Source organism: Diabrotica virgifera, chromosome 8, assembly GCF_917563875.1.
Source record: "Diabrotica virgifera virgifera chromosome 8, PGI_DIABVI_V3a".
Classification (NCBI taxonomy): Eukaryota; Metazoa; Arthropoda; class Insecta; order Coleoptera; family Chrysomelidae; genus Diabrotica; species Diabrotica virgifera.
Window position 1 is genome coordinate 133987116 of NC_065450.1, and position 69983 is coordinate 134057098.

Genomic DNA, 69983 nt, shown 5'->3' on the forward strand with positions numbered 1-69983 from the left:
ACAGGGGCAGTTTTAATTGTGGAACAGGTTAAAAATTTGGAACGGTCACACCACGAAGACGGCACATTTATTTTGTCCGACAGAACAGACTTAAACTCTCCGAATAGAGATTAAACTCTCATGCAAAAATCAGACTGCTATTTATCACCTGTCATAATTCCTGTCATTTGACATATTCTACATGTTCCACTCATTAAAACGCCCATTTGGTGATAAATAGCAGTCTGATTTTTGCATGAGAGTTTAATCTCTGTTCGAAGAGTTTAAGTCTGTTCTGTCGGACAAAATAAATGTGCCGTTTTGGTGGTGTGACCGTTCCAAATTTTTAACCTGTTCCACAATTAAAACTTCCCCTGTTCCAGTGTTCCCATATATCAAAGTTTATCCGACTAGACATCCTTAAGCTATTAACAAATTTTCAGCTTGCTATTAATCAACTTTTTTTTCATACGCGGGATCCAGACCTATTGTTCACTCCTGAAAAATGACGTTCTATTTAGTGTAACAATTTATCGGAGTAAGGCAGTGTTTCCCAAAGTGTGGGTCGCGACCCCATGGGGGGTCGCAATGAGGTACTAGGGGGTCGCCGGAAATTTCCAAAATAAGACAAAAACACTACTTTGTTAAATCATGTATTTTTATTTTAATAAAGCCGTAAATAAAAATTAACAATTAATTATCAAACGAAACATAAAACTAAATATTAAAAGTCCTTAAAAGTAAAAGAAAAAAATAAAGTCAAATATTACAATGTTAATGAGACCCATGCGCCTGTTTTTTGAAACTAGTCTTTCAAATCTAGGCTGTGTATTTGAGACACACACAATTATATCGTTTTCAAGTACGAGACGATTTCTCACTTTTGTTTTAATGGCAGTCATAGACGAGAAACTTAACTCACATAAATATGATGTTACAAATGGAACCAAACATTTTACAGCTTCATTCGCCAACTGAGGGTATTCCTGCATCTTTTTGGTCCAAAATTCGTCTGGGTTCTGGGAAAAAAATTGGAGCTTAAACATTCCATCACTTGATATTTCAATAAGTTGTTCTTTCATGTTTATTGGTACTTCAGCATGTTGAAAGGAATAGGCTAAAAACGGATTCAGTATCCATCTGCAACTGTCGTAACTGTTTTGAATTTCTTCGGGGAAATAATCACAGAGCTGTTGTTTTAAATTAAGCAAAGTAACTTGCATGCCTGCATAAACTTGTTCAAAATTTGTAGCACTGTAACATACATTTTCTATAATTTCCTGAACGCACTGGAATGAATCGAGCTGCTTTTTGCCAAGTGAAGTTGACCATAAATCGATTTTTCTTATAAACCCCTTAATTTTATCTGTGGCTGTAATTATATTAATGTCGCGACCTTGCAAATTACTGTTCAAAATATTTAATTGTTCGAATATATCAGCAAGGAAACCTAGTTTCAAAAGCCAAATAGGATCGGAAAATTGATTTTCATATGGGGACTTCTCATCTTGCAAATACATTAAAAGCTCTGCTCTTAAGTCAAATACTCTTTTTAAGACGTTGTCCCTTGAAAGCCACCTTACTTCGGTGTGATAAAGAATATTTTCTTCGCAGATTTTTCGAAAAATACGAGTCTGTAAAGCTTTTCCTTTAATGGAATTTACAACTTTAATGATGGATTTCATAACACAGTCCATTTCAGGAGGTAAAGCTTTTGACGCCAGAGCTTCTCGATGTAAAAAACAATGTCTCCATGTGGCATTAGGCATTATTTCTTGTAATCTGACGACAAGACCAGATTGATGTCCTGTCATAGCTTTAGCGCCATCTGTGCATATAGCAATACATTTTCCCCAGTCAATAACATATTTACTTGTGCGTTTCACAAAACTGTCGAATAAACATTTTCCAGTGGTATTGGTCTCCAATGGGGAACAAAATAAAATATCTTCTTGAATGCCATTATTTGTATCATATCTTACAAACATAATAAATTGGGCACAGTTAGATATATCCGTGGATTCGTCCATTTGAAGAGAGAAGTACGTGAATTTATTAAGATTTTCCACAACTTGCGCTTGAATATCTTCTGCCATATCACTAATTCTTCTTTGGATAGTATTATTTGACAGAGGTATTGTTTTTAACTTTGCAGACTCTTTTTCACCAATCATTATATGTACCATTTCAACAGCTGCTGGCAAAATCAGATTTTCAGCAATTGTGTGCGGATTACTAGTTTTAGCAACGCGATAAGCAACTTTATAACTTGCTAATAATGCTTTTTCGTTAGTAGTGGTTGCCAATTGAAAAGTATCTTGCTGTTTGTGAAGGACGTTCAACTTTCTTTCAAAGAATTCTACGGGTTTGTCTTTTTTATCTGGATGTTTGCTATTTAAATGTCGAAGTAACTTTGATGGCTTCATGCTTTCGTTTGACAATACTTCTCCACAAATAACACATTGTGGTTTATTGGAAATAATGGTAAAACCATATTTAAGATATTCATCACTGTAAAGTCTGTTTTTCTTTTTATTACTGCCACTTTCAGACGTAGATGGTTCTGCACTTCTTTTTAAAAACGTATCCATAATTTGTAATTTATCGTAGACGTAAATACGTAAACGGGAATACGTAAGTCGCAAAATATTTATTCATTACTTAATACCGCTGCATTCGCCACAACGTGCTGTTTCGAACTGAGGTCTCATTGCACATCGCCGCTTATATAAAGCCAAAACGAGGCTACGAGAACGTTCCAGAGTGCCATCTAGTAGCGAAGTAAGGAGTAGAGCCTTCGCGAATATCATGGAAAAGTATTGCGATGTAGACACAAAGATGTCGCGGTGTACAATGTGCAGTCGACTTTTTATTATTTATTTTTATTGTAAATGCTAGTCTGGCAGAAGTACTACTAGTGTACTAGTGGGACAGATCGCAATTATTAAAATAATTGTTAAATTTTTTAAATGTATTTAGTTTGAATTTAAACAGTAAAGTAAAATAAAATTTTAGAAACCATCAGTTGTAAATTAGGCACGCTATTTTTGTCGCTATTTTGGTTTGGGTGATGAGTAGGGGGTCGTGAACAATTGTTTTAACAAAAAAGGGTCGCGCTTTAGATAAGTTTGGGAAACACTGGAGTAAGGTGTATTAATATTAACCCGAGTAAAAACAGGTACACTCCACCGCGCTCCAATGCTCCAGGTCATCTCTTTCCCCACTATAGTACGCTGATGCGCGATAGGGTCACAATTATCAGTCAAATGCTCTTCACGTGGGAATCCTGGGTAATAGAATTCCAACGTGGTGCCTTAATCGATTTGCAAATCAGGCCAGCGTGAGGCGTTATATTATGCCTGTTACCTATCTTCTTGTGACTTGTCCGCGTAACTAAAATTGCTTACAATTTATTGCGTAACTAAGATAAGAGGTAGTGCTCTACTTACCCGGGTTTTTTGTTTTTTGTTAGTTTCTTTTTTGGTGGCTTGAGCCTGTTTTTGTTATAGGTCTGGATCCCGCGTATGAAAAAAGTTGATTAATATCAAGCTGAAAATTTGTTAACAGCTTAAGGGTGTCTAGTCGGATAAACTTTGTTATATGGGAACACTGTAACAGGGGCAGTTTTAAGTGTGGAACAGGTTAAGAATTTGGAACGGTCAGACCACGAAAACGGCACATTTATTTTGTCCGACAGAACAGACTTAAACTCTCCGAACAGAGATTAAATTATCATGCAAAAATCAGACTGCTATTTATCACCTGTCATAATTCCTGTCATTTGACATATTCTACATGTTCCACTCATTAAAACGCCCATTTGGTGATAAATAGCAGTCTGATTTTTGCATGGGAGTTTAATCTCTGGTCGGAGAGCTTAAGTCTGTTCTGTCGGACAAAATACATGTGCCGTTTTCGTGGTCTGACCGTTCCAAATTTTTAACCTGTTCCACATTTAAAACTTCCCCTGTTCCAGTGTCCTCATATATCAAAGTTTGTCCGACTAGACACCCTTAAGCTATTAACAAATTTTCAGCTTGCTAATAATCAACTTTTTTTTCATACGCGGGATCCAGACCTATTAGTATTATTTTGCTTTTTGTTTGCTGGCCGAAACCGTTTTTTGTGTTTTTTTTAACTGACTCTTTTTATCGATACGGTCACTTATACAGTGATGACCGCGCTAATAACCGGAAAAATAGCTCAAAAGATAGACAACATAATACATTGCGAAACAAAAAGATGAAACTAGTGGAGGTGGCAATTATCGTTATAAACATCCAAAATAACATTACATTACATAGTTTCCCACCTTTAGACGTATCAGAGGAGTATGAAAACTGTCACTGTGACAGTAGAATTTTATAAAAAATACTCCTGTCACAGACGTCTAAAGGTGGGAAACTATGTAATGTAATGTTAATTAATACGTTTATAACGATAATTTCCTCCTCCACTAGTTTCATCTTTTTTTGTTTCTCAGTGTATTATGTTTTCCATATTTTGAACTATTTTGCCGGTTATTAGCGTGCTGATCACTGTATAGTCGATCTTGACGCGCTTCCTCCGAACGGTTTCTGTTGTTATTGGTCCTGTGTAGGTTGTAGGGACAGGAGGGGTAATTTATTTTGGTATTTAAGCTCAGTACCATTTTTCATATTGTAGGAAGCATTTAAGCATCATCTCTTTGGTTTAGACTGTTGAGATTTCGTTTTATTTCTATCGATTCTCTGATTTCACGTTCTCTTTTAATTTTTATGTTAGCTAGCGCCGTCGTTTGTTTCAGGTTTATTGTATGTTCTGTGTTTGTGACATGTTGTGCAAGGGATGAAGTTTTTTCTCTCCGTTCAAAAGCATTTCGATGTTCTTCTCGTCTAACATGGATTCTTTGGTTGGTCTGTCCGATGTACGACCTTTCACAACCCCCACATGGAATCTGGTATACTCCCTGATTTTCTGACGATATTTTGGTTTTTGCTTTTGGGAAAATGGTAGAGATTTTTCCGCCGGTATTAAATATCGTTCATTTGAGTACCTTGGATAAAACCAGGGATATTAACAATCTTTGGAAGCGTATCACTGGCCCTGTTACATTTCTTGTGTACCGTAGGCTCAATAGAGAGCAGACTAAACTGTCACAATTCCAAAGCGGCGCTAGCGGTATAAAAAGGGAGACCAGCGGTATATTTATATCTTCTGTTTCTAATTGCGAAGTCTCCTTTCAAAAGCTGGCGATTCAAATGGCAATTGTAGCTTTGGAAATTGCTGCACGAAAAATTTCTGCGGATAAGTAGTAGATTATAAAATGTAACCGACCCTAACTAAAGTGTAAAACCATATTGTACGAATGGGACATATATTTGTATAGTTTTCTTATTTTTTTTTATGTAATTATGTTTATTTACAATCTACATCATTAAAAGAGTATTAAGTAAATTTTTTCCATGTTTTTGGTCATGAAGAAGAGACTTCCAATGATGTCTCATCGTATTCTATTTATGTTTAAAGTTTTAAAATAGGTCCTGAGGCCAAGTTCTATCTAGTCTCCTTGTGACAGGGCCATTATGAAATAATTCCCTTACTAATTCGTTGTCATGGTGAAAGGTACGCTCGTTTTGTGATTCCGAGGCTCGATGGATTTCTTCTCTAATGAAAGGTATATTTAAGTCTTCGTGAAGTGTTTGATTAGTTACATACCAGGGTGCATCCACTATTGATCTTAGAACTTTCGACTGAAATCTTTGAATGATATTCAGTGATGTTGACTTTGCACAGCCCCAGAGGTGTAGTCCGTAGTACCAAATAGGTTTGATTATTGCTTTATACAGAAAAATTTTGTTTTGGATGTTGAGTTTTGATCTGCGTCCAAGGAGCCAATACATTTGCCGAAATTTCAAGTCTAGTTGTCTTCTTTTAGTCTGTATATGTTTTTTCCAAGTAAGACGTTGGTCAAGATGGAGGCCAAGGTATTTAGCTTCTGTTACTGTTGGTATTCGTACATTTTCCATTCTTACAGGTGGGCATGTGTTGTGGCGGTTTGTAAACGTTATTTGAGATGATTTTGTTTTATTTACTTTAGTTCGCCATTTTGTGTACCATTCACTGAGTATGTCCAGATGGTGTTGCAGGTCTTGTGAGGCTTGTATGTGATCTTCATTTACTGCTAGTATTGCTACGTCATCAGCAAAGGAAGCGATCGTAGTATTAGGAGACTCTGGTATATCGGCTGTGTAGAGTGAGAAAAGCAGAGGTCCGAGAACACTACCTTGCGGAACTCCGGAGTTAATAGGACAGAGGCTGGATTGTTGGTCTTTGAATTTTACTGAGAAATATCTATTTGATAAGTAGGATTTGATTAGGAGGAAATAGTTACTAGATAGTGCTAATTTTACTTTGTAAAGCAGTCCTCTGTGCCAAACTTTGTCAAACGCTTGTGAGATATCTAGGAATACAGCGTTGCAGTATTTCTTTTCTTCGAGAGTTTTTGATATTTCATTTACTATTCGATGGACTTGTTGTGTAGTAGAGTGATTTTCCCGAAAACCAAACTGATGTTCTGGTAGTAATGTTAGGAATTCATGATCTGCGTATATTCTTTGTAGCAGCAATGTTTCAAAAACTTTGCTAACGATTGGGAGTAGGCTGATGGGTCGATAAGATGTTACTTCATTGGGAGCTTTGCCTGGCTTAAGGATCATTATAATTTCTGCAAATTTCCATATTTTTGGAAAGTATGATAAACTTAGCATGCGATTAAATATTACTGTTAGCATAATAATGGCCTTACGAGGAAGTTGTTTTAGTACTTGTGCCGAGATTAAGTCATAACCTGGAGCTTTTCGTGAGTTGAGTTTGATTATTTCTTTCTTGACTTCTATAGGAGTAAAACTTTTGATTGGAAGGGACATTTGACATGCTGCGCTAATTAGTTCTTCCACTTCTTCATCAAGGTCTGGTGGCTCGGTTTGAAATACACTCGTAAGATGTTCAGCAAAGACGTCCGCTTTTTCTTTGTTGGAACGAGCCCATTCGCCATTTGGTTTATGGAGGGGAGGAATAGTTGTGTATGGTTTTTTGAGTTTCTTAGTCGCCTTCCATAGCGTCTGATCATTTGCTGTAAGGTTTGTAATGTAATGTTCGAAGGTTTCGTTGTTTGCAGCTTTGATGGCTACTCCAAGTTGTCTACGTAGTCTATTGTATATATGTTGATCTATGTTGTTTCTAGATCTTTGCCCGTTTCTTCTCGCGCGACGTTTTTCAGCAATAAGTTGCCGAATGTGTAGGGGAACATTTGTTGTATGTGTCGGTCTGCGTTCAGTTCGTGGTGTAGATTGCCATGCCGCTTCTTGCACAAGGGTGGTGAAATATTGAGCTGCTGTATCTATTTCGTGTGGAGATTTGATTCGCAAATTAAGATTAATGTTTTCTTCTAGGTAGTATTGAAAATCTGCCCAGTTGGTGTTTTTTGACGCTAGTCGAGGAGGGGGTTTGTTGGTTATAACTGTGGTACTCTTGTTCATAATAACTGGTGTATGATCAGATGAGAGGTCATAGCTGGATTCTATTAGACAGTTGTTTCTGAATTCTCCTTTGCTTACGTAAAAGTCTAGCACATCTGGAAGTTTTCTGGGGTCACTTGGCCAGTAAGTAGGGATTCCGTTGGTGTGGCAATCGTAGTTGTTGTCGGTCATTGCTTTTAAAAGGTTACGACCTTTTGTTGTTATGAGTCTTGAGTCCCAATGTGTGTGTTTCGCATTCCAATCTCCCCCGGCTACAAATTTACTGCCAAGTAATTGAAAGAAGGCTTTATATTCATCTGTGGAGATTGCATGACGAGGTGGGCTGTAGATTGCAGATATGTTAAAGTGCCATGGCGTTGCATTCACCTGAACAATTGCTGCTTGAATTTTTTCTGTTGCATATTTTGGCAATTCATGATGTGATATACAGCTTCGTATGATTATGGCCGAGCCATCATGAGCAGTACCATCGGGGTGAGGTGTACTATATGTAGTATAGAGCGGAATATTGAACATAGTTCGATCAGTAAAGTGGGTTTCTGAAACAAGCAGTACATCGATTTTATTCTGGTTTAAGAAAGTGATTACTTCCTGCTTATGGTTTAGTAGGCCATTAGCATTTCATGTGGCAATTCTAAGTATGTTTAACATTAACAATCCCTTCGGTTAATGACTTGTGTGAGTAAGTTTAATATCATACTATTTTGACTCATGAGTTGTGAGAACATGTTTTTGAACTCGTTAAGGAATGTTATTAGTTGTAGTTCTATGTTAGTTTTAGGTTCTTGGTCGCGGTTGATTTGATTTGCTGTCACATTTGCATATGTTCTATGATGATTTTGTAGAGTAGTGTTTAACTGATTTGTTTCATTACTTACATGTGGGTTGTTAAATGTTGTTCTTTGGGGCTGTTGGTTTCCTCTTTTTGGCATATTTCTGTTTTCTACTAGTTCCATGTAGACAACACAGCCCTTATAGTTAGCAGGGTGATCTTGTTTGCATAGTGCACACTTAGCCGGAGTGTTTCTAGGTTTTTTACAAGATTTTGTATCATGTTGTTCTCCACATTTGACGCAGTAGTGTGGTTTAGTGCAATATGTTTTACTGTGACCGTAAGCTTGACAACGCATGCATTGGATGATTGAGTTTCTCTTCTTTGGTGCTTCCACTGCTATTTTGGTGTGACATAAGAATTCTAGATTAAATATGTCTTTGTTGTTACTCTTGGGTTCAAGGTCTATAAAAAATAAGGATAAGGGTTCCTTTGTTTGTTTGTATCGGACGTTGGTTATATTGCGAACTTTATGGCCGGCATTTTCTAACTCCTTTGTTATATCTGTTGTGGGTATAGAGTCATGGATATGTCTTATTACCACTCTGTAGGCACGTTCTTCCTTTATTTGGTAAGTGTGGTGAACGATTTTTTCGTCTCGTAAATGTCTTACCAGTTAGGTATATAATGACGATAGGTATCTGTTGTATGTGTTATAACTTTGACAGTGTCGTTTGGCAGGGTTGTGGTATAGTAGGTTTCTTTTTGTATAATTTGTGCAAAGCTATCGAGCATATCTTTAAAGTTTTTGACACCATATATGAATATTGGAGGTGGTCTTGGTACCGGTACCTTCTGTTGTTTTTCTATTTCAGTGTGTTCAGTGTTCTCGTCGTTTGATAATGCACTGTATCGATTTTGTATTTTTGTTGGTGGTGAATTGGAAGAATTAGAATCGTTATTTTTAAATTTACGTTTTTTGACTACTTGCCATGAGTTCTTATTTTGGGCTTCTTTTTCTTCGTCTTCGCTAAACTCAATATCCGAATTTTCTGAATGTATATTTTCAAGATTTATCTGTCTTTTTGAGGTCTGCTCTGCAGTGGATGGGTTGTTTTGGACGTAGTACATTGGTTGTGATTGTAGTGGAAATTGTTGTAGTTGTGCTGGAAAAATGAATTGATTTTGTGGAATGTTTGCTATAGGAGTATTTGCCTCTTGACAGTAGTAAACGGAATTTGGTGCATTTTCGGAAGTGTTTTCTGGGGGCGGATATTGTTTGGGAGTTGGGTACATGTTCCCGGATGTATGTTAATAGTGGACCTGCTGTTTACCTACAATTTCTGCTAATACCAAAATAGACACTGGTTGTATGTATTCCGTATGTGTGAATTGTTCATTGTAGAAAAACAGAATTTGGTACGTCACTGTCACTTCACTATTTATTTTATAATAATATTTTTTTTCTGCAGATTCAACTGCTGAAGTTAGATAAACTTAATTATCATACAAAACGTCAAGACGAACTCGAACAGTATGAATAACGAATTCAAACTGTTTTAAGAATGTCTTTAAATCACAAAATTTGCAGAGAACTTTGAAATGTGTGTTCAAATATTGGCAGTTATTTTGACACTAGTTTTCTTATGAGTTATTTATTTTTCTAGTATTTTTTAACATCTACGGGCTCTACGGGAACATATTATAGCCATTAGGCGCCAAATGAGGATATATCGCTCATCCGTAAGAAAAGTGTCCCAACTCAAAAAACCACTTTTTTCGGATGAGACAGAAATAAATTTTTAAGATTTTAATTTAAGTGTAAGTTTTAAACGGTAACTGCTAAAATTTATAAATTAAACACGAAGAATATGGATAAGTGAATGTTTCAAATTGTATAAGAGACAAAACCAAAAAATTTATATCTGATTTAACAAAGAAAAAAGATCAACATTTTGAGTTATGTCACTTGTCTTTTAAAATATTTGCCACTTTTCTTAAAATAAACGAAAACAGGGCATTTCTCGAAATACAACGGTTTTTGTGATAAATAGCGATAAGTTCACGTCGAATGTCAGAGCATAACTGAAAAGTGTCATTGTTCCGGAATAGAAGTATTCAGTTTACTTCCAAAAGAATAATGACATTACCGTTATCTTTCGAAGTTGGAAGTAAACATCTATGTGACATTTTTCCTGATAAAAGTAAGTCTAGGATATTTGGAGTCAATTTAACAAGATAACTCGATTAATGAATTTTTTGAGTTATGTCACTTTTCTTCCGGATGAGCGATATTATTATATAGCTCATTAGGTATCTTAAAAGACAAGTTAGGACACAACGGAGAACGGAAAGGAAAAGGAGAAAATCTTTATAAGAAGCAAAAAAGCAAAATCAGATTTGAGGGAGTTTAATAATATGGAAAAGATTTTCCCAGAACTTAATCGTTTGGATACCCAAGGTACCCATTAGGATTTTTAATTTTAAATAACATTAAAAAATTTGTAAAAAGATATAAACTTAATAATATTCCTCTAATTTGTGCATATACTCCCTGTATATATCTAACTGATTTTAATTTATAGTTGCTTAAATTTGATACTAATTTGCATTAATAATATATGTTTATTGGTTTTTTTCGGTAGAAAATTATTTGGATTTTTTATTAAATTTTTTTGTGGATTAACAGAACTTTATTACGGAACAGAATATTATTTAAATTCTTGAAACCGGTTATTCCAAAGGATAGCGTCAACAACCGTAATCTCATGTTTGAATTCAATTTTATAAACACTATCTTTGATAACAGAAGAACAGAAGAAGGGAATGTATCTTAAAAAAATATAAATATCATTCAAAAGTTCTAAACAACTACTCGTGTACTTGTCATTAAAATATTGGAAATCATAATAAAATGTATTTCAAACTAATACTAGTTCTTCTCGTGTGTAACGTTGTAAAATTAAGTGTACAGGGTGGCAGGGAGTTTGTTTCACCAGTGTTACAGTCACCTTCCCGAGGAAGAGATTCAAACTGGTTGTCGTATGGGGGAAAAATCTACTACAAGCAAATTGTTTTCAAGGTGAGAAGAAATAGTATATTGTACAAGTGAGAAAAAAGACATATCTCTCACGAGCGCCGAAATATATCAGCGCCGAGGGAGAAATATGTCATTTTCTCACGTATTGTACACTGTACTTTTTCTATGGATGCGTTGTTGTCAAGAGTTCAAACTTCAAAATTAAATAATTTAGGTGCTTTTAAGTATATTATATGCCTAAATTGAAATAAAATACATACATAAATATATGTAGATATTTAATATTATTAATATTTATAAATATACTTTATTTATTTAAAATTATAGCTAACAGTAATATTTGAACAATTTTGAAACGTCATTGCTGGTAAATTTTGCTTTAATACATTTTCGGTAATTGAAAAATTAGCTGAAGTCGAAGTTGAAGGAGAAAATTGCCGAGATTCTACATGATGGTTATCTTCAGGTTGTAATGGGGGTAAAGGCTGAATTGAATCTACAATACTCTTCGATATTTGCATTTTGTTAGACATAGAATTATCAATGTAGGATTCAGCAACATTGCTGATTTCCAGCCCCCATGACGTTTAAGAGTTAAAAGATCTGCTCCTGCATTTACCAAAATTGTAGCCGACGATCTTCGAAAACAGTGGCCCGTATATAATTCTGGATTCGGTATTTGCAAGAATTTCGCTTTTGCCATGGTGCCAAATTTATTTATCCCCACGGGCTGTTTCGTGCATTTACCCTTTTGGTAGTTTAAAAAAAAACGTGTTTCCTCAGTGCATGGTCGAAGCTTCGCATATTTTTTATAAATATGGTACAATTCTCCTGTAACTGTGAAATTTCTAGGAACTTTTGTTTTAGTATCTGGCAATTTTACTAAAAGGGCCGAATTAAGATCTTCCATGTCATTAGTTTTTAATTTGCTAAGTTCATCGCAGCGGCATGCCTCTGTAAGGCCAATTGCTAACGCAGCCTATAAAATCAAAACAAAAATTTAATCTTGATAAAAATTTATACATTTAAACATACCTTTATCAGCAAATACTTTTCATCTGGTGCGTTTTTAAAGAATTGCTGGATTTCTTCGGGGGTTAAATTTTTGGATTGTTTTGGAACATATTTTTCAGATTTCCGTTTTAAAAAGGCTCGTAGTTTTGCATATTTTGATATGTCAACAGAGTTTTTAATAGTTATTGTACTCCGCAGCATGGAGTACTGGGACCATAATGTCGAAGGTTTTAATTTTCTTGACAACACTTCGAAGTACACAAGCAAGGTATTTTCAGAAAATGAATTAACTTTCTCTTTTATTCTCCAATCCATGAAATTTCTGTAAGCGATTTCGTACTTTTCTCTTGAAATGCTTGGTAACAAATTATTGCAAACATCGGATGCTTTCTCCACAATATTTGGGGGTGTACTTTCTAATTCAAAATCTTCGTCGTATTCCATTATAATTAACACAGATAATGAGAACTGCTTTAGTAAGTATGAAATATTTTTAAAAAATATGACATTGACAAGTTGACAATTATTGAAGATCAATATTTGTGTTTGTATTGTGTATGTTACCATGGAAACGGTGATCATATATGGAAAACCAGCTTTGAACCCGTGAGAAAAAATATTGATCACTGCAATGGCCGACTTTTCTCACTGTATGAGAAATTGTTCGTTTTGAATGTATGTAAGTAGTGAGAGAAGTTGCATATTGTATAGCATCCATAGAAAAAGTACTTTTACTTTATTTTGGATCTTCTGAATTTTTAATAATTACTATGCTCATTTTTCTTCTTCAAGAGCTTTCTTTAAGGACATCGACGATTATCATGGCCCATTTTACTCTATTTGCAGCTGTTCTGAAGAGTTCTATTGTTGTTTTCACTCAGATTTTGGAAAAACAGTACATTTACAAATAATACGATTTGGACACCAGACTGTTGAAACCATCGAGCTTTTGTAGTGGCTAGACATACACAGATGCTAACTGCTATTGACACTGATTTTAAATACCTAACTACTTCTGTGGAAAAATATTTTAGTGATTTAGGCGTTAATAAACAATTAAACGTTGTTAGGATCTAAAAAAATATATATTAAGACAAAAGAACAACATAAAAAATTTTTAGGTTAATGAGCAGATCTATTCCCTTTGGCGTTAGGTTGGTTCTGTGTGATGTTTCTCATCAGGTTTCCAGTTTTCTTCTACTTTTGCTGCCTTGGTTTAGGACGGACGTCGAGATTGAATCCTACGAAATCTTAAATACAATCCTTCACGATGTTTTCTTCTGCTGATAGCAGGCAGTTGAACCGTAATTTTTCTGCCTTTTATTCATTATTATCCATTTCTTCTTTACACCTTTCATTATCTGAACGATCTTTTGACAAATTTGTTACAGAAAAATCCATGCTTCTATCGAAGACACTTGTGTTGGATGTGATTGGCTGCTCAGATTTATGTATATTCTTATCTGTGTTACATAACTCTAAAAACTAATGTTTTATACTCATTTTTGTAAACTGTCCTCCCAATATCTTTTGGTAGGGATGGGAAAAACCTACCGGTTATAACCTAGAACCAGTTTTTTTACTTCGCAATAACCGGTTTAATCGGTTGTTTTTTTGTTTCGGTTATAACCGGTTTTTCTTTTTAAAGTAATAACCGGTGAAAAAGCGGATAAGTTATTATACTTCTAAAAAAATTATGAATTCATAGAAAAATATTGTTTGTTTTAAATTTATCAATATTCTTGATATGTTTAGTGTTTATATTCGTTTGCGATTCTCACACTCACTAAAATAATTATGTTTTAGAAATGTGATAGGCTAAATTGTCAATTTTAATGATATGGAGAATAAGCCGGTCTTGTTTGGAGAACTGGGGAATTCTATTAAAAATAAATATAATAACATAGTATCAATCAGCTGTGCAGTCATAGTTAGTTGTAATTGTGTAGATGCTATACACAAACGAGAATCCTCTTGCTTCTCCCGTTTTTTTCTATGTTGGACATTTTGCATCCATTTTTACCCGGCGTGTTTCTTCAAATCATCTGACCATCGCATTTGTGCCCTTTCCCTTTTTCGTTTGTGGTTTCACGATCTACAATGTATCTTACATCTACAATGATGGACAATAGTCTATCTTTCATCCTTCTGCCTTAGGGTATGTCCTGCGACCTTCCATTTAAGCTTGGCTACTTGGATTGAGACATATTTCACTTTTATTTTGTTACAGATTTTGTTTTTGTTAGCCAAACCTTAGATAAACTAAAGGATTCGCCAGCTAGTATTCGAATACTTCGATTTAAACTCTCGGGATATCTCGAGAACTTTCAGGAATCGAATACTGGTCGATTCTTGGTATTCAAGAACCCCCTCACTAGAAAAAATGGGGAAATTTTTCGATCTAGCGCGCGCAAAGTAGAAATTTTAAGCTGACCGAAACCGTTTTTCTATTATTGATTTCAATTCGCTAGTTCGAACTTCCCGTTCCACCTTCCGTATCCCAATAAGCAATACTACTTATCGATATGGATGTTGGAGTATCGCAAACTAAAATGCAATGTAAATGTAACGTTGTACCCTATTGAGTATTGGATATTGATTCAAAAAACCAGAAATCGGTTTTTGGAATAACCGGTTTTCTTGACCAGTTATAACCGCCAGGTTAAACCGTAAGTAAAAAAACGGTTTAACCGAAAACCGGTGTTTTGTCAACAACCGCCATCCCTATCCTTTGGCAAACCAACAACGCGACGGCTACCATGCCGGCCGCATTTATTAAGATCAGTGTCAAGAGCCGCTAGCATCTGTGCATGTATAGCCACTACAAAAACTCTCTGGTTTCAACTCTCTGGTGCTCAAATCTGTTTGTATTTGCCAATATACTGTTTTTCCAAAACCCCACAGATTTCAACACCCTAGTGCCAACACACGCAAGCATCTGTAAATAAGCTCCCAAGTTCATTTTTTCCCGTTACGTTTTGTCTTAATGTGACCCTTATTTAGATTATTTTAAAATATACCTTTTACAACAAATCTAGTATTTTTGTGATTTATGGTATACGGCTAGCTACAGGAAATTTATTTTCCTCGGGGATTTTATTTCTCTTCCTTTTTTCATCTTTCTTAATGTTTCCGTGTTTGTTGTTACGTGTTGTGTACATGATATTTTCCACATTCTTCGATATCACTACACCTCAAAGCTGACAAGTCTTTTTCAGTTGCGTTCGTAATTGTCCAGGTTTTAACTCTATATAAAAGTCAGAGAAAAAGTAACATCTCAATACTCTAGTTCTAATTTCTATTCCCAGTTTTTCATTACATAATACTGATTTCATCTTATTGAAAGCGCTTTTGGCCATCTCAATGCGTTGTTTTATTTGAAGGCTGTGGTCCTATTGTTCATTTAGCTCGCATCCCAAATAATTGTATCTGGGTACTTGCTGTAAAGCTTTTCCTTTAACGTAGATTGTGCCCTATTGTTTCGTCTTCAATCATGTTCTTACTGACGATCTTCTCTGCTGTCCGCAAAGCGTATTATATCGTCTGCATATCTGAGATTATTCACTAGTGTTCCGGTAATTGATATGACTTCATTGATGTCTTCTAGCTAGAGCATGTACAGTGTACATTGTACACATTTTTGTCGTACTCCTCTTCTTATTGAAATTTCTTTAGATTTTTGTTGGTCTACTCGAATTATGGATTTCTGATATCGGTATAAATTGGTAACGATTCTCACATTCTGATCATCTATTTCTGTTTTCCTTAATATGTTTGCAAATCTTCTGATAGTACATAAATAGTAAATAATGTCTCTCTAGTGTCAAAGCCTTTTATAAATCCTAGTTGGCTTCCTGTTATGCTATCGTCTAGTTTCGTCGAGTTTTCATTGGTAAATGTCGAACCATTTGCAAGTATAAAATATACAACAATAAGATTAACATTAAAATATATAACATTTCTTATATTTCAGGCAAACTATTTCAAAGCTACACAATTTTGTCGACAACAAGGCATGCAATTGTTAAGTATTAGCAACCATATAGAAAATGAACGACTAGGAAAATTTATACTTGATACAGGTAAGACACTTTTTTAATAGTTCTAGTTTGTTAATAGCTTTATGAGAAATATTAAAACAGATTTTTTAATTTTTTTAATTTTAATTCTATGGGGATTCTTCAGAAATTGCACTAAATCATCATTTTCCCAACAGAAGTCAGTTCTCTATCTTCCAGTTCTTTTTCTTCTTCTTCTTGTATAGATATGACTCTGTCTGTTTTTTCAATGTGCCTCTAGTAAGTTGTCATTCCATCGTTTTCGTGGTCTTCCCACTGATCGTCTTCCTATTGGGGAACCGTCTCTCGCTGTCCTGACTACCCTATTTGTTGTCATTCGGCTTATGTGGTCATTCCATTCTATTCTTGTTTCTTACCCAGTTGTTAATGTTATACACTTTGCATCTCCGTCGTATATCTGTACTTCTAGCTCTGTCCCATAGAGTCTTACCATTGATTTTTCGAAGGGTTTTCATCTCCGCCGTTTCGACCAATCTTTTTGTCCTCTCTGTGTCGTGTCGTGTTTCTGCCGCATATGTCATTATTGGTCTGATGACTGTTTTGTAAATTCTGCCTTTTACTTCTTTTCCGATATTTTTATTTCTCCATATTGTGTCATTCAGGCAACCTGCGGCTCTGTTTGCTCTATTCACTTGATCTTCCACTTCTGTTTCGAGCCTTCCTTAGCTAGATAGTGTGATGCCTAGGTATTTAAACTCCATCACTTGTTCTATTATCTGACCTTCCAGCTCCAATTTACATCTTATTGGATCTGCTGTTATAACCATGCATTTTGTCTTTTGTGAGGAATTTAACATGTTAAATTTTCTGGCGATTATGTTGAATTGGTGCAGCATACGTTGTAAATCGTTTTCACTTTGAGAGATTAGTATTGCATCGTCCGCATAGCAGATTATTTTAAATTGTTTTTCTCCCATTTGGTATCCTCTTTTAGTTCTTCCTTTTTTTATTATTTCGTCCATGTTTAGGTTGAACAATAAAGGACTCAAGGAATCTCCCTGTCTTATCCCATCGCGGGCTTCAATTGGGTCAGTTAATTCATCGCCCACTTTTACTTTCTGGTAGATGTTTTCCGTCGTTTTAATTATTCCTAGAGGTACCTCTCTCGAGTATAACAAATGGATAACGTCCTTTAATGTGACCCTGACAAATGCTCTCTTAAGGTCCACGAAACATAAATATGCCGGTTTGTTGTATTCTAACTATTTCTCTTGAACTTGCCTCATTATAAATATAGCGTCAATGCATGACCTTCTCGACCTAAAACCTTGTTGTTCTTCTGCTAATGTTATAATTTCGTTCAATTTGTTTGTTATCACTTTGGTTGTTAATTTTAATGTTGTGTTTAATAAGTTAATTCCTCTGTAATTCTCCGGGTCCGATTTGTCTCCTTTTTTGAAGAGAGGTGTTAGGATGCTTGATCTCCATTCTTGTGGTATTCTGTTTTGTTCTATTATTTTTTGTATTAGTTTTAATAGTTGTTTAGTTAGATCTTGTCCTCCGTACTTTAGGAGTTCGTTCGATATTCTGTCCTCTCCTGGAGATTTTCTATTTTTTAATTTTCTTAATGCTTCCTTTACCTCTCCCTTCTCGATGTTTATTTCTTCGTTTCTTGTAACTTCAGGTGTTGGTGGTTCATTATCGTTGCCTTTAGCAAATAGAGATCGGAAGTAGTCTGCCCATGTTTCATTTTGAATGTGTTTCGCTTTTATTAATTCGTTCATCTCCTTTCTTTGCCCTCTGATCATTCTCCATACTTCTTTTTGTGTTCCGTAGAAGTCGTATTCCACCTTTTTTGAGAAACTCTGCCAGTGCTCCCATTTTCTCTTCCAGTTCACGGAGTAAATCAGGTATTTCCTAATTGCTAATTGCAGCCATTTTTCACAAAATGTATTTAAATTTTCCCCTTCGAACACTAATGCAATCTAAGTCTTTATTTTCAATTTGTTCGATCACAGTCTTAATTTATATACAGTCTTCTAACACTGGTTTTAATTTATCTACACTAACACTAAAAACACAAGTAATTAATTTATAATTTATTTATTACTTGGCGATACCATATATGTTAGTATACAAATATCTGGGGCACCTTTAGCAGCATCCAAAATTTAAAATTGAATTTTCTCGAAAGTTAGTTTTTTGAGATATGACATTGTTGCATTTAGTGAGCCATATGTCAGCATAAAAATATCTGAGGCACGAAATGCGTTTTAAGTAGAGACAACCAGACCAATGAATTAATACGTGGAATAGGATTGGCTTGGATGGCTTATGGAAAGGTAAGAAACGTTTTTAGATCGGCTCTTCCCATCTGCTTAAAGAGAAGGTATTTGATCAATGTGTGCTGCCGGTTCTAACCGGCAGCACACATTGCGGCAGAACACATTTTCTGCGGAAACGCTAACGCTCACTAAGACGTCCGCAAACAAAATTCGAGCAACGCAGAGGGCACTGGAACGTTCCATGTTGGGATTAACCCTAAGAGACCGAATAACCAACACAGAATTGCGCTGTAGATCCGGAGTAACCGACGCAATCAAAAGAATATCAACCTTGAAATGGAACTGGGCAGGGCATGTCGCACGAATAAAAGATGGACGAAACGTATTCTCGAATGGAGACCCAGACAGGATGCCTTTCGAAGCGAAGCAGAGGACGGCCACCAATACAATGGACAGATGACCCGAAGCGGATATGCCAAAATTGGATGCAAGAGGCTCAGGACAGGAATTTGTGGGGTGAACTACGGGAAGCCTACGTTTAGCAGTTGACAAGTATAGGCTGAATGATGATGATGATGATGATCATCACCATATAGCGAGCACATTCGAGAAAGTGCAAATTATGATGGAGGAACTCGCAGGCAGCTCCCAATAAGTGGGCCTAAAAATAAATATGAGAAAACCAAAAACAATGGCAAACACAGATGACTCCAGACGTATAATAATTTTAATATAAACAGTGAGATAGAACAAGTCCATAATATATTCTGAAACACTTAGGGCCGGTTTCACCATCGACAAATAGCGGTCTATTCAATGAATAAAGTTATTCGACCAATAAAACTGACATATTTCCGTTTCACCAACGTCAAATAAGACTTATTCTATGAATAAACTCCAAATAAGTTATTAGTCCAATATCGGGCAGATAAATATTTATTCTTAGAATAAGTTGACAGCTAACCTCACTTTAAATATCAATAATAAAGAAAATTCATTAGTTTAATTTGAATTTATCTACAATGTTTTATAACAGGTAAACGTAATTATATCAAATGATTTTGAGTGCTGCTGACAACATGCCTGTCACTTGTATAGGAACTAATAGTGCAAATCCAACTGATCAGAATAACGTTAATTTTAATTTGTTTTTTGTCGTGATTTTGAGCTTAACATAGTATTTAAAGACATTCATAGATTAATTATTTTATAAACTTTACGTTTTTGGTGATTTTGAGTGCTGACACATGCCTGTGACTTGTATAGTAGTGAACTGTGAAAGTCCAACTGATTAGAATAATGTTAATTTTAATTTGTTTTTTGTCGTGATTTTGAGCTTAATATAGTATTTAAAGACATTCATTAGATTAATTATTTTATAAACTTTTCGTTTTTGGTGATTTTAAGTGCTGAAAACATGCCTGTAACTTGTATAGTAGTGAACTGTGGAGGTCGAGCTGATCGGATAATGTTAATTTTTTCCGTGTTCCCTCTATAGGGCTTTTCATTCACAGTCATTTGTTTTGAGCTTCTGTCATATGTCGTATAATCCTTGTATAGTAATATCACAGAATAACTAACCATGGTTAGTTATTCTGTGGTAATATTATACACGGATTATACAACATCTAACAGGAGCTCGAAACAAATGACAATCGATGAAAAGCCCTATTAGAAACTCATTTATGTTTCCTCGCCTAACTAAATTATCAAAAAACAGGACGCACTCATGCTAGGAATTATGATTTTTATTAATATTATAACAATAATTATTTATATGTGACACTAACGTAACTAGTGACATTAATTTTAGGCCAATGTGACAAACTTTATTAATACTAAATTTTAACATGTATCCCCTATTTTGTTAAAATAATATTATTTTGTTTTTCATTCTATTTAAAATAAATGCAGTTTTGACAGGGAATTTGTTTTGTTATTTATTTATTCCATATAGACCTGGATCCCTCCTACCAAAAAAAGTTGATTAATAGCAAGCTGAAAATTTATTAATAGCTTAACGGTGTCTAGTCCCACAAACTTTGATGCATGGGAACACTGGAAGTTTTAACTGTGGAACAGGTTAAAAATTTGAAAGGTCAAACTACGAAAATGTTTATGTAATTTGTCAGATAAAACTTCCAATTGATTTGCTACCAATTCATTAAATTCTCATGCAAAAACTAGACTGGTGAAAAAATCACCAACTGGGCATTTTAATGAGTAGAACACGAAGACCATGTCAAACTACAGGAATCATGTTGGTGAGTAACAGCAGTCTAATTTTTGCACGAGAATTTAATGACAGGGTAACAGATCAATTGGATGTTCTGTCTGACAAAATATATGGGATGTTTTCGTAATCTGATGTTCCAAATCTGAGTTTCCAAACTGTTTCACAATTAAAACTACCCCTGTTCCAGTGTCACAATACATCAAAGTTTGTCCAACTGGACACCGTTAAGCTATTAACAAATTTTCAGCTTGCTATTAATCAATTTTTTTGGTACACGGGATCTAGACCTAAAGCCGGGCTCAAACGACTCGTGTACTTGGCGAATAATCGTTACTTGCGATACTTACTATGTCTTTTGGGAGGGTTACTAGAACAATTCTTTGACAATTAAAAGTAGTATTAACATTATTATTATTACTGTTTGACAAATAGTACAATAATTGTACTAGTAACCCACTCACACAGCATTGCCAGTATACGCAAGTGACGATTATTCGCCAAGTACACGAGTCGTTTGAGTCCGGCTTAATAGGTTTGTTCGTAGTACGACACAAACGATTAGCAACTGCTGCCAACCATCAGATGCATGAGAAGTTAACAGTTAGCGTTGTGCAGTTAATAGTTAGCATTCATAGACTACGAATGCACATGTGTCTGATGGTTGGCAAGAGTTGCTGATCGTTCTACGAACAAACCTATCAGTAAGCACAATTTGTGATATCCATGGGTAGTTACTAACAGAAAGAGGCAGGATTCGATTTTTAAAACATTTATTTTAGAGTCTAAACATAGTCATACCTTAAACGATAAATGTATATTATCATTACAAGTTGATACTAATTACAAAAATAAATACACATTTAAAAGACCAATACATAATTACTCATGATGAAGAAGTACATTATAATTAAAAATGAATAACCATTTTCATATCGCTGCAACACAATGCCAAAGCCGTCTCATATTTCAGTTCGTTCAGTGAGCGCAACAAGCACTCTGACCGAACAGTTTCAAAACTCATTAGTTTTTCATCAGAGAATGCATATGTTGCTATCTCCAAACCATGTAGCTGTAACATATGTACATGCATTGGGTTCTTCTTCGTCTGTCTTGCCCTGGGCATACTTTACTATTACCGGCCATATGCATACAATGTGCATTTGCTATGTCATCAGAACTGGCTATCACCCCACCCAAGCATTTAGTCGTTGAGCATTAGCTTTTTGGAAATGCTTCACCTAAAAAAAATATTTTATTTTTTTGGAAATTTTTCAACTACAAAAATTTATTTTTATTAGAGTATTTGCATTCTTTACAATGATTGAGAATATTTTATTTAAAATCAGACATTCATACAATATAATTTTAGAACAATCATGACAGTAATTCAAATAGATGGCAGTAATAAATCATTTTCAGAGAATTATGGAGTTCGCAGTTTACAGATTAGGACGACAATATGTCTGGTTTCATACAGATATATAAACGTAATAAATCTAATATTTAGAACCAATTTATCCAAAAGACACTAATACTGTTATCCATATATTTCTTAATGGTGAATAAATAAAATAAAGGCATACCTTTCCTACAATAATATGGAAATCATTAACAATTTTTACTCCATTCAAAACAAATCCAGCTGTAAAATATTTATGTGCCTGAAGGCTTTTGTATGCTTTCATCTGCTGCTTAGAGTAGCAACTGTGAGACTCCACCAAATATGTATAAATATCTATAATAGTAACTTGATGGACTGCACTTAACTGTAAAATCCAATTCTGACTGAATTGCGTATGGATCTAAATCCCCAATTATTTTCAGCTTCAATAAATATCTAAAACAATAAAAGAAATAATGTTATTGCTTGCAAAATTCATCATTATTGATAAATAACGGGGCAAAATGAAAAGGAAATAAAAATTATTTCGCCTACCTTTCTCGCAACATCTGAAGTTTCCAATAATAATTTCCTTAAATAATCATTTTGCATTGTGGTTAAGTTTATAAAGTTCACAAAAACAGGAAACGAAATCCAAATGAATCCAAAATAGACAAAATACGATGATTATAAACAATGAAAAATCATTGAAAAATAGATAAAAGATACCTACAAACATAACCTCTTTGTTAGTTTATGTGCCAACCAGAACCAGAGGTCACGTGGGATTACAGTGGAAAATAATGCAATGTGCTTGGCAAAACACCGAAGAGGTGGAGGCCAACAAGCTAATATGAGGAAGAAGAACTGTCATTCGCTTATGTCAACGAGTACAGTCTGTGGAAAATCATTATACTTTGAACTTATTTGACGAATAACTAACTGTGGATTACAAATAGTTATTGAAACGAAATAAAATTTAATCGACTAATAAATCTTATTCGACGAATAACTATTCACTGATTTATTTTTTGTTGGTGAAACCGACCCTTAGGCATATATTCTGCAACACGTGCCATTCTTGGCAAAGGGAACCAAGATGCGGAAATTGCTCGAAGGTTTAGTCTAACATCTGCAGGATTTATAAAACTTAGTTGGATACTTAGAACTAGGGATGGGAAAAACCTACCGGTTTTAAACTAAAACCGGTTTTTTTACTTCGAAATAACCGGTTTACCCGGTTGTATTTTTGTCCCGTTTTTTTCTTTTTAAAGTAAAAACCGGTTATTAGGTTTTTACGGTGATTAGGATTAGGTTAGGTATTTTTTGGATCCCAATCATAATTATTACTCTCAAGTAATAATTCCAAACAAAACCATAATTCAAATTTTATTTTATAAATACAGAAGCAAACTGAAAGTGCAAACTCACATCAGCCAGAAACAATTAAGTTTTATTATAATATGTCGTTGAAAAGGTATTTGCAATCATAATATTTACATAAGAAGTGATCTGGTTGAAGTAGACGCAAACATCATCTAGTTTTCACACTTGACTCTTGACATTGAAAGTGGGTAAATGACTTTTTCTGATTACCAAAAATAATGTTCTAACTATGAATATCGAATTACCGATTACGAATACGAATCTTTAACGATTTCCCTACGTTTTCAAAACGATACACCCATGCAGGAAGTATTAAATGAGTTAAAATGTACCTATTATACAAATATTCAAACGTGTTAAAAGAAATACATGATAAATTTTTTTTGGTGGTAGTAAAAATAAAAGATAAATTGCATTATCCAATTTATTTTTAAGTAAAATATTTATGTTGATATTATTTTTTTAAATCCCATTTGAAAGATTCTGGGAAATTTTTTATAAGTTGAAATGGTTGGGTTAAATTGTATATTATTGTAATATGTATACAGTGATTAGCACGCTAATAATCGGCAAAATAGCTCAAAAGATGGAAAACATAATACATTACGAGACAAAAAGAGATGAAACTAGTGGAGGTGGAAATTATCGTTATAAACGTATTAATTAACATTACATTACATAGTTTAACACCTTTAGACGTCTGTGACAGGAGTATTTTATAAAATTCTACTGTCACAGTGACAGTTGTCATACTCCTCTGATACGTCTAATGGTGGGAAACTAGTATGTAATTTAATGATATTTTAGACGTTTATAACGATAATTTCCACCTCCACTAGTTTCATCTCTTTTTGTTTCGCAATATATTATGTTTTCCATCTTTTGAGCTATTTTGCCGGTTATTAGCGCGCTCATCACTGTATATTAATCTTACGCTATATTATGTTTAATAATAATCAATAAATATATAATAGTAATAAAATAATAAATAAATATAATAATTAATAACATAAAATGGTTTTATTAAAAATTGTGTTTTATTTATATTGATATTGATGTTCTTTCGATAGTACTAATTCTGATCTTATTGATATCGAGTATCGAGTCGAGTGGAGTATCGCAAACTAAAGCGCATTGTAAATGTAACATTGTAACCTATTGGATTAAAAAAACCAAAAACCGGTTTTTGGAAAAACCGGTTTTTTTGGCCGGTTATAACGGCCAGGTTAAACAGTAAGCAAAAAAAACGGTATAAATAACCGAGCAGGTAGCTCCCAATACGTCGGTCTAAAAATAAATATGAGAAAAACAAAAACAATTGCAAACACTGATGACTCCAGACGTTTAATAATTATAAATATGACAGTGAGATAGAACAAGTCCATAATATATTCTGAAACACTTAAGCATATATTCCGCAACACGTGCCATTCTGGCCAAATTCTGAAACTTGACAAAAGGAACCAAAATGCGGAAATTGCTCGAAAGTTAAGACTAACATCTGCAGGATTTATAAAACTTAGTTGGATACTTAGAACTAGGGATGGGAAAAACCTACCGGTTTTAATTTAAAACCGGTTTTTTACTTCGAAATAACCGGTTTACCCGGTTGTTTTTTGCCCCGGTTATAACCGGTTTTTTCTTTTTAAAGTAAAAACCGGTTATTAGGTTTTTACGGTGATTAGGATTAGGTTAGGTATTTTTTTGGATCCCAATCATAATTATTATTCTCAAGTAATTATTCCAAACAAAACCATAATTCAAATTTTATTTTATAAATACAGAAGCAAACTGAAAGTGCAAACTCACATCAGCCAGAAACAATTAAGTTTTATTATAATATGTCGTTGAAAAGGTATTTGCAATCATAATATTTACATAAGAAGTGATCTGGTTGAAGTAGACGCAAACATCATCTATTTTTCACACTTGACTCTTGACATTGAAAGTGGGTGAATGACTTTTTCTGATTACCAAAAATAATGGTCTGACTATAAATATCGAATTACCGATTACGAATACGAATTTTCAACGGTTTCCCTACGTTTTCAAAACGATACACCCATGCAGGAAGTATTAAATGAGTTAAAATGTACCTATTATACAAATATACAAACGTGTTAAAAGAAATACATGATAATTTTTTTTTGATGGTAGTAAAAATAAAAGATAAATTGCATTATCCAATTTATTTTTAAGTAAAATATTTATGTTGATATTATTTTTTTAATCCCATTTGAAAGAGTCTGGGAAATTTTTTATAAGTTGAAATGGTTGGGTTAAATTGTACATTATTGCAATATGTATACAGTGATTAGCACTCTAATAACCGGCAAAATAGCTCAAAAGATGGAAAACATAATACATTGCGAGACAAAAAGAGATGAAACTAGTGGAGGTGGAAATTATCGTTATAAACGTATTAATTAACATTACATTACATAGTTTCCCACCTTTAGACGTCTGTGACAGGAGTATTTTATAAAATTCTACTGTCACAGTGACAGTTGTCATACTCCTCTGATACGTCTAATGGTGGGAAACTACATATGTAATACAGTCGAACCCGCTTATTAGAATACCTGTTATAGAAATATCTCGGTTTAAAGAATAGAGATTTGAGGTCTCAAAACGTTTCTGCCAGCCATTAGTGATCGGTTACTAGAATATCCCGGTTATAAGAATATTTTTGTTTGACACGAAGGCTATTCCAATAAGCGGGTTCGACTGTATAATGATATTTTAGACGTTTATAACGATAATTTCCACCTCAACTAGTTTCATCTCTTTTTGTTTCGCAATATATTATATTTTCCATCTTTTGAGCTATTTTGCCGGTTATTAGCGCACTCATCACTGTATATTAATCTTACGCTATATTATATTTAATAATAATCAATAAATATATAATAGTAATAAAATAATAAATAAATATAATAATTAATAACGTAAAATGGTTTTATTAAAAATTGTGTTTTATTTATATTAATATTGATGTTCTTCCGATAGTACTAATTTTGATCTTATTGATATCGAGTATCGAGTCGAGTGGAGTATCGCAAACTAAAGCGCATTGTAAATGTAACATTGTAACCTATTGGATTAAAAAAACCGAAAACCGGTTTTTGGAAAAACCGCTCTTTTTGGCCGGTTATAACGGCCAGGTTAAACCGTAAGCAAAAAAAACGGTATAACCGGAAACCGGTGTTTTGTCAAAAACCGCCATCCCTACTTAGAACCTCCTCAAAATACCCCAATACTTGAGGAGCAAAGTGTTCAACCATTGCATCCTTCCTCTCATGACATATGGATGTCAAACCAGGACAATAACCGAGGCAAATATGAATAAACTAGCCACAACGGAAAGAGCACTGTTCGGTGTACGACTGTCAGATAAAAAAGGAACGACTGGGTAAGATCAAGACTAAAAGTCGAGGTCATAACAAAAAAATTGGCAAACTTAAATGGAGCTTCACAGTCCTTACTGCTAGACAAAAGAGCAGTACAGAGGAGTTGAAAAATAAAACACAACATTAAAATTAACAGCCAAATTGATAACAAATTTACTGAATGAAATTGTAACACTAGTAAAAGAACAATAAGGTTTTAACTTGGGAAGATCATTATTTATAATGAAGCAATTGCAAGAGAAATCAGTAGAAGACAACAAATGGCATATTTATGTTTTGTGGACCTTAAGAAGTCAACTACTGAATTTTTAATATATTTAGGGTACTCTGAAGACAGCAAATTGTAAAAAAAGTAAGTAAATATTTCTTAGAAAATAAATTAATGAAAGTTAAATCAATTTTTAATAATTTGATAGGAAAACAAGATAACGAATATTGACTTATTTTGAATACATCAGATCATTAGTTATTGACTTATAGTCGAGGAAATGAAGCATTTTGGCTCGCAATTTTTTCGTCCAGCATGGATTTACTTGAAATTTTCACAGAAGGTAGGGAATAGTCCAAGAATCATTTTCTATATCATGCCGCTGTACGCTACAACCTTGGGGGTGGTTGCCACCCCATCTCGGGGGCGGGGATTTTTTATTACATTTTAACTATGTAAATCGATGTAAAAAGTGATTATAAGAAAAAAATGTTTTTTACATTTTCGTCGTAAAACTAATATTTTTCGAGTTACTCGCGCTTGAAAGTGACAATTTTTCGATGAAAAAATCGACTTTTTTAGAGGGTTTTTTGGGAATACCTCGAAAAATATGCATTTAATCAAAAAAACTGTAGATATCAAAATTGTATCTTTTATTAACACAAATCACATTATTTTTCTGTAATATCCCTAAGACCAATACAAACCGAGATACGGCATGTTAAAAGTTAGCTTTTTTCGTCAAATGCATAATTTAAAATATTCAAAGTAAAATAACGGAAAAACTTTGCATTTTTCGAGGAAAACTTAAATAATGTTTTTTCAAGTATACAGTGACACCTTTCAAAAAAAATGATAAAAAGTATAGTCTGAGAAGTAAGCGACTTATGATCAAAAAAAGGTCGGTACCTGCTTTTCTCTATGAAAAAATCAGTGAAAACAACCACCTAACTACCCTCCTGATTAAAAATTGGTCTTTACCTTTCTGTAATTCCTTTTATATTTGTATTATCAATACACCCAAGAAGTTTGACCTATTTAAGAGGCTTAATTTTAGAAAAATTGGAGTTTAAAGAAAAATTAATTTTTTGGAATTTCCCATTTTTCACCTTTTACTTCAAAATATCTCCGAAAATACTAGAGATACAAAAAAATGATAGATTACCAAATTGTAGCCTCTTTAATAACTAAAATTCCCTTGTGCATAGATTTTCATTACAGTGAACAGTTAGCAAGATATAACTGTTTAAATCCTCTATTTACGAGCAAACACCCCCTTATTCGAGCTATTTAAACCCACCCCAATTAAAAACTGAGGGATCTTACGGAATTTAGTTTACACAGTCTTATAACTCTTCAAAAATCCTACAAAGTCATTTTTGAAAAATCTTTTTACCGCCAAGAATGAAGGAGCTATGTTTATAAAACGAATTTTTTTTTTTCGAAAAATTCGGATAGTCCGCTTATGGATAATTTTCAATGTATGTATAATACCACAGAACCGGTTCGTATATTGGAAGATGACTAAAAAACTATTTGTATTTTTATTTGTACATATTTGTAAATTCGTATTTTTGTGTAAATAAATGTTTTTGTAATTCTTTAATTCTACTTTTTTTTCTGTATAGACGTATTAAAATATCTACTTATAAAAACTGTAATGTTATTTAGGGTGGTTTTTAAGGGTTGAAATATTATGATATTATATCCTAAAGTATAAAACAATCATTATTTAACCAATCAAAACCAAATTTTACCAATATTAAAGTATACAATGTTTTAATATAATTTTTGACAATAAGGGGTTGTTTACACCCCTAAAAATAATCAACGCCCTTAAGCATGATATAGAATATGAAGTACAGGGTGAGATGATCCTAATCCCAAATTTTTATGTAAATCGATGTAAGCCGAAATTATTCTTTTAGGATAAGTAAATTTTTTATATATAGCTCCAACAAGGGTGGTTTTAAGGGTTTAAATATTATGATAGTATATCTTAAAGCATAAAACATTCATTATGTAACTAATAAGAACCAAATGTTGACAATATTAAAGTTTAAAATGTTATTTTATAATTTTTTACAACTAGGGGTAGTTTTCACCCTTACAAAACCAAAAGCGTACAACGGCTCAATATAGAAAATGAACTAGAGGGTGTAATGAGCCTAATCCCAAATTTTTGTACAAATCGATGCTGGACGAAAAAATTGCGAGGTTTTGCCATTTTTTCAGGTTCATTTCCTCGACTATTAGAAGATTTCATAAATCAACTTTCAAAATCAAATAAAAAAATAAAATACACAATGTAACTTAGTAAGTAACACACAATAAAATAAAAAAAATATATAGGGAGCATGGAACGAAACAAATAGCCCGATTAGGGAACACAAAATTTTACGAAAACCACCAAAAAAATATAGAAAGGATGAAAATTTGGAAATATGTAGTTGAAATTGTCTATTATTATATGTATAAGAAAAAGTTTACAATTCTACATCTCTCCATTTTACAAAAATTGGAAAACACGGGGTGAAAAATATTTTCTCGGAGGTGAAAAAATATACCTTCAAAATAAGTCGGGAATTGGATAAAATGACTAATTCTAAACAACTTTTGTTCTATAGAGTTTTTTTACTAAGTCAATATTTTTCGAGTTATTGGCGAGTGAATATGTTTATTTTTAACAAAAAAAAACATGTTTTGGACGGTTTTTCGGAGATAACTCAAAAAGTATTTTAGCCAAAAAAATATTCTTAGTAAACATATAGCTTATAAGAAATTGAAAAAAATGGTGTATGCGTGAGTTCTGCAGACCCAGTAGAAGAAGAGTTGCAGCTAATGAAAAGTGGGTTCTTCTTCGTCAAATTCCAAATTGAATATTTCAATGTGAAATAACCAAAAAACGGAGAACTTTTCGCGGAAAATTCATTACAACTTTTTTAAAGTGTTTAAAAAAAGGTTTATTTTTGTTTTTTAAAAAAACTTCTAACATTAAAAGTATGTGAGTTACGCTCAGAATATTTTTGGCCCCTTTTATTTTTTGGTAAAAGAATGGCGAAAATCACCCCCTAATTAGTTTCTCAAATAAAATTAATCGTTACCGCTTCACAAGTTACTCTACTTATGTATTGTTTATATTATCTATAAGTTTAATTGGTTCAAAGTGCTCAGTTTTGAAAAAAATTGGCTTTAAAATAAAGCATTTTTTTAATTTTGACAAAAATCGGAATTGTTTATGGAATTAACTTAAAAATTATTAGTAATACTAAAAATCTCAAAGAATAATAAAATGTACGTTTTGCTTTTGTGAATATTTCTGAATTTTTGTTTTCTGGTTAGACAAAAATTGGTTACGCTATGGCTGTTAAAAATTTCCCCAAACTCGTGATTAGTTACTCGTTCAAGTCATTTTAACTACAGCTTTTTCAAAAAGAAGCACTTTGAACCGATTAAACTTACAGATCGTATAAATAATACATAGACAAAGTAACTTGTGAAGTGGTAATGATAAAATTTATTTGTGATGCTAATTAGGGGGTGATTTTTAAACACTTTAAAAAAGTTAAAATGAATTTTCTCCGAAAAGTGCTCCGTTTTTGGGTTATTTCACATTGAAATATTCGACTTAAAATTTGACGAACAAGAACCTAATTTTTATTAGCTGCAACTCTGCTTCTACTGGGTCTACAGACCTTATGTATACACCATTTTTTCAATTTTTTGCTTCAATTAGCTATATTTTTGTTAAGAATATTTTTTTTGCTAAAATACTTACTTTTTGAGTTATCTCCGAAAAACCGCCCAAAAACATATTTTATCTTGTTAAACATGAACATATTCACTCGCAAATAACTCGAAAAGTATGGACTTTATGAAAAAATTCTATAGAACAAAAGTTGTTTAGAATTAGTCATTTTATCCAATTCCGGCCTTATTTTGAATGTATTTTTTTCACCTTCGAGAGGAGGGTATTCCCCTCAATTTTTGTAAAATGGAGGGGATGTAGAATTGTAAACTTTTTCCTATATAATAATAGACAATTTCAACTACATACCTATTCCCAAATTTTCGTCCCTCCTTTAATTTTTTTTGGGGTCAAATTGTTCTTTGATCGGGCTAAAAGGGGGTGTCAAGTTAGCCCATTAGAACTCATGGAAAGAGTTTATTAAGTAAATTGAAAATGATTTACAGGGAAGACAAACTTTTTGCTTGCAAAGTAATAAAACAAATTAAGATAACAAAAAATGCATTGCCCCCTTAAAAGTTGCAAACAACAGTTGAAGCAATACTATATGGTATATTCTTACATATATCTTGATTGCCTATATACACTGTGTTCCAACGAAAATTTGACCCCCAGAAACTCAGAAATTAAGAGCTTCTTCAAAATAAAAAAAAAACACATAATTTTATATTGGGAGGGGGACGATTTTTCGTGCAAAATGCATGCCCCAAATGTAACCCCCTAGCCCCGCAACAGCCACCAGTTTTTTTTAAATAGCAAGTGTGGTAGAATGGCACATCATTTAAAAGGTTTTTTTTTTCTCTACACGACACTCTATTTTTTTATTTACGTAATAACCAGAGTCAGCCAAATATGCAATAGTGTATATGCATATGCATTTGCATATTTTTGTAGTTTCTTTTGAATTTTGCATATACTGGTATATTTAAAAATAAAGTGCATATAATAGGTTTTATAAACCTATTTAAACCTATTTTATAAACAAAGCGAATTTATTTATTTATTCATTGTTCAAATACCTTCGTACCTGATATTTATGTGTGGATCAAGCATCCAGAATTGGTCATTGATATGGAAATATTTTTATGCTCAGCATGCAGTAAGTAAATACAAAGTAAACCTAAATGCATAAATATAATCATAAAACCAAAAAATATACATTTTTAATTTAAAATGCTTTAAATAACCCCCGATATAAAAATTATTTAGTTTACTGTAGGAATTTTTTTGCAGATTCCATGCGAAAAAAAAATTCAAATAGTCCAGCATTGCAAAACTGCTTTACACACCGGTAAAAAAAATAAATTAGAATCGGGAGAGAAGAGGCAAGATTCGATATCTAGGTGCTTAAAATCAACTATTCCCGAGGTAGACAAGTCCAAATACACAAAAATTGTAATAATAGTTATTTATGTTATAAACGTTAAAAGCACAATTTTAAGGCACGTATGTGAAAGATTCGCTTCGCTCATTCTGCAATTCACATGAGTGCCTTAAAAATGTACTTTTTAACACCTAAGTATATCATACAATATTTTTTCTACAAACGTCTTATATATCAACAATTATAATTTATTCATTCTCAATTACAGGACAATACCTACAAAAACTTTTACTTGAACTTGACTGACATTCCATTTTTATATTTTTCTTGACATTACATCAAAACTGCCTATACTGTCAATACGTAAATCATAACAACTATAGAATAACATCTACTTTTATTTTTGTATATTCTAACAAATTTTAATAGTTTTTTTCTACAAACGTGTTAAAAATGCAATAATACAGTTAAAATTAAATTTAAAAAAAAACCTTTTAAACCACCTTTTTCAAATTGCGTAAATTGTATTATTAATATTAATGTTAATAAATGAAATATAAATATTTTGAAGTTTCACAATTTGACAATTCACTTTTAACTGCAGTGCCTTAAAATTTTTAATAGTCCAGTCGGGTTAGACGAATAACAGGCCTAACCTTGCATTAGGAGCTGCCCCAAATTTTATTTTTTTAACCTTTAGGGGGGGTTAATGGTAGTGTAAATTTAAAATCTCGACTGAATTCCGCCATTGCGTTAGCCGCCATCTTGATTTTAAAGAAGAACCGTTTTTGCTCAATATCTTCGCCATTTTTAACTTTTCGACAAAAAGTATAACAACCAAAATTCTTGAAAATTTAATTTTCTATCATTTCTCTTTTTACAATTTTTTCGTGCCATCGATATTTTCCGAGTTATAGCGGAAAATAGTGACAGTTATATACAAATATAGCATAATTATTGAATTATCTCGTTTATTGTTAGTTTTACGACAAAAATGTCCCTATACAAAAATTGAGAGAATTTAATTCTACACAATTTTAGTTTCTTTCATTTTTTGCTAAAGTTAATATTTAAGGTAGTATATATGCGATAATGGCGCGAGCGTAAGACCTGATTGATTTTGTAGCAATTGTTTTTGTTCAATATCTACGCCATTTTCAACTTAAATTGTTCCAAATATGATTTCCTACAATTTCTTTTTAACAATTTTTTTCATGCGGTTGATATTTTCCGAGTTAAGTGGGAAAATAATAAAAAGTGGTGGGGGGAGCATAATTACTGAATTGAATATTTTTTCCGAGCTGCCCCAAATTTTATAATTCTATCGTTTAGGGGAGATCAATAGTAGTGTAAATTTAAAATCTCGACTGAATTCCGCGGTTGCATTAGCCGCCATATTGATTTTAAAGGAGAACCGTTGTTGCTTAATATCTCCGCCATTTTCAACTTTTCACAGCACAGACCAACCTATGCTAATTGAAATGGCAAGTACCTAGTTTTTTCGAGCAGGGAAGCATGTTGCTCTTTAGGCACATACATAATTTAATCTTGTAACATCGACTTGTAGTCACAATATTTTATCAAAATTTATAATGTAAGCCATATATTATGAAGTTACCACCTTCATTGGTGTGCTAGTTACAACTACTTTGCGGAATGCACTGAAGATGTTCTGTTCAGAACGAAAACGTTTTGCAATCCATGTGGATGACTTTTAGATAGTTTTTAAATAAACGATTTTATACCAAAATACAATTTGAAGTTTTTACTTCTGTATAGGTTTTTTTAATTTTCTTTATTTTTCTATAGGTTAAAATTTGTTGTAAAAGTAGGTAATAATATATATATATATATATATATATATATATATATATATATATATATATATATATATATATATATATATATGGGTTGTCTACAGCTAATGCCGTTTCCCTTCCGTCAGCCAGGACTTCCATTTTTTTCGATCTTCCCAGTCTCCGTCTTCCAATCCTTTCTTAGACATGGCTTCGTCGACTTCATTTTTCCAAGATCTTCTAGGTCGTCCTCTTCTTCTCGTTCCTCTTGGGCTCCATTCTGCAACCTTGTTTATCCAAGTGTTTTCTGCTCTGCGTACGTGGCCGTACCATTTTAGTCTTCTCTCGTCTATATATTGCAGGGCATCTTTTTCCACTTGCATTCTTCTCCTTATCTCCTCATTTGTTATTCTGTCTCTTCTGGTGAGACCACAGCATCTTCTCCAGTATTCCATTTCGGTTGCCAGAATGCTTTTTTGGGTTTTTTTGTTTATGACCCAAATTTCTGCGGCATATGTCATGATGCTTCTTACTATTGTTTGGTATATCATTCTTTTTGTTTTTCCCTTGATGTTTTTATTCCAGATTACATTATGGAGTTGTCTGATGCAAGATCTTGTTTGTCCCAATCTACTTTTTATTTCTGCTTCTGTTGTTCCGCTTTTCGACATTATAAAGCCCAAATATTTAAAATAATAAGGTAATAATAAACGAGATAATTCAATAAATCCATAATTATGCTTTAACTGTCACTGTTTCTTCCCCATAACTCGGCAAATATGGACCGCACGAAAAAATTGTAATAAATGAAATTATAGAAAATCGCATTTTCAACAATTTCAGTTTGTATATTTTTTGTCGAAAAGTTGAAAATGGCGGATATATTGAGCAAAAACGGTTCTCGTTTAAAATCAAGATGGCGGCTAACGCAACGGTCAAATTCAGTCGAGATTTTAAATTTGTACTACTATTGACCCCCCTAAAGATGAGAAGAATAAAATTTGGGGCAGCTCGTAATGCAAGGTCAAATGGTATCCCGACTGGGCTAAAAGCACTGGTGCTTTAAAGTAAAGCATTTTTAACGCTCCTGTGGATTGCTATAAATTGCGTTTTTAACACGTTTGTAGAAAAATATATTTAAAAACACTAAAATATCCTTTCCACACGTTTTCTGGACTGATACATACATAAATTAAAACATTTAGTAACGAACTCCATACTGTCTGCATGCGCGCAGATTAATAAAATTTCACCCTCAATCGCGCCTAAAGAAGTATAACTTCAAAAAGACTGGGGGGTTGATGCGGGGCAGTAGGGGGTTACATTTTTGAGGGCATGAATTTTGCATTAAAATTCATCCCCCTTCCAATACAAATTGACGATTTTTTTAAATTGAGAAGAAACTCGGTTTCTGAGTTTCTGGGGTGGGGGATCAAATTTTCGTTAGAACCAGGACCGCGCCATCTACGTGTGCAATGTGTGCGGCGCACACAGGCGCCAGCTATTAAGGGGCGCCACTAGAGTTGTTACAAAAATTTTACGCAGGTCAAAACAACACTTACCTATTTAACGCCCTTGCTACCCTGCATATCTCAACTTCAAAAGTAACATTACGGTATTGAATGAAGAAAAAGACAGACGTACTCTCAATCATTTAATTGTGTACTTCCGACGACCGGTTTCGCTCTCTATAGGTTGCAGAGCATCATCAGGTCAACGGTTACAAGTCACTAAATGTTACAAATAAAACCAGAGTTAGAACAATGTCTGGTTATAAAAGATGCTAAAGATCCATAAGATCAAGCCAATGTTGAACAACATACATAAATAGTAAAAACAGCAGACAAATACATATGCATGTAAAAAGGGGGGGGCAGTAACAAACGTCCCCAAGCTTACAAACACATGCAGATGTATACTGTCAACAATCATGCAATTATAACGTGTCGTACTTACTTGTTTACCTTCGTAACATTCTCCGTCTTTTCCACCACATCCCGTGGGCATAACTTAAGCAGAAACATCATGTTATGGAATAATAAGGTTATAGCTCCTTGTAACCGAATGTTAAGTACGACACGTTATAATTGCATGATTGTTGACAGTATACATCTGCATGTGTTTGTAAGCTTGGGGACGTTTGTTACTGCCCCCCCCTTTTTACATGCATGTGTATTTGTCTGCTGTTTTTACTATTTATGTATGTTGTTCAACATTGGCTTGATCTTATGGATCTTTAGCATCTTTTATAACCAGACATTGTTCTAACTCTGGTTTTATTTGTAGCATTTAGTGACTTGTAACCGTTGACCTGATGATGCTCTGCAACCTATAGAGAGCGAAACCGGTCGTCGGAAGTACACAATTAAATGATTGAGAGTACGTCTGTCTTTTTCTTCATTTAAAATGAACTCTCACATGCAACCCATTCAACATTACGGTATTGATTTATACAATCTGCATAAACAGGAAAATGTAAAGACATGCAGCCACCCGTCCAGCAAAATTTATGCTTTAAAGCCATTGTACAAAAATTTGATAGAAATTTATGATGCTTTATGTGATATAACACATTCGGATAAATTTGATCTTGATTCAAAATATCAAGCTAGATGTTTAGGAGATAAAATATCAACATTTACATTCATATTATGCTCAGTCCACATATAGGTATAGTATGAAGTTATGATGAAAGTTAACTTTGATAGCAAAATTATACAATCAAAAACAATGAATATGCAGCCTGCCTTAAGTGCTTTACAAGAGTTAAGGGCGTAGGTGCAAAATATCACGCGAATGTGTTTTAAATTAATTCATTTTTTTCAAATTCTAAGACAACTAATAGGTATTTTTGAAAATTTCCAGAATGAAAGATTGCTTACCAAGGGCCAAAAGGCGAAAGTCCCTGAAAACTTCTATAGGTAATGTTTATTTTAATAAGTTACATGGGTGAAAAAAAAAGAGAATTTAGTGTGATTTTTAATTTTGAATATCTCATTCAAATGAAACTTTTTGGTTATTCTAAGGGACTTTTCATTCTGCGTTTAAATTTTTCAAAAATACTTATTAGTTTTCTCAGGAAATGAATGCATTTAAAAAGCATTGGCCCAATGATACATCAATGTATTGTTCATCTCGTTATTTAATTAAATAAGCAAAGTTGTGAAGATTTACGTTTTCAATAAATTTTCGTTTGTCCGAACATTTAGTCGTTAGGCTTTTAAATAATAATATATAGGGTGTTCCAAAAGTAGTGGAACGGTCGAATATTTCGCGAATTAAACATCGGATCTAAAAACTGAAAAATACGTGCTCAATCATTTTAAAAAATCTATCCAATGACACCAAACACCAACCCCCACTACACCCCCTGGAGGTGGGGTGGAGGGTAACTTTAAAATCTCAAATGGAAACCCCTAGTTTTTCTTGCAGATTTGGATTCGTTACGTAAAAGTAGGCAACTTTTATCCAAGACATTTTTTCGAACTGTGGATAGATGGCGCTACAATTGGAGAAAACGATTTATCCCGATACCATAGGTAAATTATAGAAACGGTCTAATATCTCGAGAAATACACTTCCAAATGAGAAACCAAAAAACAGGTTTTTAATATTTTTCGAAAACCTATCGACAAACACCAAACATGACCCTCTAACCCACCCCGTGGAGATGGGGTGGGGGGTAAATTTAAAATCTTAAATAGCAACCCCCACTTTTTATTTCATATTCGAATTCGTCATGAAAAATTAAACAACATTTATTTGAAACATTTTTTAAAATTGCTGATAGATGGCGCTAATAAATCGTATTTTTCCAATTAAAGCTCCATCTATCAACAATTCTAAAAAATGTTTCGAATAAATGTTGCTTAATTTTTCATGACGAATCCGAATCTGCAATAAAAAGTGGGGTTGCTATTTAAGATTTTATAGTTACCCCCCACCCCACCTCCAGGGGGTGGGTTGGAGGGTCATGTTTAGTGTTATTCGATAGGTTTTCGAAAAGTATTAAAAACTTTTTTTTTGGTTTCTCATTTGGAAGTGTATTTCTCGAGATATTAGACCGTTTCTATAATTTACCTATGGTATCAGGATAAATCGTTTTTCCCAATTATAGCGCCATCTATCCACAGTTCGAAAAAATGTCTTGAATAAAAGTTACTTACTTTTAGGTAACGAATCCAAATCTGCAAGAAAAACTAGGGGTTTCCATTTGAGATTTTAAAGTTACCCCCCACCCCATCTCCAAGGGGTGTAGTGGGGGTTGGTGTTTGGTGTCATTGGATAGATTTTTGAAAATGATTGAACATGTATTTTTCAGTTTTTCGATCCGATGTTTAGTTCGCGAAATATTCGACCGTTCCACTACTTTTGGGACACTCTGTATAATAGCTGTTCATTTAATTTGTCCTTCTAATTATAATGAGTCCCATAAAAATATTCCCTTCCGATAAAAAATGAATTCATTTAAAACAAGCTGAAGCTCAATTTTGCGCCTACATCCTTAAAACAATTCTTGCTCTAGGTTCGGAGAGATAGCAAATTTAATGATATTACTACAGCAAATGAAACTGAAGAGAGACCAGTCAACCAGTCACACAGTTACGGCTGATAAAAGCAGACAGTTCGGTTACGAATATAAAGACGAACCGATTTTGTCTTTAAAAATACCATACAAAATAACCAAGTTCATTGCTTTTTATTGTGTTCTCGACCAATTTTAGTAAATTAAAGATTTTTCATATTGGAAAATCATGTTGATTCTTTCAAATTTTTATATAATTCGAACGATAGTACAGAAAACTCACAATTAAAACTTTTGTGTAGAAATTTGTAAAAATGAGATTTAATGATCATCTAGATATAGGGAAAGACGATTTGTTTGAAGAAATTATACAGCTTCAGCCTTTGTTAAAAGAATTAAATAATGATATTTGTAAAATTTTAAGATTTTATATTTTTAAACCAATTTACTGCTATGCAGTTTATAACCAAATTTAACAATAGCTCTTCGCATTCTGCTCAATCTGCCCATATCTGATGCCACTGCTGAACGATCTTTTTATAAACTGGAACTTAAAAAATTATGTAAGATCGACCATCAGTCAAGGGCAGTTACAAAATCTATTATCTCTATAGAGTCGTCAGTACTAAATCAAATTGATACATATTCACCATAACGCGAAAAGTTAATTTTTTATAAAATAGCTAAGTATTTCATGTTTTCGACCTATATCTTTAAGTTTTTATGCTGTTAAGCCAAGCCAAAGATTTATTTTTATTTAATTTTTATAACTTACTTTATTTTCCTGTTCCATGTGTAAGAATATTCAGTTATTTTTTTGGTTTCAATAAATAATTGGTCATTTTGGACGCCATTAAATGTTTTGCACACAGGCTCTACCACGTGCTGACGCGGCACTGGTTAGAACACACTGTATATTAAACCGGTTTTATAGCGTACTACGCCTTTCCGTTCCTAATCGCCACTCCTTTCTATTATGGCAGTCTTCCTCTCTTAGAATTCTTTCCGAGATCGTCTTGGAGATGCCCTTTATCCATGTAGTTGCTGGTCTTCCTCGTTTTCGTTTTTCTGTGGTGGTTCATTCTAACACTTTTTTTGGGGATTCTCCTTTCATTCATTCGTCTTACGTGTCCGTACCATACTAGCTGTTGTTTTTCAATGTCATCTACAATTGTTCTTTCTATTTCCATTTGTTGTCTAATATCGTCATTTTTTATATTATGTTTTAGTCTAGATCTTCTTGCTAACCTTCTCCAAAAACACCGGTTTTAATATTGTATTGTAAATTCGTTTTTATTTTCTGTTCTTACATATATTTTCTTCCCACAGTACCGAATTCAGGGCCCTATCACCTGATTTCCCTTTACTATCATTTCTTTAATATTTTGATTACCTGCGAATAATAAGTACAGTTAATTGAAGTGACAAGACGATGCGCTATTTAACAGACACATCAGGGATAACGAATGGTCCGGCGCACAGTGTTCAAAATTGAAGGAAACGTGATCGAAAGTAAAAAAAAATAAATCTGAGAATGCCGAAATTAAGGGGTTTGTTTGTACTACTCATGATGCAACTTTTCAGCAAAAATTGATTTTTTAAGTTTGTTAATGCCAGATGTATTAATGATCAAAAGTACAAAATTCAATATAATTTTATACATCAAATTTAAATCCTCAGAATATGACTTTTACTTTGATTATTACTTCCTTTGTGTGGATAGCTAATGTAAAAGTAATTATTGGAGATAAAAATACATACTTTAAAGATTAAAATGATATAGTTAGCTTCACGGAAAGGTGATTATAATTTTGATATAATCGGCTGTCTAAAAACCTATACAATTTTTGATAAAATTAATCTTTGAAAGCGTATTACGTTTATTGTGCCATCTTGTGCCACGTTAAATCCTTCACTAGATGAAAGAATACAATGTAAGGAATAAAAAAATATATAACACAAACTGCGGAAAACTGCGCAAATGAGTACATGGCGCATTGCATCGAGCGCTGCGCGCGTTTAGTCTGAATTAATTGCATTCGTACGTATTGTATGTATGTCAAACACATGATATTTGTTGGGGTTGCGAAAAGAGATTTTAGTTTTGATGAAGTAGTGTTTTTGCTTAATAGAGAATATATTGTACATTAGTTTTATAAATAGCTATATTAACAATTTATTGAAGTTATATTTCTTTAGGCGCGATTGGGAAAAATGTTGGGATTTGGAGTGAATGTAAATGTAAATGTGCGCGAATTCATCAAAAATTGTTAGCTCTACGCGCAGATACGTTATAGGGTTTTTCAACGCTTCTCATTTGTTTCGAGCTTCCGTCATAATCTGCCGCATAATCCGTGTATATTAATACACTAAGCAGCAAAATTAACGCACCACCTATAAAATGGGACATTTTTGATGTCTCGAATTTTCTAAACCTCTTGTCCGGTTTAAGTTATTTAATATGTTATAGCCTTATTCTTTAACAATATCTCCGTAATAATATTGTTGCTAGACGGGTAAGATGTCATTGTATACCGGGTGTACCAATAATACTGTGTTTTTTTCTAAAAGTATTGAGTATTTCTTACCACTCATAACACTGTTAAAAATATATATGCAGGGTGTTTCATTAAGAATGTCCAATGTCTGAGTTGTAGATTCTAGACCTCGAAATATTAAGATTTAACCAAAATCACTTAAATAAAATATGGCTCCTTACAGAGTTACAGAGTGTGTTATTTAAAAATTTAAAAACTATGCTCAGTATTTTAAAACTATTCTACGTATCCTTTTCATACTTGACAGGCAGTGTAGGTACTATACACCCTATGAAATTATGTTAAATAACCGTTTCTAGTTAGTCCCAGAGGCGTACGAGATAGGGGACAGTGAGGGGTTGACCCTTTCCCATTCGTACTCCATTGGCGGAATTTCCATTTTAGCGCAATTTTTCTATTCTTCAATACTCGCTATGTAAATAACATACTCCTCACACCTAACGATAAAATTATTCGTTTTCGAGATATTTGAACTTAAACAAGTAACGACACAGACATTTTGAATAATGTATTGTGTCGCTTAATTTTAAAATATCTCGAAAACTTATGATTTTATCATTAATAATGAATAATATACTTTTCATTCTTAACGACAAAATCATTGGTAATAGAGATACTTGAAGTTTAAAATTAAGCGGCACAATACATTAATTAAATATCTGTGCCGTTACATGTTTAACTTCAAATATCTCGAAAACTGATGACTTTATCGTTGCGAATGAAGTGTATGTTATTTACATAGATAGTATTGTAGAATCGAAAAATTGTGCTAAAATGGCATTTCCGCCAGTAGCGTAGAATTTGGGAAGGCTCAACCATTCACTGTCCCCTGTCGTACGCCTCTGGTAATAGGCAGAAACGATTGTTTAACATAATTTTATAGGATGTACAGTACCCACACTTTTTGCCAAGTATGAAAAGGATACGTCAAATAGTTTTAAACCAATGAGCAAAAATATTTTTTAAATTTTTAAATAAAACACCCTGTAACTCTGTAACGAGCCACATTTTATTTAAGTGATTTGGGTTAAATCCTAATATTTTGAGGTCTAGAATCTACAAATCAAATTGGACATTCTTAATGAAACACCCTGTATAACGATATTTTTTAAGTAATTCACCCCCTAATGAAGGGATGAAAACTAAAAAAAACGACCCCTGTTATAATATACTCGTTATACGGTATAATATCTCAAATATTCCAAGTTTTCAGCCGGATCACTTTTACAGTTTAAACAAATTTAGTTTCGATCACGTTTTGACCAATTTTGAACACTGTGCGGCGCTGGTATAGAATTAGAAATGGGACGGATCAGTCAATACTCGATCCGCTAAGGAACGGCATAGCGATTAATCAATACTTAATCGCCGCTACAGGATGGTTTGGACTTCAATCAATACTTTAAGAGCCCGTTTTGGAAGGCTACTAAGTCAATCCTTTAGCAGGGATGATTTGCCTCTAGTCAATACCCTTTGACCGAAGAAGTACCAGATTGATTCTCCGGCAGAACTCGCCTTTTGTTGTGGCGAAGCTCCTTTTATATCCTTGCCGGTGATCCATCACATCTTTTGACGAGCATCGGTTGTAGTAGAAAGTAAAGAGAAAGTGTATGTTTACTAAGTGACGGCACGTCGGCGGCGCAAGCTAGAAGCGATAACGTAACACCTCCTTCTCTTTGGAAAAAAATATATAGCATAGTTTTTTTGTGGCGTGTAGCCTACAACGGTGGTCTTTGTCGGTCAATTCGTAAACAGATCTTGGATAGCTCTCAAGAAGATTCTCGCCTATGTAGATCTTGGGCATGGTCCAATAAAACCAATTGAGACAGTGTGCCAAGGCTTTTCTACAGTGGATTTTCACATTTTTTCAACTGGTTTCATCTGCGACGGTTTACACTGAAGGCATTTTTTCTTTGAACATAGCCAGGTCCAGAGCTGTTGTAAGTACCGACAAAAAGTACTGAAGTCTTTAATACCAGAACTTATTTAAAGTGAAACTAAGTATAAGTACCAGTACCAAGAATAAATAAGTACTTAAGTATTTCAGTTAAGTAGTACTTAAAAACACTAAATTTAAATACTAAGTATTAAGTAAACGATTTCCCAGCAAACAGACCGACGTGTTAATTACGTGAATTTTGGGTACATTTGTCACCAATATACGTAAAATGTTTACGTGAATTTCACGTGAAAATTTGGTTGGAATGTCACATTGAAAATACGTCTTTAAATTACGTGAATAACTCGTCTTCAATATACGTGTTATTTACCTTAAATAGCAATAAAATCTTTCGGGAAATTCACGTTGCAAATACGTGTTGATTAACGTATCTTTTAGGAAATGTATATATTAGTATTCACGTGAAAGATACGCCATCGGTTCACGTAAATAATTCGACCTTAATTAACTTATGAATCACGTAATTATTATCCATATGATATAAATAAAACAAGCATATAAAGTATTAACAATGTATTTATTTAGTAGAATTTAGAGACTTTAAAACATTTGTCCTGTATAATTATTATATAAGATAATGAACCAAAAAATACCGACCTAAAGACACATTAAAAAATTTGCCAACACAAAACACAACACAGGTCACTTTTTATTTCGAGGAGGACACTTCGACACTTTCTTGTTTTTTCTAATTGCATCATGGCACTTCAACCCTCGAGCAGTGGGGTAAACGTTAATACGAAAGACATTATACTATAAATAAACGCGCCTAAAATAAAACGAGGGAAATAAAGCTCTTCACGTTTCACTTTTTGTTGTGAGAAATGTGAGAAGCCAGAGAAGCTGATGTTAGAGGTAATGATCATCGATTATAAAAATCGATTATTTTTAAATTATAGTTAAACTTTTCTACTTACCTTAAATTAGTATTACGAATTTTCTTTTTGTTTTTAAATTTCTTCTACTATTAACTAATTGGTCTTACTAAAAATCTATTTCAATACCAGAATAATATAAAAAAATAATCCTATCGAAACGTATCTATTATTCGATAAATCGATTAATTTAGTTTTCGAACCAACTATGTTAGTCACGTGATGGTATTTAAAGGAGGAGAAAGGTTTGGTAGTACTTCATCACCGCGCGGTTTGAAAATAAGACTCAACATCATTTTAGCTCCTGGGATATTTTTAAAGAAAAAAATAGCTTCAAATCAAGGTTGAAACAGTTATGCTAAATGATCTTAAAAGCGAAATCATAAACTTTTTGTTTAAATTTTGGTATTATTTACATTACTTTTACGTGAAATACATCTAATTTTTCGACGTCCATAAAATACAATGAGTAAAATTCAAGCGATACGTATTTAACCAACAGCGTTGTAAAATTTTTGTTTCCAAAATATTTCTCAAAATTTAACCAAAGGAAGTTATTTCTGTTTCGTGATTATTACGTGAAATAAACGTACCTTTGCGATGTAACCAAAATTCACAAATATTATAAAAAACATGTACTATATTCGTCATTATGATTTTATATTATTCTAATGTCAAACATGTATAAAGAAAGCACAAATATATAGGTGAATGATTTGGCACTGAAATACGTTTTTTTCCCGTCATAAATCACCGAGTTACGTATTCGTTGAAATTTGCCGTAAATTTAACGTAATTATCACGTAATTGGGCTCAAGTCTGTTTGCTGGGTTGTGTACTTAAGTCTTCTTCTTCATGTGCCATGTCCTTTCAGAACGTTGGTTACCATCATAGCTATCTTAATTTTATTTACTGTCACCCTAAATAGCATGATTGTATCAACACTATACCAATCTCGCAAGTTCTTCAACCATGAGGTTATTCTTCGTCCTGGACTGCGTTTGCCGGCTATTTTTCATTGCATAATATTTTGCAGCAACCTATATTTGGGACCTCTCATTATCGCAGTAGTCTGGCTGAGACTAGTATTATGGAGTTTCGAATCTTCTCCACCCAGGAAACTTTTAAAATTCTTCTATAGCACCACATTTCGAAAGCCTCAAAGTACTGTCGGTAATCAGTACCGCGCTCTGGGCCCAGGTCACTAGTAATTTTGCGCTATTTCTCGCAATGGTTATCGAAATCCCTAAATGACCTGCTGCTATACGGTTCCTATTCGGGTTAGGTTCCTATTCGAGCGAGAAGCATTCCAGCCGCTTGCTAACATATGGATACCCAATGGCTGAAAACAAGAATGGCACACAAAAAAGATGTTTAAAATAAATAATTAGTTTTATGAAATTTTCATATCGAAAAACTATTAACTGTTGCCGCATTGTCTGTGCTACTTTATCTAAATACGATTTTGTTATGTATAAATAAATTTAATTTAATATTTTTTTTCTCGGAGAACAACTCGGATCATTGACCCATTAAAAGTAAATGATATTATAGTATATACAATTAATATTAAAAAAACAAGTTTATCTGTGATTATATATTGTTTTCGTAAAAATAATAATAATAGATAATTATATTAAATTTTGTCACACAATTAACAGATTTTTAGAAGTTTACGTGCTTGATAAACGAATTCACAAAACCGCCGAAACTTCCATGGAGTTGGTGACGTTTTCTGGATAATTCGTATGGTAGTCTACGGTACATTCCATGTCAAATCACTCAGGCAAAAACTTTTGGATATCCGATTTTTCTGAAACTTGCTGTATAGCTTCTGCGGGACGTAAAAATAAGATATTTAAGGTCAAAAAGTCTTCTTCTTCTTCTTTTTTTCTCAAAATGTTATTTTATGCGATTTTACAGTGATTTGGTGTTTAATTAAACAAATTTGCATTTTCTATTGTGAAGTATCAATGAAAAAAATTTGCGGTGCAAAAAAATCGATCCACTAAAAATTTGGTCATTTTTGATGTTTTGAATTTCCTAAACCTGTTGTTCGATTTAAGTGATTTTTTACCACGTTGTAGCCTTATCCATTGACAATATCGATGTAATAATATTGTTGCTAGACAGTTAAGGTACATTCCATGTCAAATCACTCAGGCAAAAAATTTTGGATCTCCGATTTGTCTGAAAATTGGTATATAGCTTCTGCCGGACGTAAAAATAAGATATTTAAAGTCAAAAATCTTCTTCTTTTTTCTCAAAATGTTATTTTATGCGATTTTACAGTGATTTGGTGTTTATTTAAACAAATTTGCATTTTCTGTCGTAAAGTATCAATGAAAAACATAATATTTTAATAGAAGGGACTCAAAAATGTCATTATATGACATTATAACAAGTTATTTTGATTCAAAACAAGTATTTGATAAAATTTTATAGTTTAGGTGATCTTCGGCCTTTTACCTTTCCTTGGATGATAAGGCATTCCGTGTTTTATATGTATGCTCTCATAACTCTCATTCTTCTCTAGCAGAATATTTCAATGGCATCTATATTTCTTCTTTTTTCCTTGTGTTAGCGTCCAAGATTCACATGCGTATGTCCGCATTAGAAATGCAGTTGATCAACCTCATTTTCTAAAGTTTGTAAAATTTGAAGTCCTTCCATATTTTGGCCATCTTTCCTATGACGGCTTTTGCTAGATCACATCTAAGTTTTATTTCTTCCTGTAATGACTCTGTGTTTGTGAGCAATGATACAGGTTAAAGTATGAGCTCATAGTCTTAAACAGGTCAATCGTGGTTATCGTGGATGATTGATATGTAACATATCATGATCGTTGTCTTTGATATGTTTAACTGTAGGCCAAATATTTGACTTTCGTCTTCAACCAGTCGTGTGAGATCAATTAATTCTTCTTGACTATTTGCATGGAGGGCTGTGTCATCTGCCAAACGTGGGTTATTTTTCGGCGCATTTATTCAGATGCCCTTTTCCGATCCTTCAAGCACTCCTCTTATAATATAATCCCCATATATATTGTAGAACAGTTTACATCCTTATCTGGTAGCTTGTTCTGGATGGAATTCGTTTGAGAACCCTTTAACTCTTTCAGTAGTATATTTGTATAGTTCAGTTACAAGCGAAATTAATTATGTATTGTGGTGCGCCTACTTCTTTTAATATCTACCATATGTGTTGTCACTTGACTCTGTCGAACGCTTTGCGAGAATTTAATTAAAGCCCTTGCTATAGGTAAATTAGTCTTTAAATTTTTAAATTCTGTCCAATGCTTTATTATATTTATTTAACAAGACCTTTAAACTTTAAATATTATTTTCCTGCTTAATTAGTTAATTTAGTATGCCAATGCTTTACATTTAAATTTATTTCTCGACACAGCTTTTGTTTTTTTTTTGTCACATCTGCCACCCTCATTACCATGGATATCATTTCGTTTAGGAAAGTGAAAATGTAGGTAATAAAAAACGAGAAACTGAAGTGACTGTAGATAATGAACCTAATGAGATTGCGGTATTAGGACATGTTGATCTAGATTTCATGTTAAGTGCTATAAATCAAGTCATTTAGCACTAAAAACACCCGAATAAATCGATTTTTAAATACAGCGCCTAGAGACTTGCCACTTTTTGCATTGTGTTCAGAATAATCTCAGGAAAAAAGTCTTCTTCTTCTTCTTCTTATGCAATCCACTAATGGATGTTCGCGATCACGTTTGACCATTTTTCTCTATCCCTTGCAGTATGTATTAGGTCTCCTATGTTTTTTAGTCCTGTCCATTGTTTGACATTACGGAGCCATGACATTTTCTTCCTGCCCACTCCCCTTCTTCCTTCGATCTTTCCTTCAATTAAGGTTTGAGAAACTGATATCTTTCATTTCTAATTATGTGTTCCAGGTATGCCGTTTTTCTCTGTTTAATTGTGCACATCAGTTGTCGTTCTGTACCAATTATTCTCAGGATTTCTTCATTTCTTGCGGTCCAGGGAACTTTAAGGATTCGTCGATAGATCCACATCTCAAATGCCTCTAGCTTATTCATTGTGTTTATTTTTAAAGTCCATCCTTCCATGCCATATAGGAGCACCGACCATATGTAGCATTTTGTGAATCTTAATCTTAGGTTTAGGTCAAAGTCAGAGTTCGTAAAGACGTTTCTGAATTTCATGAATGCACTTCTGGCTCTTTCTATTCGACATTTAATTTCCATATCCGACATCCAGTCTTCACATAGCCAGGTTCCCAGGTACTTAAACTTTCTTACGCGCTCTACATCTTGGTTGTTATATGCTAGTCTTGCATTTTGATGTTGACATAATTGACGGCTGATTATAAGGAACTTCGTCTTTTTTATGTTGATGCTAAGTCCCATTTTCTCGCTATGCTCTCCAATTTTATTAAGAAGGTTTTGGAGGTCTTCTATATTGTCTGCTATTAAGACCGAATCATCCGCATATCGTATATTATTGACCCAGGTACCATTCACTTTGATGCCGCTTTCGCATTCCTCAAGAGCTTCCTGAAAGATACTTTCTGAATATAGATTGAACAGTAGTGGGGAGAGAATGCATCCCTGTCTTACACCTCTGAGAATTTTTTGAGCTTGCGTTGTTTTATTATCCACCTTGACGACAGCTGTTTGATTCCAGTAAAGAGCCTCTATGCAACGAATGTCTTTTTGATCTATGTCGAGTTGTTTTAGTATATGTACGAGTTTATGATGTTGTACTCGATTGAAGGCTTTTTCATAATCTATAAAGCACATCATTACATCTTTCCTTTGATCGTAGCAGTTCTGAGCTAGCACTTGGGTTGCAACTAGTGCTTCCCTGGTACCAAGGCCTTTTCGAAATCCAAATTGTGAGCAACCAATAACCTTATCGCATTTTGTGGAGATTCTGTAGTGAAGAACTTTGAGGAATATTTTTAAAGAATGGCTCATCAGACTTATCAGTCGGTGCTCTTGACACTTTGTTGCGTTGTTCTTTTTTGGCAAAGGGATAAAGGTAGATACAAGCAATTGGACAGGGAATTTTCCTTTTATATAGATTTGGTTGAAAAATCTTTGGAGTATCGTAATTCCCTCTTCATCTAACAATCTGAGTGACTCAACAGGAATTTTATCAGGTCCAACTGCTTTCCCGTCTTTCGAGGTATTTATTGCTCTAGTAATTTCTTCAATTGTGATCTCGGGACCAGATAGGTTGATAATATCTATCACTTGTTCCTGAACGACTTCTATCTCAGACCTCTCGTCTGCAAATAGATTTTTGATGTATTTTTCCCATATGAGTTTCCTCTCTCTATCATCTTGTGCCATTTTTCCTTGTTCATTTTCTAAGTTAGAAAATTTCTTTTTTCTGTATATTCCAGCTACCTCCTTTAGTTTCTTATGTAGGTTGTGGTCATCATGTTGTTTTTGTAACTGTTCCATTTTCTCACACTCTTTCTTTAGCCACTTTTTTTGCCGTTCTTATCTCTCTTCTTATGCGTTGTTGTTGTTCTCGATATTTGTCTCGGTTCCCTTGGTTTTTATGTTTTCTTCTTTCTTCGAACATTGCCAGGATTTCGTCAGTCATCCAACATTTCTTTTGTATTTTTTGTTTATAACCTAATTCTTTTTTAACTGTATCCGTCATTGTTTCCTCTATGGCTCTCCATGTGTTATCCAAATTAACTTCTCTTTCTAGTTCTACTTTTGTATTCTTTGTTAGTGCTTTGTTTAATTTCATACTTAATTCTCTTCTGGTATTCTCATCTTTAAGTTTAGCATAGTCTATTGTTGGTTCTGGTTTAGGTCTCCTCATATTAGTGATTTTTATTTTTATTTCTGCTAAGAGAAGGACATGGTCTGATGGAACATCGGCGCCAGGGTATGTACAAGTTCTAGTTATTGATGATCCAAATCTTTTGTTAACCATTATGTAATCGATCTGGTTTCGAACTATACTCTCGGGGCGGTCCGCTGGGGCTTTCCATGTATATAAGCGTCTAGGTGGTAGCTTGAACCAGGTATTAGATATTTTCATATCTTCCTCTTGGCAAAATTGATATAGTCGTTCGCCTCGGTCATTTCTCTCTCCCAGGCCGTACGGGCCTATTAAATCGTCGTCTCTACCTCTCCCTATCTTGGCATTAAAGTCGCCCATTATGAGGTTTACTTCATGTCTCTTCACGTTACTAAGCAGTTGTTTAAGTTCTGCGTAGAACATTTCTATATCTTCTTCTGTTGAGTCCGATGTTGGGGCATAAACCTGAATTATGTTGATATTGACTGGACTGGCTTTCAGTTTGAGTAAGGCCATACGGTCTGAGAGTGGGAAGAACTGTATTACCGATGCAGATAATTTGCTCGTGATTATTATACCTACTCCCTTTCTGTGATTTTTATCTGTGAAAAAAATCTACTGTAGAAAAATTGGTGGAAATGCATAATTGCATTTTAAGGTGCATAAAATACATCCAAATTGTTGCTCGGAGGGTTTTTGGGGTCGCTGAACACGACCACGCCATCAGAACTGACCTCCGAAGCACCTGGTACCTAGTAATATGCGTCATCTGGAGGATCGAGGGTTACTGGCACTAAATTGATGCACACAGGTTACTGTGTAGGTTTTTGGAGTCGCTGAACACGAATACGCCGATCAAAACCGACCTTTGGAGCACGTGGTCACCAGTGTCACTGCTGTCAGGGCACGTCAATTTCTGTAGTTTCGAGGGTTTTCGCCCTTGAATGCATGCAAATAGATTACTCGGCGGTTTTTGGGGTCGCTGAATACGAATATGCCATCAAAACCGACCCCCGGACTACCTGATGCCCAAGATCACTGCTAAGGAATGTTATCTTCTGAAGTTTTGAGGGTTTTGGAAACCAAGTGCACCGGTGGTCGGTTCTGATGGCGCATTCTTGTTCAGCGACCCCAAAAACCCCCCGAGCAATCTGTGTGCATCCATTTAGTGCCAAAAACCCTCGAAAACTTCAGATGATGTGCCTTAGCAGTGAACCTAGGTACCAGGTGCTCCGGTGATCGGTTCTGATGGCGTATTCGTCTGCAGCGACCCTAAAAACCCCCGAGTAACAAAATCTGGCCCTTAATACAAATATTTTGACATGTTTGTGCATTTTTGGATGCATTATATGCACTTTAAAATGTAACTATGCATTTCCACCCATTTTTCGATAGTAGACTTTTTTCCTGACATCATGCTGAACACAAGCAAAAAGTTACAAGTCTCTAGGTGCTGTATTTAAAAATCCATTTATTTTGTACTGAGCGCCCTGGTTTACTAGGCAAGTAGTAGCTGTATCTTGAATCCAGTGTTACCAATCGGCGTATAATTATCCGATTTGCGTATCTTTTTGAGAGTTGTCGTATCTTCTCCGTATCTTTAAATAAATCGGATATTTGCGTATATTTTTCAGTGTATCTACCAATCTTTTACAAAAGACTAATAACAAAAATAAACTTAAAAAAATTCGCTTCTTATTCATATATTTCTAACAACACATTAATTTTCTTTGGTTCCACCCAACAGATAAGAAGGGACAAAAGGGACCTGTGCGAATTGTTTTGTTTAGAATTTGAATTCACAAATGTTTCCACTTAAGGCATACTGATCCAATTCAAATTTCAAAAACAGGGATTCTGCCGTCCGATTTTATTTATGGGATTTTAAGGGCAAGCTACATATTAGATATTTATATTATAATAATTTATAGAAACTACAGCATAGCCACTTGTTTAACCAACTAAATTTAAATACATGTAATCAATGTTTATAAAAAAAAACAAAGTAGAAAAAGAACCAACGCCAACGTTTGTTTTATTTTTATAGTGAATCGTCATAATTAATAAGCATTTGAAGAATTAGAAGAAACCTTTTTTTTAAGCTTTTGCTGGACTAACGACGCCAAGTGGCGTTGTGGCACATTGTCCAGAAATAACTTACACAGTTTCCTATCTATTGAGTACTATATAATATATTCTTTATCTATGCTTTAGTTGCTAAAAGATTACGTATGCGCAAAATTTTGGATAAATAATTTTTAAACGTATTCATTTTTTTTTTCAAATCCTGAAAAAACTAATAAATATTTTTAAAAAATTTAAACGCAGAATGAAAGATTACATTATTACCGAGGGTAGAATGTCACTTAGAATAAACAAAAAGATTTTTTTGAATGAGATATTTGAAATTAAATAGCACACTCAATTTTCTCTTTTTTTTTTCACCCCTGTAACTTATTACAATAAACATTATAGAAGTCTTCAGGAACTTTCGGCCCTCGGTAATACTGTAATCTTTCATTCTGCGTTTAAATTTTTCAAAAATACTTATTAGATTTGTCAGGACTCGAAAAACCATTGATCAGAAATTTTGCGCCAGCGTTCTTAATGTAGATAGTTATATTGATTTATTTGTTATTTATGTTTCTAGTACCTAGTGTTAGGTAGTTTTAAAAAAATTATATTTAAAAGTGTTTTTTTTTACTTAAAAATAAATAAAAAGATCCAAATAATGAAATATTTAGATAATTTAACACTTACAAGAATACAAAATTCGTACAATATAATAATAGTACATAATATGAATTAATCACCTAGGATACCAGATTTCAATTTATAAACGAACATTTTTAAAATAAACGGTAAAACAGAAAATACAGTAGATTAAAAAGTATTCTGTAATAAGTAGTCAGATAAAAGAATAACATTAAACGTATTCAACGTTGTAACCAGGATGGTCCTAAGGGGGTGGGTTACAACTACTGGATGGTCTCTGGGAGGTATGGAATAGTAATGGTGTTAGGCGTAGAGAGCTAAAAGTACCTACATCCAAATAGCGGGGGGTTATAACCCCCCAACCCCCTGGTTACGCCTATGAGCATATCTTTTCGTGACAAATCGGATCTTTTTCGAACGATCATCGGATAATCTAGAGAAATGCGGTTGGCAACACTGCTTGAATCAATCGAACTAGCGCCGACGCCATTTTAAAGAAAAACAAATTTCATCCATATAAAATAAACTTAGTACAGGAACTTAATGGGGATGATTATGAGAGCCGTTTATAGTTTTGTAAAATAAGCAGTGAGCGAGTAGTGATCGATCCACAAATTAGCTTTAATATTTTTTTCTCCGATGACTGCATTTTTTTAATAAAAGAGGCTCTAAGTCGTCTCAGTTGCCCTTATTGGTCTGATTCAAACTAGGATTTTCCACGAGGTGCAAACACACCAACCGCAAAAATTAAATGTATGGGCTGGTATTTTTGGTGATCGACTGGAGGGACCATTCGACGTACTTATTTCTTCCCTTATCGACTACTTATTGACTGATACTATTGAAAATGATCAACAATATGATGAAGATCAATTTATTTTTCAACACGACGGTACTAAACAGTATGCTTTACTTGTTCGATAATACTTAAAGCAAAATTCGACGGCATTGGATTCGAAAGAAAGGCAGCATCGAATGGCCTCCTCGGTCACCAGATTTGTCTCTCCTGGATTTTTTGTGGCAACTCCTTAAAAGTAAAATCTACAAAATACGATCCGTATCTTTAGAAGAATTACGTCAACAAATTGTCAACGAATGCCAACGAATCACTCCGTAAGCTTCGGCATGTGGAAGAAAATTTCGAATAAACGTTTATCATTGTATAGACGACGAAGGTCATCAGTTACATCATTTGGTTAAATAATAAATAATAGCCTAAGATCCGAATATACATAGGTCGACCTGCACTCATCTGCTTTCCGGATGAAACGTTTTTTTATTAAATTTCATACATAGAAAAATACCACTTGCATGGGTTGCCTACCAAAATCGTGTCATAGCTATCCTTAAGGCGGGACCGTAGAGGTTTAAATCAATATTTCAAGCACTTTTTTAAAGTATGGTAGAATTATTTTATTTTTAAATTAAACAAGCATATTCAGTACAATTCATAGATTATTCAAGATAAAATTCAAGGAAAAATATTGAAAAATAGGCCAACGGTGGCAAATTTTTAAAGACACCTCAAAAAACCATGAATGTTGCGGTGGACATCAGAACTCCTCATTGGATAATGGTAAACAAAAAATTAAAACATATTTTATTAACTTATGAGTTTCTCGAGGTAGGTAATGCAGTTGAGTTTTTTTAATTTTATCGGCTTTTGATTTTTTGATATCACTCAGAAGTCAAAACAGCGAAACTTCATCTTCTAGGTCATAATCATTCTTTTAATGAACAGTTTCAAATTCTTAGTATTCAAAATAAGGCCTTAAGGTATCTTTATTAGAATCTATGGAAATTAATAAATTGAAAAACACAGATATAATTCTGAATGTCCAACTTGAGACAAACAGCTGCCCACTCCTAAACCTCTTCAGTTAAAGACTTTAAAATGCAAACACATAGTAAGGTAAAATAAATCACTTGAGAAAGGCACTCTGCCGAGACAGCTCGCTCACTGAGTTCTATAGTGGCACATTTTCAGAAAATGGTGTTTGGTGATAACCATTTCTTAAAAATCACGAAATTTCACTTTATAATTGAACGAAACTGGCATAAAGGTAGCCTGCATAGAATCCCCTAGATCAGCGTTTCCCAACCGGTGGGTCGCGAACCACTAGTGAATCGCGAACGAATTTCTGGTGGGTCGCGGCGTGGCGCTTACAGTAGCCGAGTATCTTGTAATGATCGTGCACAACCTGGAAATTGCGCTAGTCCTTGGGTGAGAGATCAGAAGGTGGGTCGCCAGACATAAAAGGTTGGGAACCACTGCCCTAGATAGTTGTACCACGTGCATATTTCCCTCCATTTCGCTCGAGCGGCAGCACTATACCGTCCCATATTTAATAAGCCGTTGACTTTACAAAATGTTTGTGTTGCTTCTACGTGGAATACCGGCACATTTTAATAAAACTAATGTTATGCCATTTTATAATTTTTATAACCTTCAATCAAAATATCTTATAATTCAAATATTTTCTTTGTGCCATGAAAGAACAAAATTGTGTCAGTATAGGTTTACTTTATCTTATATTTCACTTAGAATGGAACTAAAAGAAGAATGTAAGAAGTGGATACAAAACCGAATTAAACACCTCCGAAACTCTGGACAATCTTATCAAATGTACAACAGGAAGGTAGACGTTCCAGCCAGATCAAATAAAGATCCGTGTGACATTACAAAATGCAGGCAAGCATGTACCGGAAATCCACAGAAGAAGAGAGACGAGCGTTTTTAAGTTATACTGGGATTTAGGAGACATTTCCAAGGAGCTAAACTACATTATAATGGCATTGATGGAACAGGTTAACGTAGCAGAGTGGTGGAAGAACCAATAACAATGCTTTTTATTTTGTTAAACGGTACAAAAGTGAGGGTGTGCAAAGTTTTTTCACTTCAACTTTATGTATTACTTTAGGTCTTTAGGAAGAAATCTTTGTTAAGTGATGTTTCAATACTGAAAGTCGAAAAGGATAATCATAGCATTTTCCTGTATAAAACATCCTTTAACGAATTTTATTTTAAAATGGTCAACTTATTCAAAGAAATACGAACCATAAATCCTAACAAAATATTCTCTTTTAAAGACATTGAAATTAATAGTATCTATCAAAATAAAATTCCAATCACCAGAAAAAAGTATGAAGATCGAATGTATCTTATTCGATTCAATGCAATTAATAAATAGACCAGGGCATTTAGCACTAAAAATACCCGAATAAATAAATTTTTAAATACAGCATCTAGAGACTTGCAGTTTTTTGCATTATGTTTAGGATGACGTCAGGGAAAAGTCTACTATTCAAAAATGGGTGGAAATGCATAATTGCACTGTAAAGTGCATAAAATGCATCCAAAATTGCATAAATATAAAACATAAAGTCAAAATCAATATATTAAGGAACAAAATTTATTATTTGGGGGGTTTTTGGGGTCACTGAATACGATTACGCTATCAGAATTGATCCCCGGATAACCTGGTACCCAAGGTCACGGCAAGAGACGTCATCTTCTGCAGTTTCGATGGTTTTCGGCATTAAATCGATGCAAACGGATTACTAAAGCGTTTTAGGGGTTGATAAATACGAATATAATATCAGAATTGACCTCCGGAGTACCTGGTGCCCAGGGTCGCTACTAAGGCACGTCGTCTTCTGGAGTTTTGAGGGATTTCGGCACTAAATTGGTGTAACTGGACTACTCTGTGTTTTTGTGGTGGTTAAACAAGAAGATGTCACACGGATAGACCTTAAAATCACCTGGTGCCCAAGGTCACTGTAAGGTACGTCATCTTCTGGAGTTTCGATGGTTTTCGGCATTAAATCGATGCAAATGGATTACTTACGGGTTTTTGAGGTCGCTAAACACGAATATGCCATCAACACCGACTCCCTTTGTACCTGGAGCCCAAGCTCACTGCAAGGGACGTCATCTTCTGGAGTTTCGGGGGCTTTCGGTATTAAATTGATGCAAATGAATTATTTACGTGTTTTGGGGGTTGCTAAACACGAATATGATATCAGAATTGAACTACGGAGTATCTGGTGACCAGGATCGCTACTAGGGCACGTCATCTTTTGGAGTTTCGAGGGTTTTCGGCATAAAATGGATGCAAATGGATTACTCGGGGAGTTTTTGAGGTCGCTAAACCCGAATATGCGATTAGAACAGACCCACCGAGTACCTAGTGTCCAGTGTCACTGCAAGGGACGTCATCTTGTGGAGTTTTATGATGGCATATTCGTGTTTAGCGACCCCAAAACCCGTAAGTAATCCATTTTCATCAATTTAATACCGAAATCCTTCGAAACCTCAGAAGATGACGTCCCTTGCAGTGATCTTGGGCACCAGGTGATCCGGTGGTCTGTTCTGATGGCATATTCGTGTCTATCACCACAAAAACCCCCGAGTAATCCATTATTATCAATTTAATGCCAAAATCGCTCAAAACTCCAGAAGAGGACGTCCTTTGCAGTGACCTTGGGCCCCAGGTACACAGGGGGTCGGTTCTGATGGCATATTCGTGTTTAGAGACTCCAAAAAACCCGTGAGTAATCCGTTTACATCAATTTAATGCCGAAAACACCCAAACTCCAGAAGATTACGTGCCTTAGTAGCGATTCTTGGCACCAGGTACTCCTAAATTCAATTCTGATGGCATGTTCGTGTTTAGCGAACCCAGAAACCCGAAAGTAATCCGTTTGCATCAATTTAATACCAAAAGCACTCGAAACTCCAGAAGATGACGTCCCTTGCTGTGACCTTGGGCACCAGGTAATCCGGTGGTCTATTCTGATGGCATATTCGTGTTTGACGACCTCAAAAACCCCCGAGTAATCCGTTTGCATCAATTTAATACCGAAAGTCCAGAAGATGACGTCCTTTGCAGTGACCTTGGGCACCAGGTGATCCAGAGGTCTGTTCTGATGGCATATTCGTGTTTAACCACTTTAAAAACCCCCCGAAATAGTCCAGTTGCATCAATTTAGTGCCGAAATCCCTCGAAACTCCAAAAGATGACGTACCTTAGCAGCGACCCTGGGCACCATGTACTCCGGAGGTCAGTTCTGATGACATATTAGTACTTAGTGAACCCTAAAACCCGTGAGTAATCCGTTTGCATCGATTTAATGCCGAAAACCATCGAAACTCCAGAAGATGACATCTCTTGCACTGACCTTGGGCACCAGGTGATCCGGGTGTCAGTTCTGATTGCGTAATCGTATTCAATGACCCCAAAAACTCCCAAATAATAAATTGTGTTCCTTAGTACACTGATTTTGACTTCATTTTTATATTTATGCAATTTTGGATGCATTTTATGCACTTTACAGTGCAATTATGCATTTCTACCCATTTTTGAATAGTAGACTTTTTTCCTTACGTCATCCTGAACATAATGCAAAAAACTGCAAGTCTCTATTTGCTGTATTTAAAAATTTATTTATTTTGTGCTAAATGCCCTCGTCTAAAAAGTTACAGTAAATTTTAGATCAACTTACATTCCACGTTTTTATTCTTGTTTCTATAAACAAGGTTTTTCTATAAATGATAATCATTTTAAAATTCTTTTTTAGTTATGAGCAAGAGAAATATTGTTGTGTTCATATAGTAGGTATATCTTTAGTTCGAATAAAAACATGATCAACAAATTAAAAAATAAAAACGTTTATTTTATGAACTCTTTAAGCCACTACTTACGACTGACCATCTTTGCCAAAACACTATAAAACTTGAATTCAATACTGGCATATTTATATCAAAGTTCTCGAAATTCATACAATGGGAAAAAATGTAATATCTAACCATTCATTGACAAGTATTTGGTTTCTTCTGTCGACTTCTCATCCATAAATTGTAATTTTGAATGGTATTTTATGATGTCACTAAACTTCATAGTCAATTATCTCAGAACTTCATTTTTGCGGTTATGCCACTATAGAACTCAGTGAGCGAGCTGTAGTCACCTAGTATTTTAATAAATTTTGTGGAAGAATCGAAAACAAACGTTTTCAGTGTTTTATTGTTAGATTAATTATTATTGAAGAAAATTAATTTCAAGATAAATAACCGACAATGACGCCAACGCTAACTCTCATTCTTCTTCTTCTTCAAATGCAAATCCACTAATGCATGTTGGAGATCACATTTTCCATTAACTCTCTGTTTCTTGCAATGTATATCAGAGATTGTATGTCGTTAATCCCTGTCCATTGCCTTATGTTTCGGAGCCAGGACATTTTCTTGCGTCCTATTCCTCTCTTGCCTTAAATTTTACCCTGGATTATAAGTTGAAGGAACTGATATTTTTCGTTTCGCATGATGTGACCCAAATACGCCGTTTTTCTTTTCTTGATGTTTTCGAAAAGCTGACGTTCTTGGTTGATTCTTTTAAGTACATCCATATTTGTGACTTTCGCCGTCCATGGTATCTTTAGGATACGGCGATAAAGCCACATTTCGAAGGCTTCTAATCTGTTTATATCCCTCGTTTTGAGTGTCCAGCCCTCTATGCCATATAGCAGCACCGACCACACGTAGCATTTAGTAAACCTTGGTCTCAGTGTAAGGTCGAACTCTGAGCAGGTCAGTACTTTCCTGAATTTTACGAAAGCTTGTCGAGCTTGCTCAATGCGACATTTTACTTCCCTGTCCGATGTCCAGTCTTCAAAAAGCCACGTTCCTAGGTATTTGAATTTGCTCACTCTCTCAATGGACTTAGTATTCAGTGTTATGGTGGAGTTTTCAAATGCATCCAAGTTTCTGGAGATGATCATGAATTTGGTCTTTTTGGTATTAATCTCTAATCACTCTCATCATACCAGAAAAATTCACCTCGAATACTGATTCATACTCACAGCCTGGATAATGTAAAAAAATGAAAAAATAATAACTATGGTAGATCTTTTTCAACATATAATAATAAATAACATTATTATGTCCAGAAATTTTCTGTGGATTAGGCTTATTGGGGATACCACACAAAAAACGTGCCTCCAGACTCTGCCTCATATGTGGCGGGGAAAAGGGTAAAAATAGTATAAATAATAGCATAGGAATCTTAAAATCATAATAAATAAATATATAGATAAAAAAGAAGCCTAACATTTTGTTTTTATTGTATTCCTATGAACATTCGAGAATCTGTTAAAGTTTTGAGCGCTGTAAAACCTAGAAATAAATACAATTAAACAAGTTTATAGCGGAACGAAAAAAAAGTTATACCCTCCAAAAGGAAACTTGTTACAAAATTTTCTCTTATTTTTGTTTATATTTTTTTTGTTGGTCCCTTGACGATAAAAAGTAATAGAAACAAAATCGTAGAGAATTTAATTTTCTACAATTTATGTTTTTTCTAAATTTTCTAAATTTTCTGTAGGGTTGGTAATTTACGAGATACAGCGCGAAAGGTAGTTTACCTTTGGCCCCATTTCCAAGATGGCGGCCGGGGACAAGGGTGGCGACCCCGAAAACTCGAACCTAAGCTTCTACTGACCTCTCCTACACATTAAAAAAAATAAAATTGACTCCTCTAACAAATGCAAGCTATGGCCTAAAAAATGTTACATTTCAATGGACTATTATTATATTTGTATTTAATGCGTTTTATTTTTTTCTTAATAAATTTTTCTATAATCGTTTATTTTTTTAGGTACTTTAACAGGATTATACTGGACGTCTGGTACAAAACTAGTTGGAGACGATCAATGGGTTTGGTTATCAACAGGCCAACGTATATCATACACCAATTGGGGCGCTGGGGAACCTTCTGGCAAAACTCCTGATCAAAAATCGGAGGAAAACTGTTTGGTATTCGATTACTTTAAAGGGAACAATGCTTGGAACGATATGAATTGTCATTGGGATCAGTATTTTATTTGTGAATCTGTCTCAGAATGTGATAAAACTCAATATTAAATTAATATGTCATACAATATTTTATGTAAGTAATTGTTTAATTTATAACAAATTAAATAAAATAAAGTCGGCCAATACGAACCTATTTTTTTATATTTTGTAACACAAAAGGGGGGCTCTTAGGTGATCTTAGGTGAATCGACATCGCTGTAAACCGCGATGCAAGATCGCGAGGGTGAACGGATGACACATCTTTGGTATGTGCGATCTCATAAGAAAATGAAGGTTTGTTTTGATATCGATGTAGCGACCGCGATCGCGACCTACACCACACTCATCCATGTATCTTCGGCATGTTTGTACCCTTAGGGTACATGGATGAGCGCGGTGTAGGTCGCGGTCAAACCTTCATTTTCTTATGAGATCACACATACCAAGGATGTGTCACCCGTTCAACCTCGCGACCTTGCATCGCGTTTACAGCGATGTCGATGCCAAAACAGGTAACGGAAAGTATCTTCGGAATGTTCTGACCGTCATCGATGTAAACCTCAACCGCCATAGCGACCTACATCGCGTTCATCCATGTATTTTCATTTTATTACCCTAAGAGTGTAATACGCTGAAGTGTACACAAATGGACAAAGGCAACGTTGCTCAGAACCGGAAGAGATGTGGGGGTGGTTCTTTGGAACATTCTTGCTAGCTTATAAACTAAAATAAAATTGAGGAAAAAGAATAAGATGATAGCTAAGTACTTGAGCTAAACCAAAAATATTGGATAAGTAAAACAAAGAAAACAAGTTAAAAACAATTTTCCAAAAAGGGCGTCTCTTTATCTTTTCTTTGAGAGGCAAATAAAACTCTTAAAACACAAATACATATAACAACAAATACCAAATAAAAATGGAACAAACAGGTTAAGTACTTTCATAAAATGTTAAAAAAAAGAGGAACAGTGACACTTACCTTATTGAGTCTTAATCAAAATTCATTAGAATTGTGTTTTTGTGGAATGTGGAAGAAAATAAAAGTACTGTCAGGTATATTTTCTTTCCTTTTATGGTTCACTAAATAGACACATTTAGCTCAGTTATTAATTTGTTGTTGTAGGATACATACTTAAACAAGAAAAATTAAAAAAAAACTTAGAGTTGTCCTGCTTTTACCACAATCTGTATAGATTAAAAAAAGCTTTTAATCGGCATACTGCAACTAGATCTCTGTTGAATCATTTGCCAATATTTGATTACGTCGTATAACTTTATTGACTCCTTACATCACAAACCATTATTACTGCCAAAGAAATAAAAAAAACATCAAACATCGCCTTATCGGCGAAAAAATATATCTCATTCACTACTTCGCCAATCTGGGAATCCATGATATGATTTATTAATGATAAAGGAATTATTTATTTATTAAGCTCAACAGGCCTTATGGTAGGGGAGCAAAGTATGCTAAATTTGCAGTCACTCGAGCGTTATGAGGGCCTATTAGGTTGTGATTATTAGGTCCTAAAATCAAAAAAGTAAAGTAAAGTTTTCCATTTTAGAGGGCGCTTTCCATTTTTTGATTTAATTTTCCATTTCCAACAATCGTTTTTTTAGATTATAGCGCCATCTATCCATAATTCGAAAAAAATGTCTTGAATAAAAGTTATTTATTTTTCCGTAAGAAATCCAAATCTGCAATAAAAAATGTAGGCTCCCATTTAAGATTTTAAAGTAACCCCCCACCTCACCTACGTGGGGGTCGTGTTTGGTGCCATTCGATAGATTTTTCAGAAATATTGAATGAATAAGTGTATTTTTCAGTATTTCGATCTAATGTTTATTTCGCGAAATATCGCGGGATTCGTATTTAAAATTTTAAATTTACCCCCCACTCCTCTCCGTGGGAAGACGTGCTTGGTATTATTCTATAGATTTTTGAAAAATATTGAACACGTATTTTTCAGTTTTTCGATCTGTGATTTTTTTCTTGTGAAATATATACATTTCGCAAAATATTCGCTTTTTTCTTGTGAAACTTTGGGACTCACCCATTTCCTTACAAATTTTGCATGTGTTGAAATATACACTCTTTTGCGTGTACTTAACGTACCTTATCTTAATCTGACAATTATTTCGAGTATTTGTAAGGATAGATTTTTTTTCGGGCCCCCCTTAATCAACTTCCCTGTGTTAAGAGCCAATATATGATAGAGGTACATCTGCAGGGTACCAGGTTTCTCCCCATATGATAATCTGACGCGCTCGAGTAACTCCAAAAATCCCCGCTTGGGCTCCCCTACCATTAAAGGGCTAAAAGATTTAATGTTTCCTTACAATTACTATTACATATACATTTATAAATGTCTATTAAGCTAGAATAACCATTTCATAAGGGAGCTATGAGAGTTACTCCATATTTTTTTGCTATTCTATTGCTAATTGATTACGCAAATTAAAAATTTATTGCTTCAACACCTTCAGAGAAACAGGTGGGTATTCCAACTTAATATTAAGCTAGAATACCCAACATTCATATTTCCGGAACGAAAGTAGATAGAGATCGCTTCCTGCGGCATATTTTATTGCTAATTAATTGTTGAAAGGTGTGTTACCTATACAAGAATTTACAAACTCACCCCCTCCAACCCCTACCGTTATTTTCATCCCTTGGATTTCACAAAAGGTGAAAATAACCAATTTAAAGATCTAAAACCAAGTGTGTATTTTTTGCTAATTAATTGCTGCAGGTCTACGCTAAAATGAATTTTTTGCTTCATCCCCTAACGAGCAACAATGGCTACTGCGGTTTAATACTTGAGCTACACTACCCAACACTCCTATTTCAAGAGGGAAAGTAGATAGAGGGTCGCTTCCGGCGGTATATTTTATTTCTAATTAATTGATGGAAGATAGGGTATACAAGCATTTACAAACTCACCCCAGCGCCGGATTTACCACTAGGCCGACTAGGCCGCGGCCTAGGGCCGCAAGCAAAAGGGGGCCGCAGCGTTTTCTAAAAAGAACTTTTTTGGTAAAAAAATTGCATTTTCATTTTCCAAAATTAATTAATATTTACCGCTACTGGAAATCGAGTACATTACTTTTGTATCTAAAAAATACAATCTAATTAAAATAACCAACGTTCATATTAAATTTTTTTTGTATTTTTAATATTTTTATTTTTGAGTACCGTAGTATATTACTATTACAGTTCATATTATTTTGCTTGTTCTTTTACTTATAATGTCTTTTCAATTTATAATGTCAATATTTTTACAAATAACTGCTTTTTTCTAACTTTTTGAATTAACTATATATATTTTCTATAAATATAGAAATTGTTGTTGAAGCTGTTTTGGAATTTTACGCAAATTTGTAAACCAAGAATATTCAATTAGTGAATACAACTTTTCAGCCTATTTATGTACCGTATTCAAATAGAACATTAGTGGCATTTCTCTTCATTTATGTTATGCTTTGTATGTTGTATCAATTTTAAAAAGTAAAATTAAAATAAACTTTATGTATTAATATGATCGTCTAAGTTCCGAATAAAGGTCGATCTGTACCCATCTTCTTGCCGGATGAAACATTTGTTTTATTAAATTTCATACATAGACAAATATTTCTAGCATGGGGTGCCTTTCTAAATCGTGTCATAGCTATCCTTAAGGGGGCCGTAGGGGTTGAGATCAATATTTCAAGCACATTTTTTTTTTAAGAAAAAATTCAAGGAACAATATTGAAAAATAAGCCAACGGTGGCAAATTTTTGAAGACACCTCAAAATATAATGAATTTTGCGGTGGGCATCAGAACTCATCATTGGATCATGGTAAACGAAAAATCTAAACAGATTTTATTAGCTTCGAGTTTTTCGAGGTAACCCTTTACTCTAAAGTTTTTTTAGTTTTATTGACTTTTGAGTTTTTCATATCACTCAGAAGTTCAAACAACGATTTTTTTTTTGGAAAATCAATATATTTATTATTGTTAAACAAACAATAAGCATAAAACAAAAAATATCTCGACAGCCATACCTCAAAGAATGTCTAAAGAAAATATAATATACAAAATTTCAGGTGGGTCGGTCAAGTATATAGTTTTTGAGTTACAATATCTACAGCCTTTGAAAAAAGCAGTTTTGAGGAAAAAGCGTTTAAAGTATTGTCAACTTTTATTTTCAATTTCTTTTTTTCTCTTAAATCATAAAATTATGCACACCGGAATATCTTTTTGAATCGTGGAGTAATTTACAAAAGATAATGAGAACAGCTGTTGACCGTTGTTCATTACGTTCAAGCGTGCTGACGTGAACCTGCTGCAAAGCGAGTCGAAGATAGGGACATTCAACACTATCTCCCTACCTCCCTACCTTCGACTCGCTTTGCAGCAACTTCTCCCCAGCACGCTTGAGCGTAGTGAGAAACGGTTAACAGCTGTTCTGATTTTCTTTTGTAAATTACCCTGCGATTCAAATTCATATTCGGGTGTGCATCACTTTACGATTTGACAGACAAAAAAGAAATTGAAAATAAAAGTTGACAATACTTTAAACGCGTTTTTGGCTGTAGACCTTGTAGACATTGTAACTCAAAAACTACTTGACCAACTCACCTGTAATTTTGTATATATTTTCTTTAGATATTCCTTGAGGTAACACTGTCGAGATATTTTTTGTTTTATGCTTATTTTTTGTTTACCAATAATAAATACGTTGATTTTCACCCTTTTTTGCAAAAAAAAAATTCGTTATTTTGACTTCTGAGTGATAGCAATGAGTCAAAATTCGATTAAACTAAAAAACTCTACAGCGTTACTCGAGAAACTCATAAGATAATAAAATCTTTTTGAATTTTTTATTTACCATGATCCAACGATAAGTTCTGATGTCCACCGCAAAATTCATTTTTTGTTGAGGTGTCTTTAAAAATTTGCCACCGTTGGCTTATTTTCCAATACTTTTCCTTGAATTTTTTCTTGAATAATCGATGAACTGTACTGAATATGCCTATTTAATTTAAAAATAAAATAATTCTACCATACATTAAAAAAAATGTGCTTGAAATATTGATTTCAACCCCTACGGCCCCCCTTAATGATAGCTATGACACGATTTTGATAGGCAACCCATGCTAGAAATATTTGTCTATGTATGAAATTTAATAAAAACAATGTTTCATCCGGCAAGCAGATGGGTACAGATCAACCTATGTATATTCGGATCCCGTACTATGAAATGTGCTTTATGCTTTAATTACATAATCGTAAAGTTATCGGGGACCGCTCGGAGTAATTTGGCCTAGGGCCGCAAGTATCCTAAATCCGACACTGACTCACCCCCTCCAAGCCCTACCGTTATTTTCATCCCCTGGATTTTACAAAAGGTGAAAATAACCAGTTTAAAGATCTAATACCAAGTGTGTATTTTTTGCTAATTAATTGCTGCAGGTCTACGCCAAAAATGAATTATTTGCTTCATCCCCTAATGAACAACAATAACTACTGCGGTTTAATACTTAAACTACATTACCCAACACTCATATTTCAGGAACGAAAGTAGAGAGAGGGTCGCTTCCGGTGGCATAAACATCATTGCTGAAAGATGGTGTATACAAGAATTTACAAACTCACCCTCTCCCACCCCTACCGTTATTTTCATCCCCTGGATTTCACAAAAAGTGAAAATAACCAGTTTAAAGACCTAAAACCAGTGGCGGTCGGTCAGGGTCGGCAGGATCGGCAGTGCCGACCCACACATTTATAAATATTATAGATTTTTTAATATTCAATTTAATCAGAGTTTATGTCATTTTTTGTATCTATGAAATAAAAAAAACTGTCAGATAATACAGACTAAATTTTATTCATGGTTTTTAAAAGTATTCGACCAATCCGAGCGTTAAGTGATTCCTGTCCATAAGAGAATTTTCAAAAAATGAATGATCCGAGCCATTCATCTGACTGTTCGGCTAGCCGGCCCCAGCTCATCCGTAGCTTGACGATTTACACGTAAAACTCAACGAAATACGAGTCGAAGAACAACCAAACGTATATTTCTCTCCGTAGGCTCTCTCTCCGTAAGCGGCAAGTACGTGTACGGCACATTTTAATCTGCCGGTTTCATTTGGAAGCATCGGCAGAAATTGTAAAAAATAATCACACCGTTTTACGTCGTTTAATTGATATTGTAATTTTTTTAAGTTGTCAGGAATTATCACTTATTTATAGATATACAGGGTGTCCCGAAAATATTGTAAATTATTATAAATATTTGAAAATAATAAATTATACTACAGATTCTGGGGTCAAAAATAGATTGATTGAACCTGACTTACCTATATACAATAGTTCACACAAAAAAAGTTACAGCCCTTTGAAGTTACAAAATGAAAATCGATTTTCTTTTCATATATCGAAAACTCTTTTTTTGATTTTGATTTTTTATTGAAAATGGACATGTGGAATTTTTATGGCAGCAACATCTTAAAAAAAAATTAAAGTGAAATTTGTGCACCCCATAAAAATTTTATGGGGGTTTTGTTCCCTTAAAAACTTTTGTGTACGTTCCAATTAAATTATTATTGTTGCACCATTAGTTAAACACAATGTTTTTAAAACTTTTTTGCCTCTTAGTACTTTTTTGATAAGCCAGTGTTTATCAAGATATTTTGAATATTTGTCGAATCCACCACATATTTGTTTATGGTTAAGTATGAATATAGACACTGTAGCCCAATACTCTGGGTATTGGGATTTGGAAGAAAAAGAGCTGATGAAAGAGGGGGAAAATAGAAGAGAAGAGGGTTAAGATACTAATGGAGAGTGGCTTAGCTCAGACGAAAAAATCAAAGAGGCAGAGAGACACTATATCTCAAGTGAGGACTCGGGCTAGCTTCAGTGCACTAAATATTGGCTTTAAAATATACAAACAGAGATATGGGATAATGAAAGGGTGGAAACAAGGAAGAAAATGAGACAGGTTAATGCGAGAAGGGAACGCAACTAGATAAGAACGCTGGAGACAGAATAATATGAAGATACGACAAGGAAAGAAGAAGAAAAAGGGCGCCGACTCGAACGAACAGCTCAGATTTCTGAACCGAGGATTTGAAAAGTTCGAGATTTTTGAAATAAAGAAAAACAGAATAAACGACCAATAAATAAATGACAGTGATACAATGACCTGAAATACAAAAAAAATATTCACTATTTACCTTGTTCCGCTATATTATCAACTGGTGATACGAGACTGAAATAAAAATCAACCTTACTAAGAACAAATATATTTATACTATTTCACAACTTACAATGTATCCATGATACTTATAAAACATGTGAGATAAACAATAGTGGTGGAGTTGAGAAAAATAACAATCTAGAACCCAAAGGGTTACGCCAAGTAAATTACCACCGCTATTGCGCAATATAAAAAATATCAATAACGAAAACCAGGTCAGTGTCCGTAAGCGTAGCAAAATCCTATACTATGGTTAGTATACTAATATTAATTGATCCTAGACTAGATAAGGTATAGTTAATACTAGAACAACTAATGGTTACACAAAAAAAGTTTAATACCTTATCTAGCAGAGACTTAAAGGGTGACGTACTCACCAATCGAACTATTAAGTGTCCGAAACAATCGAAATACCAGATCTATGTCTAAGTACTATACCTAAGTAAACATAGATGCTGGAAGCTATATAAAACTAACAAAATGAGTTTGGTTAAAGACTTATCCAGAAATATTATTTAAAACCTATCGACAATCTTTATATATGTCTTAATTCCCCTTTCCCTTATCAATTAATTTATTTTATTTGAATATTTATTTATTATTTACCATTACCTAGCTTTATTTAAAATCCTACTTCAAAAACCTATGTATATAGTGTAGTATAGGTACCTGTTATATGCATATAAACAGTTTACACAAATTTATTACTGTAGAGTAAAAACCAAAATATTTATAGGTATGAATTGAAATAAAGAAAAAAAAACTCTTATCTTTTGCAACTCCTGGGTATATTCATAGGAAGGTCCACTAGATTTGGGAAATCTCTGGGCACTATAACATCTGTGTGGAGCGGTCTGAAGTTGAGAGGTTCTGTGGATGTATTTGGTGAAACGGGTCGGTAATGGTTTATGATGTCCTACTATTAGTTATATAAAGTATGTTTATCCATTTATTTATCCATAAAAAAAAATCCAATTAAGTATCCAAATTAGTTATATAAGGTATATTTAACCATAAAAAAATCCAGCTAAGTATCCATATTGTGGGTGGAATGGAAATATGATGTAGAATGTAAAACGAACCTAAAAATACACATTTAAGACCTCTAGCCACTCTCTATAATGCAATTACATCCATTTCCCCGGACCCAAACAAAGCATTGCTGTCCCAAACAAGTAAACATTAGGTTATGTCCCGTCAAACTTGTCAATCTGATCAATGTCCCTTTCTGACATTTTCGCAGCTGCGCGTTTATAGAATGGTCTACACACTTACCAGTTTTTCAAATGGATTCATAAAAACCCAAAAAAAAACCAATATGAATGCCACACCTTATACGCACTAATAATAAAAAAAATATCAAAGCACTCTCCTAACAGGACATAAAAACATGATTAAATGTTGGGTTACGATGAAACGGTAGCAATATGTATATGTACATATATCAGAACAGAAGGATAAATAATTTGATTTCGCTTACCCTGGGATCTCTGATACGTGACCACGTGGTATAATTTGTTATAATTTCTTGAATTCTTGTTTTTTTGTTACTTTGGAGATTGTCTGTTGAGTTTCCTGATGTTTAGTTTACTGGTGGTATGTAATATATTTAATTTCAGTCCATTATTTTCCCAGAGTTCGTCTACAAATAGCAGCAGCTCACGTATCAGAGCGGATGTTCTTTAACCAACTGATTTTACTATTACGAGTTTCGCTTATCTCTCCGCCCCGTTGGTCGTTCGGCCTGCGCCGACACGTCGAAGCGTTAGGGAGTTATAAAGATACATAGGCGCATCAAATAAAACACTTACGGGGTAGCAATAAATGCTACAACACCTGTTAATAATCTGAAAATTTATTTATAACTTACATTTTTAGGTATATTTTGAAAAAGAAGCCACATCTCGATAAAAGGTGACTTGTCAAAAAAAGTCAAAGAGGCAAAAAAGTTTTAAAAACACTCTGTTTAACTAATGGTACCACAATAATAGTTTAATTGGAACGTACGTACACAAACATTTGGGAGGTTTAAAGGAACAAAACCCCCATAAAATTTTTATGTAAATATGTACATTAAAAAAGAAGCCACAGCTCGACATAACTGGCTTATCGAAAAAACACTAAGAGGCAAAAAAGTTTTGAAAACGTTGTGTTTAACTAATGGTACCACAATAATGAATTAATTAGAAGGTGCACAAAAGTTTGAGGGGTTTAAGAGAACAAAACCCCCATAAAATTTTATGGGTTGGACAAATTTTACTATAATTTTGTTTTAAGATGTTCCTGTCATAAAAATGATACATGTCCATTTTCAATAAAA

The 69983-nt window shown here is 33.9% G+C and overlaps 1 protein-coding gene and 2 long non-coding RNA genes across 3 annotated transcripts; 1 reads left to right on the forward strand and 2 right to left on the reverse strand.

Moving 5' to 3' along the window:
* The first annotated feature begins 11061 nt into the window (after nucleotides 1-11061).
* LOC126890661 (C-type lectin 37Db-like) lies at nucleotides 11062-60569 on the forward strand. The gene is made up of 3 exons (XM_050659779.1): nucleotides 11062-11353; nucleotides 16299-16407; nucleotides 60223-60569. Exons 1-3 carry the CDS (start codon nucleotides 11186-11188, stop codon nucleotides 60486-60488), a joined length of 543 nt encoding a protein of 180 aa, XP_050515736.1. The 5' UTR covers nucleotides 11062-11185; the 3' UTR covers nucleotides 60489-60569.
* Nucleotides 21829-23995, reverse strand: LOC126890663 (uncharacterized). Its single transcript, XR_007700402.1, has 3 exons — nucleotides 22802-23995; nucleotides 22449-22702; nucleotides 21829-22103 (listed from the first exon to the last, which is right to left on the reverse strand). It is a non-coding gene; the product is annotated as an uncharacterized LOC126890663 (long non-coding RNA).
* A 7124-nt stretch (nucleotides 60570-67693) lies between the features above and the next one.
* On the reverse strand, nucleotides 67694-69490 carry LOC126889396 (uncharacterized). Its single transcript, XR_007700017.1, has 2 exons — nucleotides 69144-69490; nucleotides 67694-68745 (listed from the first exon to the last, which is right to left on the reverse strand). It is a non-coding gene; the product is annotated as an uncharacterized LOC126889396 (long non-coding RNA).
* Nucleotides 69491-69983: the final 493 nt, after the last annotated feature.

What these genes read in the sequence shown, in the direction of transcription:
- LOC126890661 (XM_050659779.1), top strand. Translation starts at nt 11,186, where the DNA reads ATGTATTTCAAACTAATACTAGTTCTTCTCGTGTGTAACGTTGTAAAA. An exon ending in ACAAGCAAATTGTTTTCAAG is followed by an intron (nt 11,354 to 16,298) that starts GTGAGAAGAAAT and finishes CTTATATTTCAG; the next exon opens with GCAAACTATTTCAAAGCTAC. An exon ending in AAAATTTATACTTGATACAG is followed by an intron (nt 16,408 to 60,222) that starts GTAAGACACTTT and finishes TTATTTTTTTAG; the next exon opens with GTACTTTAACAGGATTATAC.